This window comes from Tamandua tetradactyla, chromosome 14 (assembly GCF_023851605.1).
Source record: "Tamandua tetradactyla isolate mTamTet1 chromosome 14, mTamTet1.pri, whole genome shotgun sequence".
Classification (NCBI taxonomy): Eukaryota; Metazoa; Chordata; class Mammalia; order Pilosa; family Myrmecophagidae; genus Tamandua; species Tamandua tetradactyla.
Genome location: NC_135340.1, coordinates 36,315,253 through 36,372,811, shown reverse-complemented (window position 1 = coordinate 36,372,811; position 57,559 = coordinate 36,315,253). Strand labels below are relative to the sequence as shown.

At 37.1% G+C, this 57,559-nt stretch overlaps 2 protein-coding genes, 1 long non-coding RNA gene and 2 other non-coding genes across 9 annotated transcripts; 1 reads left to right on the top strand and 4 right to left on the bottom strand.

Annotated features, from left to right (window-relative positions):
- Positions 1-2,326: 2,326 nt before the first annotated feature.
- CCNB1IP1 (cyclin B1 interacting protein 1) lies at positions 2,327-20,592 on the bottom strand. Of its 2 annotated transcripts, none has more exons than XM_077127338.1 (4): positions 20,482-20,592; positions 18,018-18,156; positions 14,793-15,126; positions 2,327-3,508 (listed from the first exon to the last, which is right to left on the bottom strand). In XM_077127338.1, the coding sequence occupies exons 1-4, from the start codon at positions 20,583-20,585 to the stop codon at positions 3,306-3,308; spliced, it is 780 nt and encodes a 259-aa protein (XP_076983453.1). In that variant the 5' UTR covers positions 20,586-20,592; the 3' UTR covers positions 2,327-3,305. The 2 variants fall into 2 exon arrangements, with proteins under 2 accessions (XP_076983453.1, XP_076983452.1); XM_077127337.1 differs by having other exon boundaries at positions 18,018-18,351; positions 20,482-20,585.
- An 8,982-nt stretch (positions 20,593-29,574) lies between these two features.
- Positions 29,575-37,831, bottom strand: LOC143655838 (uncharacterized). Of its 4 annotated transcripts, XR_013162283.1 has the most exons (6): positions 37,506-37,748; positions 36,973-37,106; positions 34,437-34,605; positions 32,046-32,100; positions 31,062-31,171; positions 29,575-29,792 (listed from the first exon to the last, which is right to left on the bottom strand). It is a non-coding gene; the product is annotated as an uncharacterized LOC143655838 (long non-coding RNA). The 4 variants fall into 4 exon arrangements; XR_013162281.1 differs by lacking the exons at positions 36,973-37,106; positions 37,506-37,748 and adding an exon at positions 37,766-37,831; XR_013162284.1 differs by lacking the exon at positions 36,973-37,106 and having other exon boundaries at positions 37,506-37,738.
- LOC143656664 (small nucleolar RNA SNORA79) lies at positions 30,069-30,215 on the bottom strand. The gene has a single exon (XR_013162569.1). It is a non-coding gene; the product is annotated as a small nucleolar RNA SNORA79 (small nucleolar RNA).
- LOC143656665 (small nucleolar RNA SNORD126) lies at positions 31,793-31,869 on the bottom strand. Its single transcript, XR_013162570.1, has one exon. It is a non-coding gene; the product is annotated as a small nucleolar RNA SNORD126 (small nucleolar RNA).
- Positions 37,832-44,456: 6,625 nt separating the features above from the next.
- PARP2 (poly(ADP-ribose) polymerase 2) lies at positions 44,457-54,594 on the top strand. The gene is made up of 16 exons (XM_077127336.1): positions 44,457-45,044; positions 46,044-46,208; positions 46,524-46,594; positions 47,228-47,278; positions 48,599-48,695; positions 49,129-49,204; positions 50,137-50,239; positions 50,995-51,157; positions 51,417-51,555; positions 52,391-52,454; positions 52,536-52,670; positions 52,939-53,066; positions 53,245-53,344; positions 53,724-53,822; positions 54,081-54,205; positions 54,315-54,594. The coding sequence occupies exons 1-16, from the start codon at positions 45,002-45,004 to the stop codon at positions 54,472-54,474; spliced, it is 1,719 nt and encodes a 572-aa protein (XP_076983451.1). The 5' UTR covers positions 44,457-45,001; the 3' UTR covers positions 54,475-54,594.
- Positions 54,595-57,559: the final 2,965 nt, after the last annotated feature.

Sequence of the window (57,559 nt, the reverse complement as noted above, 5' to 3'; positions counted from 1 at the left end):
TACTGCTGAATCATTATATTGATATTTCTTTTGGTCTCCACTGTCTTGGAACAGTTAGAAGAAAATACGAAAAATCATGGAACTATAACCCTTACCATACTTTAAAATCTGTTCTCTAACTACTTGTTAAAACATACTTGGAAACGTATTGTATTTTTGTATATATGTTGTATTTTACAATTTTAAAAATGTTTAAAATTTTTTTTTAATTAAAAAAAAGAAACAATGACTATCTTTGAAGAGGGAAAGGGGAACTGGGAGTTTCTGGTTGGCACAGAGAATTTTCACCATGTATTCCTTTGTTATCTTTAAATTTTTTTACCACGTACATGTATTATCTATCCAGAAAATAAAGAAAAATTTTAAACAAAAGATTATTTGCTTCCACATAGACTATCTCTGGGAAGACACAAGAAACTCTCAAAAGTAATTGTCCATCCCTGGAAACTTGGGATGAACAAATAAATGCCTTCCTGACCAAAAGTGGGTAAAGAAGTGTAGTAAAATAAGGCATCAGTAGCCAAGAGAGACCATATAGTCAAGAGGCAATTCTGGAAGCTATGCTTTTGCAAGTTTAATTAGACAGTGCTAATTGCCAGGGTTTGCTAAATCCCAAACATCATCACTCCTGTAAACTCTTAAGAACACCTAGTAGGGTGTCATGGTTAGGGACATGTGCCAACTTGGCCAAGTTGTGGTACCTGTTTATCTGATTGGGCAAGTGCTGGCCTGTCTGTTGCAATGAGGACATTTCATAGGATTAGATCATGATCACGTCAGCTGCATCCACAGCTGATTCCATTTGTAATCAGCCAAAGGGGAATGTCTTCTACAATGAGTGATGCTTAATCTAATCATGGGAAGCCTTTTAAGGAGGACTCAGAGGAGACAGGTTCCATTCCTGCTTCGGCTGGTGAGCCTCTCGTGTGGAGTTCATCCAGACCATCCATCGGAGTCATCGGCTTCACAGCCTGCCCTGTGGACTTTGGACTCTACATTCCTGTGGTCACGTGAGACACTTTTATAAATTTTATATTTGCAAGTGTTCCCTGTTGATTCTGTTTCTCTAGAGAACCCTAACTAATACATAGGGCTTGAACTGAGATTCCCTAAAAGTTTCATGCACTAAGTTTGCTTTCCTGGAACATATAATTTTCAGAGGTTTCCTCAGCCAGATAAATTCTGAAACCCAAAATGATCAGCCTCTCCCAGACTATCAACTGTGTATGTATTTCACAATTTAAAAACAAACAAACAAACAAAAAGTAATTGCTTCCAGAAAGGGGGAGTGGCTGGGAAGAGGGGTGGAAATTCATCTTTCCCTGTATGTCTTTTTGCATCTTTTGAATCTGTACCATGTGAATGAGTTAAACTCTTCAATAAATAAATAGCTTAACAGTCATATGCAATATTAGGTGACAGACTTACTCTTTACTTTTTATTTGTAATTATAGCTAACTTGTGTCTCAAATTGATTCTGTGACTCTAACAATGGAAGAACAAAGAAGCTGAAGGCAGTAATCATTAATACGCATAAAATAATTTCTTCAAACAATTTTCCAACAAAATTCAAAACAGCATTTCAAAGAAAACTACTGTCATTGTAAAATCTGACTATCTGTGTAATAGGGCGGGATGTTTCAAAAATTTTTGAGTTAAGCCAAGACCTTTCATTCTCTTTCTCAGACACCATTTTAACTTTGGTGTACAACCAAATAAAAAAAAAAATCTGAAAATATTTTATATTCTATACTCTTCATTAAGGAAATACTACTTGTTTGCTATTTATGTAAAGCAAAGGTATACACTGTTCTTTCTAAAATAACTAAAGATTAAAATCATCAATTAATTTCACTGTAACATGATTACATAAAACACAATGGGATTCGTTTCCCTGTGCTTGCCCCTGCAAAAAAAAAAACCACAATGGGATTTGGTATTTGGATAATCTTATGGGAATTCCTTTCAAATAAATAAGAATCAATCATAAAATTAAAGAGTTAGAAAAGGCTGTAAGGGTGATCTAATTCAACCCCTCATTTTACAGAAAAGAAATTAAGGCCCGGAAAGTTTAAACATATACAACCAATATATGGAAAAAACATTTATAGAACCAAGATGTTCAACCTCCCTAACTAGTGTGTTTCTAAGTCTTGCCTCTCATAAGACAAAGTCATTGAAAGTGTCCTTTAAATTTCTTTCTTGCCTCTACATTTTAAATAAATTATCTGTGATAGTAGTCAGAAAAGCTCACTATTTAAGAAAGAAATACAAGGAACAAAACTTTAAAACTTATTTTAATTAATATAATCTTGAGATCAATAACATATTGGTAAATTTTCCACAGTTCAAATGTATTCCTAAATAAGTAAACCCAAGACAACAAGTGACAAAGGGATAAAGAAAGAAGTAATTTTATTTTCATGTAAATGCCAAAAAATCAACTTTATAAAAATAATAACCTTATTGGGGGTACAAGGGTAGTTCAGTGGTAGAATTCTCGCTTGCCATACAGGAGAGCTGGGTTCGATTCCCGGCCCATGCACTTCCCAAACAAACAAACAAGCAAACAAACAAATAAAAAATTCAACAAATGGTGATGCAATAACGGGATATTCACATGGAAAAAGAATGAAATGTGATTCCTGCCATATAGCATACGAAAAATAAATAAATAAGCAAATAAAAATAACCTTATCAATATGAATTTTTAAAAATAGAAAGAACTGAACATGCATCAAATTGTACTCTTAATTCACATAAGACAAAAATATACACACATAAATATATAACTCCAAGTAACAAGCCCCAGACTCAAACCATTTTCCAAACCAAAATATTCACATAAATATACTTGCAAATACAGCAAAGTATAAATGTAAATTAACACATTTACATATATTTCTATACATAAATGTCAGAATCTAAAGTGACATACAGGTATATAATACAGGTGCTTAGACATAGGCATAAACTCAGAACTAATAAGAAACAGCCCAGCAGCAAACAATGATCTAGGAAACATCTAATAAGGTCAATTTATACTGTGACCTTTACAGTGTTGGTCAAAACTCAACAATTCACAATATAATTGAGATTAACAGAACACAATGCTCATGTTTTAAATAACAGAAAAAGATCAAAGAAACCAGATTCTAAAGCAACCCGCTGAATTTCTTATAAACTGAAAACAGGAAGACAGCTTCAAAGACAGCACAGGGAGGTTGGCAACTCCTATCTAGAATGAAGATTATTTGCTAAATGAAATCACTGAGAGTGAACAGAAAAACATTCTGTAAAGTGAGCTAAATTCTTTTTACTTTGAAGGCCCTGCTGGAGACTTGTTGTTGCTCTAATTCACGACTTGGGGAGGGAAAACTAAAAAAGCTGTTACTGGGTTCGGGTGCTGTGGGAGAACCCATAAAAAATGGCCGGAACTGAAAATCTCCATCTCCACCACCACGATTTCGAATGGGTGTACTGTCCAAAGGAAACTTGGAGGTGTTCCCTGAGGGGAAAAAAAAAAAATGAGGAAAGACTTTAAGTATCTATTTCCTTACATATCTTTGGTGGCAAAAAAGACAAAAATCATTCAATAAATATCTGTAACTGGACTCAACTCCTATGAAATGGATAAAATATAGACCTAGTGTCGGATAAAGAAAAGGATCATGATGACCCCCACCCTTAATCCTGACCATAGTATATACTGTATCTTCTTCTGTAAAGTGCTTTTCAGTGACAGCCATGATCTCAACATAAAAATTAATTTGACACAGTAAATAAATTTTTAGTAGAGATGGAATTCACAATATCATGATTTTATTCAAGGCAATGCTTTCTCCCAGAAGACTGGCATTCTGGGGCTGGCTGTCAGTAATCTCTTGTCCTTGGCTTTTCTGTCACTTGGCAATGTACATCTTCATTCTCTTCCAGGTTTTAATGACTTCCAGCTCCTGGATTCTCCCATGGCTTCTATTTCCATCTGACTTTCACTTTGTTTATTAAGGACCCCAGTAACCCAGATTAAAGCCCATCCTGATTCAGTTGGGCTACACCTTAACTGAATTGACATCTTGTAGAGATCTTATTTATAATGGGTCTACATCCAACGAATGAGGAACAGCGCCATGCACGTGTCCAAACTGGGGTACACAATTCAATCTGCCACTGTCCACTCTCTAGACTCCCAAAAGATATGTTCTTCCCACATACAAAATACATTAATTACAAACAACATCCCAAAAGCCTTAAGTCATTTCAGTAACAGTGTTAAGCATAAAATCTCACCACAAGGGACTTCCTGGAAGATGGCGGCTTAGTAAGACGCGCGGATCTTAGTTTCTTCTCCAGGACACCTACTAGGGGAGTAGAAACGATACAGAAAGCGCCCAAAGCCACAACAGAGATAAAAAAGACAGCGTACCCCATCCTGGAACGGCTGGCTGGCTGAGAGAAGCAGCTCGGGTGAGATCGCCGAGGCGCGCGGGCCTTACCGGGCGGGGTGGCAAGCGGCCGGAGTTACTCCCTTCCCCCTTCCCGGGCCGGCTGGGAGAATTGGAGAGGTGGTCCCCTGAAACCAAGGCGACTGGCGCCCACACCACGCGCAGCCCCCGGACCAACTGAGAGAATTGGATCGGAAACCCCCAGGCCGCGGAGAACGGTGACGGGTGGGGGAGGCCCCTTCCAAACCCGTGACTCCCGGGGAACGTGCACTCTCTCGGGCGGGCCGCTGCCGCTGGCGCCCTCCCGCCACGCTTGTTGCCCAGGGCCGACTAGGAAATTCGGACGGGCTCTTTCCCTGGCTGCGGCGACCAGCAACCCTCCCTGCGTTCGGACACCCTCCCTGCGTTCGGACCCCGGGCCGGCTCAAGCCACTTCGGCTAGCGAACCCCCAGGACGGCGAGAGTTTTCCAAAGTTTAAGGTCCCACAGCACCTTTTACTGGTGGGACCCGCAGACAAACGTGTGCCACGAGCGCCACCTACTGGGCAGGATAAGAAAAACAGAACCCAGAGATTTTACAGAAAAATATTACAACCTTGCTGGGTCCAACACCAAGAGAAATCTGAATAAATGCCCAGACGCCAGCAGCAGAAGATAACTGTCCACGCTCAAAAGATTGAGAATATGGCTCAGTCAAAGGAACAAACCAATAGCTCAAATGAGACACAAGAGCTGAGACAACTAATCCTGAATATACGAACAGAAATGGAAAACCTCTTCAAAAATGAAATCGATAAATTGAGGGAGGACATGAAGAGGACATGGGCTGAACATAAAGAAGAAATAGAAAAACTGAAAAAACAAATCGCAGAACTTATGGAAGTGAAGGATAAAGTAGCAAACATAGAAAAAATAATGGATAGTTACAATGATAGATTTAAAGAGACAGAAGATAGAATTAGTGATTTGGAGGATGGAACATCTGAATTCCAAAAAGAAACAGAAACTATAGGGAAAAGAATGGAGAAATTTGAACAGGGTATCAGGGAACTCAAGGACAATATGAACCACACAAATATACGTGTTGTGGGTGTCCCAGAAGGAGAAGAGAAGGGAAAAGGAGGAGAAAAACTAATGGAAGAAATTTTCACTGAAAATTTCCCAACTCTTATGAAAGACCTAAAATTACAGATCCAAGAAGTGCAGCGCACCCCAAAGAGATTAGACCCAAATAGGCGTTCTCCAAGACACTTACTAGTTAGAATGTCAGAGGTCAAAGAGAAAGAGAAGATCTTGAAAGCAGCAAGAGAAAAACAATCCATTACATACAAGGGAAACCCAATAAGACTTTGTGTAGATTTCTCAGCAGAAACCATGGAAGCTAGAAGACAGTGGGATGATATATTTAAAATACTAAAAGAGAAAAACTGCCAACCAATACTCCTATATCCAGCAAAATTATCCTTCAAAAATGAGGGAGAAATTAAAACATTCTCAGACAAAAAGTCACTGAAAGAATTTGTGACCAAGAGACCAGCTCTGCAAGAAATACTAAAGGGAGCACTAGAGTCAGATACAAAAAGACAGAAGAGAGAGATATGGAAAAGAGTGTAGAAAGAAGGAAAATCAGATATGATATATATAATACAAAAGGCAAAATGTTAGAGGAAAATATTATCCAAACAGTAATAACACTAAATGTCAATGGACTGAATTCCCCAATCAAAAGACATAGATTGGCAGAATGGATTAAAAAACAGGATCCTTCGATATGCTGTCTACAGGAAACACATCTTAGACCCAAAGATAAACATAGGTTGAAAGTGGAAGGTTGGGAAAAGATATTTCATGCAAATAACAACCAGAAAAGAGCAGGAGTGGCTATACTAATATCCAACAAATTAGACTTCAAATGTAAAACAGTTAAAAGAGACAAAGAAGGACACTATATACTAATAAAAGGAACAATTAAACAAGAAGACATAACAATCATAAATATTTACGCACCGAATCAGAATGCCCCAAATACGTGAGGAATATACTGCAAACACTGAAAAGGGAAATAGACTCATATACCATAATAGTTGGAGACTTCAACTCACCACTCTCATCAAGGGACAGAACATCTAGACAGAGGATCAACAAAGAAATAGAGAATCTGAATATTACTATAAATGAACTAGACTTAATAGACATTTATAGGACATTACATCCCACAACAGCAGGATACACCTTTTTCTCAAGTGCTCATGGATCATTCTCAAAGATAGACCATATGCTGGGTCACAAAGCAAGTCTCAACAAATTTAAAAAGATTGAAATCTTACACAACACTCTCTCGGACCATAAAGGAATGATGTTGGAAATCAATAATAGGCAGAGTGCCAGAAAATTCACAAATACGTGGAGGCTCAACAACACACTCCTAAACAACGACTGGGTCAAAGAAGAAATTGCAAGAGAAATTAGCAAATACCTCGAGGCGAATGAAAATGAAAACACAACATATCAAAACTTATGGGACGCAGCAAAGGCAGTGCTAAGAGGGAAATTTATTGCTCTAAATGCCTATATCAGAAAAGAAGAAAAGGCAAAAATTCAGGAATTAACTATCCATTTGGAAGAACTGGAGAAAGAACAGCAAGCTAACCCCAAAGCAAGCAAAAGGAAAGAAATAACAAAGATTAGAGCACAGATAAATGAAATTGAAAACATGAAAACAATAGAGAAAATCAATAAGGCCAGAAGTTGGTTCTATGAGAAAATCAATAAGATTGATGGGCCCTTAGCAAGATTGACAAAAAGAAGAAGAGAGAGGATGCAAATAAATAAGATCAGAAATGGAAGAGGAGACATAACTACTGACCTCACAGAAATAAAGGAGGTAATAACAGGATACTATGAACAACTTTACGCTAATAAATACAACAATTTAGAGGAAATGGACGGGTTCCTGGAAAGACATGAACAACCAACTTTGACTCAAGAAGACATAGATGACCTCAACAAACCAATCACAAGTAAAGAAATTGAATTAGTCATTCAAAAGCTTCCTAAAAAGAAAAGTCCAGGACCAGATGGCTTCACATGTGAATTCTACCAAACGTTCCAGAAAGAATTAGTACCAATTCTCTTCAAACTCTTCAAAAAAATCGAAGTGGAGGGAAAACTACCTAATTCATTCTATGAAGCCAACATCACCCTCATACCAAAACCAGGCAAAGATATTACAAAAAAAGAAAACTACAGACCAATCTCTCTAATGAATACAGATGCAAAAATCCTCAATAAAATTCTAGCAAATCGTATCCAACAACACATTAAAAGAATTATACATCATGACCAAGTAGGATTCATCCCAGGTATGCAAGGATGGTTCAACATAAGAAAATCAATTAATGTAATACACCATATCAACAAATCAGAGCAGAAAAATCACATGATCATCTCAATTGATGCAGAGAAGGCATTCGACAAGATTCAACATCCTTTCCTGTTGAAAACACTTCAAAAGATAGGAATACAAGGGAACTTCCTTAAAATGATAGAGGGAATATATGAAAAACCCACAGCTAATATCATCCTCAATGGGGAAAAATTGAAAACTTTCCCCCTAAGATCAGGAACAAGACAAGGATGTCCACTATCACCACTATTATTCAACATTGTGTTGGAGGTTCTAGCCAGAGCAATTAGACAAGAAAAAGAAATACAAGGCATCAAAATTGGAAAGGAAGAAGTAAAACTATCACTGTTTGCAGACGATATGATACTATACGTCGAAAACCCGGAAAAATCCACAACAAAACTACTAGAGCTAATAAATGAGTACAGCAAAGTAGCAGGTTACAAGATCAACATTCAAAAATCTGTAGCATTTCTATACACTAGTAATGAACAAGCTGAGGGGGAAATCAAGAAACGAATCCCATTTACAATTGCAACTAAAAGAATAAAATACCTAGGAATAAATTTAACTAAAGAGACAAAAAACCTATATAAAGAAAAGTACAAAAAACTGCTAAAAGAAATCACAGAAGACCTAAATAGATGGAAGGGCATACCGTGTTCATGGATTGGAAGACTAAATATAGTTAAGATGTCAATCCTACCTAAATTGATTTACAGATTCAATGCAATACCAATCAAAATCCCAACAACTTATTTTTCAGAAATAGAAAAACCAATAAGCAAATTTATCTGGAAGGGCAGGGTGCCCCGAATTGCTAAAAACATCTTGAGGAAAAAAAACGAAGCTGGAGGTCTCGCGCTGCCTGACTTTAAGGCATATTATGAAGCCACAGTGGTCAAAACAGCATGGTATTGGCATAAAGATAGATATATCGACCAATGGAATCGAATAGAGTGCTCAGATATAGACCCTCTCATCTATGGACATTTGATCTTTGATAAGGCAGTCAAGCCAACTCACCTGGGACAGAGCAGTCTCTTCAATAAATGGTGCCTAGAGAACTGGATATCCATATGCAAAAGAATGAAAGAAGACCCATCTCTCACACCCTATACAAAAGTTAACTCAAAATGGATCAAAGATCTAAACATTAGGTCTAAGACCATAAAACAGTTAGAGGAAAATGTTGGGAGATATCTTATGGATCTTACAACTGGAGGCGGTTTTATGGACCTTAAACCTAAAGCAAGAGCACTGAAGAAGGAAATAAATAAATGGGAACTCCTCAAAATTAAACACTTTTGTGCATCAAAGAACTTCATCAAGAAAGTAGAAAGACAGCCCTCACAATGGGAGACAATATTTGGAAATGATATATCAGATAAAGGTCTAGTATCCAGAATTTATAAAGAGATTGTTCATCTCAACAACAAAAAGACAGCCAACCCAATTACAAAATGGGAAAAAGACTTGAACAGACACCTCTCAGAAGAGGAAATACGGATGGCCAAGAGGCACATGAAGAGATGCTCAATGTCCCTGGCCATTAGAGAAATGCAAATCAAAACCACAATGAGATATCATCTCACACCCACCAGAATGGCCATTATCAACAAAACAGAAAATGACAAGTGCTGGAGAGGATGCGGAGAAAGAGGCACACTTATCCACTGTTGGTGGGAATGTCAAAGGGTGCAACCACTGTGGAAGGCAGTTTGGCGGTTCCTCAAAAAGCTGAATATAGAATTGCCATACGACCCAGCAATACCATTGCTAGGTATCTACTCAAAGGACTTAAGGGCAAAGACACAAACGGACATTTGCACACCAATGTTTATAGCAGCATTATTTACAATTGCAAAGAGATGGAAACAGCCAAAATCTCCATCAACAGAAGAGTGGCTAAACAAACTGTGGTATATACATACGATGGAATACTATGCAGCTTTAAGACAAGATAAACTTATGAACCATGTAATAACATGGATGGACCTAGAGAATATTATGCTGAGTGAATCCAGCCAAAAACTAAAGGACAAATACTGTATGGTCCCACTGATGTGAACGGACATTCGAGAATAAACTTGAAATATGTCATTGGTAACAGAGTTCAGCAGGAGTTAGAAACAGGGTAAGACAATGGGTAATTGAAGCTGAAGGGATACAGACTGTGCAACAGGACTAGATACAAAAACTCAAAAATGGACAGCACAATAATACCTAATTGTAAAGTAATCATGTTAAAACACTGAATGAAGCTGCATCTGAGCTATAGGTTTTTGTTTTGTTTTGTTTTGTTTTGTTTTGATTTTACTATTATTACTTTTATTTTTTTCTCTATATTAACATTCTATATCTTTTTCGGTTATGTTGCTAGTTCTTCTAAACCAATGCAAATGTACTAAGAAATGATGATCATGCATCTATGTGATGATGTTAAGAATTAATGATTGCATGTGTAGAATGGTATGATCTCTAAATGTTGGGTTAATTTCTTTTTTTCCGTTAATTAAAAAAAAAAAAAAAAGAGAAGGGATAATTGGAGATGAAGGGATACAGACTGTACAATGGGACTGGATATAAAAACTCAGAAATGGACAGCACAATACTACCCAATTGTAATGCAATTATGTTAAAACACTGAATGAACCTGCATGTGAGGTATAGGTTTTTTGTTTTTGTTTTTTTTTGTTTTTTTTTCTTTCTATTATTGTTTTAATTCTTATTCTGTTGTCTTTTTATTTCTTTTTCTAAATCGATGCAAATGTACTAAGAAATGATGAATATGCAACTATGTGATGTTATTAAGAATTACTGATTGTACATGTAGATTGGAATGATTTCTAATTGTTTTGTTAATTCTTTTTTTAATTAATAAAAAAAAAAAAAAAAAATCTCACCACAATTAGTTATGGTTATGGTCTATCTAGGGCAAAATTCCCCTCTGTCTGTTGACCTGTGAAACCTAGAAAACAGGTTATCTGTTTCCAATATTCATTGTTGGGATAGGCATAAGTCAGACATTCCCATTCCAGAAGGGAGATATTAGAAGGAAAATAGTGATCACAGATCCTAAACAAGTTTGAAACCCAGCAGAGCAAATTCCATTAGAGTTCAAGTTCTGTCATCTATGATTTAACATTTGTCCTCCACGACTGATGAAGCAGCAGCTCCACCCCTTCCAAGCATTTGCACAGAGGCCGTGCTCTATTTGAACACTGGGGTGAAGGCCCCACCCTCTCTGAGCACTGCCGTAGCAGCCAAGCTTTCCACAAACAACAGGGCACAGGCCCCGCCATCTCTGAGAACTGGGGTGGCAGCACCCTCCCTGAAAAATGGGATGCAAGGTCCACCCCCTTCAAGCAATGGGGCAAACTTGCCTTTTCTGCACATCTGGGTAGGCCCACTCTTTTGGCCCAATTTCAGTCCAGAAATGGTTTCCACGGTTCTGCCTATGAAATAAGTCTCCCTTTAGTTTATCCCTTTTGGCTCAGGCTAGCAGTGATTCTGCTCACACAAATTTTATAAAAACCTGTTGGCTTTGCATGCAGTTCAAGCAGATTCAAACCATCAGACAAAATAACTTTCCACAGATCCTTCCTGGATAACTACATTTCCAATCCTGACTTCCACTGAAATGGCTGAAGGATTCATATCCAGCCACATCTCCTTTATCAAAGGGTTGTTCAGTTAAACCCTCACATGGAACCCTGTTCTCTGGAAAATCACTTCCTAGAATCTCAGAGAAATCCCTGAACACAGTCATTTCTGGCCCCAGTCTCAGACCAAGCTACCTGGACAGACAAGAATTTTCCAAATTATTAAGTGCTGGTTTCCCTGTGCTGAACAGGGAATTCTCAGTTGATCTCTTTCCTCTCATTTCACTAAAAGCTGCAAGAAGAAACCAGGATGCACCTTCCACACTTAGCTTGGAAATCTCCTCAGATAAATGACCAAATTCATCATTTTCAAATTCCACTTTCAATCTGGTATTAGAACAGAATTTTGCCAAGTTCTCTGCCACTTAATAACAAATATCACCTTTCTTCCAATTACCAATAACACATTCATCATTTCTTTCTAAGGTCTCATCAAAAGTACCTCTAATGGAAACGCAAAGCAAAACCACAATGAGATATCATCTCACACCCACCAGAATGGCCATTATCAAGTGCTGGAGAGGATGTAGAGAAAGAGGCACACTTATCCACTGTGGTAGGAATGTAAAATGGTACAACAGCAGTGAAGGCAGTTTGGCGGTTCCTCAAAAAGCTAAATAAAGAATTGCCATATGACGCGGCAATACCATTGCTAGGTATCTCCTCAGAGGACATGAGGGCCAGGACACAAACGGGCATTTGCACCTCAATGTTTATAGCAGCATTATTTACAGTTGGAAGAGATGGAAACAGCCAAAATGTCCATCAACAGATGAGTGGCTAAACAAACTGTGGTATATACATACGATGGAATATTATGCAACTGTAAGATATAAAGTTATGAAGTATGTAATAACATGGATGGACCTTAAGGACATTATGCTGAGTGAGATTAGCCAGAAACAAAAGGACAAATACTGTATAGTCTCACTGATATGAACTGACATTAGTGAATAAACTTGGAGAATTTCATTGGTAACAGAGACCATCAGGAGATAGAAATAGGGTAAGATATTGGGTAACTGGAGCTGAAGGGATACAGATTGTGCAACAGGATTGAATATAAAAATTCAGAAATGGACAGCACAATACTACCTAGCTGTAATACAATTATGTTAAAACACTGAATGAAGCTGAATGTGAGAAAGAGAGGGAGGAGGGCTGGGGGCACAAAAGAAATCAGAAAGAAAGATAGAAATAAAGACTGAGATGGTATAATCTAGGAATGCCTAGAGTGTACAATGATAGTGACTAAATGTACAGATTTTAAAAATGTTTTTGCATGAGGAAGAACAAAGGAATGTCATTACTGCAGGGTGCTGAAAATAGATGGTAATAATATTTTAAAAGTTTAACTTCTGTGTGAGACTAAAGCAAAAACTGTTTATTTGGTACAAAATTTATATTTTTATTACTGCATTTCCTAATATAACTTATGTAGACAGCTTAACTGAACACCATAAGTACATAGAACCTTGAGTAGGACATCAGATTTTGTTGGTTTGTTCAGAGTGATGCCCCGATAAATCCCAGAGTGATTTGAACAGTGAATAAAAAATTATTTGCAAAGTCCCCTTCGGGGAACGGTGAGAAAGGGGGAAAATTCAACTTCCCCAAGTTGAATTCTTGATATTCTCACAAGCAGTGCAGAGAACCAAAACTATAGGTTGAGTCCCCAATCTTGGGGTTTGTTCATATGAAACTTAACCCCACAAAGGATAGGTCAAGCCTACTTAAAATTAGGCCTAACAGTCACCCCCAGGAGAACCTCTTTTATTGCTCAGATGTGGCCTCCCTTTCAGCAGCCAACACAACAAGCAAACTCACCACCCTCCCCTTGTCTATGTTGGACATATCTCCCAGGGGTGTGGACCTTCCTGGCAACATGGGACAGAAATCCTAGAATGAGTTGAGACTCAGCATCAAGGGATTGAGAAAACCTCGACCAAAAGGGGGAAGAGTGAAATGAGACAAAATAAAGTGTCAATGGTTGAGAGATTCCAGAGTCGGGAGGTTATCCTGGAGGTTATTCTTATGCATTAAACAGAAATCACCCTGTTAGTCAAGATGTAATGGAAAGGCTGGAGGGAACTGCCTGAAAATGTAGAGCTGTGTTCCAGTAGCCATGTTTCTTGAAGATGACTGTATAATGATAAAGCTTTCACAATGTGACTGTGTGATTGTGAAAACCTTGTGTCTGATGCTCCCTTTAACCACCTTATCAACAGATGAGTAAAACATGAAACAAAAATAAATAGGGGGAACAAATGTTAAAATAAATTTAGATTGAAATGCTAGTGATCAATGAAAGGGAGAGGTAAGGGGTATGGTATGTATGAATTTTTTTCTGTTTTCTTTTTATTTCTTTTTCTGAATAGATGCAAATGTTCCAAGAAATGATCATGATGATGAAGATGCAACCATGTGATGATATTGTGAATTACTGATTATATATGTAGAACAGAATGATCAAAAATTTTTTTAAAAAGTACCTCTAATGTTCATATTTCTACCAACAGTCTCTTCAAAGCAATGCAGGCTTTTTCTAGCAAGCAATTCACAAATCTTCCAGGTTTTACTCACTACTCAATTCCAAAGTGGTTTCACATTTTTAGGTATTTATAATAGTAGGATCCCACTTTCTAGTACCAAAAACTGTTTTAGTTTCTGAGCTGCTATAACAAATGCCCTATAATTCGCTGGCTTAAATAATGGGAATTTATTGGCTCACAGTTTTGAGGCTAAGAAAAATCCAAAATTGAAACATAAGTAGGGTGATGTTTTCTCCCAGAAGACTGTGGCATTCTGGGGCTGGCTGCCAGCCAGAATTACTTGGTCCTTGGCTTTTCTGTCACATGCAATGCACATGGCAACATCTTCTCCTTTCTCTTCACAGTTCCATTGACTTCCCGCTTTCTGGTTATTCCCCATGACTGCTCTCTTCATCTGACTTTCATCTTGCTTATAAAGGATTCCAGTGATCTAGATTAAAGCCCAACCTGATTCAGTTGGCCACACCTTAACTGAAATAACATTTTGAAAACATCTTATTTACGAGTCAACACCCACAAGAATGCCAACCAAGACCAAGAACATGTCCAAAATGGGGTACACAATTCAATCCACCATATACAAGTTGAGACACAAACAGAGAATTCAGAGCCTACCAACACCCTAGGCCTTTGGTGGCTTCACTGACTACTTAAAACTCTGCAGTCTACCATGAAAATCACTGATTAAAAGAATAAACACTGGCCATCATATGTCCTTTCTTACCTAACGGGAAGCCAAAAACACCATTCTGTGTGATCATGGACGGTTCGAGGGTAGCTTCTTGGTTAGCAATAGTGATGTTTCGAAGCCTAAGGCTATCATAGAGGCCCTGGAGCTTTTGATATTGGCGATTGCGCTCCATAAGCTTCTCAGAGATGTCACTGAACTTTTTCTTGTATTCTTCTAGCACTTTCTTCATGGAAGTAACCTCCCCTTTCATAGAGGTCAATTCTACATCCTTGCTTTGTATTTGCTGAGTATACATCTTCTCCATCTGTTTCAGATGACCCTCAGCCTTGCTGAAATTGTATTCTTGATAGAGACGCTCCTGATGTACCTATCACAAAAGAGAAAAGAAAACTTATAAATTACTCAACTTCATTGAAACACAAAAGGAAAAGAAAGATACTTATACCAGGATGTCACTACTTTAACATTTAGAACCAGAACCAGGAAAAAGTAATTATATAGAGTAATAAGATACGTTAGTAAATGTATTGAAAAAATCTGGAGGACTACTCTCAAACCCTACCATTAAACCACCAAAGAAAAAGTGATTATTTGGTTTACCTTAACAAGTGACATAAATTCCAAAGATTTTTAAGAAATACAATACCATTTTTCAAGTAATCCACAATGTGAGCAGAAGACTCACCTATCCCTACCTTTTGGTACTCACAGCCTTGTGCAATCCCTTTCCCTTGAGTATGGGCAAGACCTGTGACTGGAATGAAATCACCGGGATGTCACTTCATGAGTATATTACATAAGACTATGAAGTCCTTCTTACTAGGAGTTTCTTTCCCTTGCTGGCTTTGAAAAAACAAATAGCTATATTGGGAAGGCCCACGTGACAGGTAACTGAAGATGAACTCCAGCCAATAGCCATCAAGAAACCAAAGCCCTGAGTCTGACAGTCCACTGGGAAATGTATACCACCATCATGTGAGCTTGGGAGTGGATTCTTTCCCAGTCACGCCTCAGATGAAACTGCAGACCCAGCCACTACCTCAATTGGGTCTTGTGAGACCCTGAACAGAGAATTTAGCCAGGCCATGACCGAATTTTAACTCCAGAAACTATGAGATATTAAATGTGCATTGTGTTAAGCTAGTAGATTTGTTGCTTTAACCATTAAGTTTGTTGCACAGCAGTAGGTAACTATTACACACAGAAATTAATTTTGGCTTATCTCTGGGTTTACTGTCCTTTAACTACTTTGACAGAAAGTGAAATTTGAGGAATTTCCTTTTTTTTACAATTTTAATTTGTCCATTCCATATAGTTTGATGTAATTCCACCATGTTTGCATTGCTTATCCCTCCAATGTGCTCTCATAGCACTCTGAAGACCCCACATCCTTGAAGCATCAAAAATGTATTTCAGATAACTAGGTTTATTATTTAATAATAATATTATTATTACTATTATTTACTACCCTCTAAACTTTAGCCTGCATGAACTGATAAGAAGGTATATGAGATACAAATGTTTCCCGGTACTAAAATATATATATATGTTGAATAACTAAATGGGGGGAAAAATAAATAAGTGAAATAAAGAAAAATTCATTTTTGGCTACCTATACTGATCCATTCACTGGTTTCCACCATATCTGAACAGATAAAAACAACACATGTTACATGTTCAATCAATACCACCCCAAATAGGAATCTATTTTTTAACACACATTTTCTATTCATTCAGTCAATAAATATTTAATGAGACTTAAGACCAGTAACTATTGAGGTCACCAAGGACCCAGAAATGTATAAAAATAAAAATTTGGCCTTAAAGAATTCTCCTAACTAGAAGAAATGTAAAAATATGCAGGCAATTACATTATTGTATATATACCCTACAATACAGGTAAGTAGGAGAAGATACAGGAAAACATAATAGGGGCACCTGATGGAGAAAAATATAATTAAAATGTTTCCTTAGTGTTTGCCAAATCCAACTTTTAAGAAGCATCATACTAAATGCATATTCAAGATATAACAATATAACATGATTAAAGTTCTCCATAGGAGGTTCATTCTAAGAAGACACCAAAGGCAAAAATCATAAAGGGAAAAGATTGATAAATCTAAATACTCAAAAATTCAAACTTCTGTATATCAAAATATTGATGAAGGGCAGGCCACCCGGGTTCGCTTCCCGGTGTCTGCCATGCAAAAAAAAAAAAAAAAAAAAAAATTCAATGAAAACTTATAAAAGTTAAGTGAAAAGGGCAAAAATTTTTCATAACCTTTGGATTATTTGTATATAAAGAGAATTCTTACAAATCAATAGGAAAAAACTACAGCAATTGAAACAAGCAGACTGAAATGAGCAATTTATAAAAGAAAAAATTTGTTAAAATAAATAAAAGTAAATCTACTCATCTTACTAGTTGTCAAAGAAATGCACAATTAAAGAGGAATGAGTTTCTATTTTATTGACTTCTAATTCATAAGTAGAAGGAGTGGAAAACTAAGCACTTTCATACACTTCTTAAGGTACAACCGTAATGGCAGACAACTTGAAAACATTGCAATTTTTAAAAATCCTTTAAAATGTGTTTAGTTTTAGGAATTTAATTGTAGCAAATAATCAAGAATGGGGTGGGCCACGGTGGCTCAGCAGGCAAGAATGCTTGCCTGCCATGCCAGAGGACCCGGGTTCGCTTCCCAGTGCCTGCCCATGTAAAAAAAAATAATAATAAAATAATCAAGAATGTGAATTTGGTGATAAGAATGCTCATCACACCATTTATTTTTGTAACTTGAAAATAAATAATGACAAAATACAACCATTAAAAAATGATGGTTTTGGGCAGGCCACCATGGCTCAGCAGGCAGGGTTCTTGCCTGCCATGCTGGAGACCCAGATTCGATTCCTGGTGCCTGCCCATGCAAAAAAAAGAGAGAGAGAGATGGTTTTGAAAATGTAATTGTAAAATATTTAATAAAATATTCATAATAAATATACAATATATTGTTACTATTAAATAGTCATAAAGTAGTATTGTGGAATTTATCTCTGAGTGATGGAATTAGGTTTGATTTTTTCCTTTTGGATTTTCAATAATAAACATTGCTGGTATAAAAAAGAAAATTATTTCAAAGAAAGCTCTCCATACATACACAAAAAATTAAAAATATAAACACAGTGAAGGAAAAACATTATAAGTTCTCACGTATGATTCAAATTATACTTTTCAGAGAAACTAGCCTGAGCACTAACCTGATATGTCCAGAAGGCCAGTGCTCGGGAGCTAATGTCCAACACAATCTCTGGTCGCAGTCCTGCCAATACCATGGCTTTATATTCCTCTGATGGACTGAGTTCTGTACGGACAATATCTAGCTTTCCAGAAAGAGTACTGTTGCAAGCAGGGCAGATAGCTGGTGAACGACTAAACTCACCACTGCCATGCTGATCACAGAAAATATGTGAGCAGGCAGTGACCCAAGCATAACCAGAGAGTTTAATGCGACATTTACGATAATTACAAAGCAGCATGTCTTCACACATAGACATAAGGGAAAAATGAGGTCTTCAGACACAGGAAAGAATCCTAATAGTAGCAAATAAAAATGTCAAACAAGTCGATTTGCAATGAAAATGAAACAAATCAGTGAACTTTAAAAGATAAAATATGCTTATTTTTACACACATTTTATTATGATGTATTTTATTCTAATCAATATATTGATTTCAGTAGCTCAACAATATTAATTGGGCTCTTTCTTTGCACAAACCACAGCAAAGGCCATAAACATTTTTTTAAAGAAAAAGCTAAAAACACAGGTGGCCCTCCCCGTCTATGTGGGACATGACTCCCAGGGGTGTCGACCTTCCTGGCAACATGGGACAGAAATCCTAGAATGAGCTGGGACTCAGCATCAAGGGATTGAGAAAAACCCTAGAATGAGCTGGAATTCACCATCAGGGGATTGAGAAAACCTTCTGGACCAAAAGGGGGAAGAGTGAAATGAGACAAAGTGTCAATGGCTGAGAGATTCCAGAGTCCAGAGGTTATCCTGGAGGTTATTCTTATGCATTAAGCAGATAGCACCTTGTTATTCAAGATGTAATGGAGAGGCTGGAGGGAACTGCCTGAAAACGTAGAGCTGTGTTCCAGTAGCCATGTTTCTTGAGGATGAGTGTATAATGATATAGCTTTCACAATGTGACTGTGTGATTGTCAAAACCTTGTGTCTGCTGCTCCTTCTATCTACCTTGTCAACAGATGAGTAGAACATATGTAATAAAAATAAATAACGGGGGAACAAATGTTAAAATAAATTTATATTGAAATGCTAGTGATCAATGAACGGGAGGGGTAAGGGGTATGGCATGTATGATTTTTTTCTGTTTTTGTTTTATTTCTTTTTCTGAACAGATACAAATCATGATCATTCATGATAGTGAATATGCAACTATGTGATGATATTGTGAATTACTGATTATATATGTAGAACGGAATGATCAAAATAGGAATGTTTGCGTTTGGTGTTTTTTGGAATTTAAAAAAATTTTTTTAATTAAAAAAAAAACAACACAGGTGGTTCCTAGTCTTACTAAAGTTAAAAACAATATGTATGTGGGGAAAAGTTTAGGAACATTTATAAAATACAAATAAATCAAAATTAAATCAGTGCTTTCTGCCATTCCTGAAAACCTAAACAAAAATACAAACCCATTCATAGTTTGCTAGGATATCACATCTCACACATGGTAGATGTCAGTAAGTCTAGGCACTGACTTCAATCATTCTTTAACACAATTTAAGCTTCATTTTTAGGTTTTTCCTATTTGCTATAATATCCCAGATTCTTTACTTGTGTTAGCTTGATTAAAAGAGTAGCAGGCTGCTAGTATTCAATTTAAACTAACCTAATCCATCCAGATACCATAATGAAGGCTAAAAATCTGTACAAATCGAATTTTTTAAAATCATCAGTTTAAAAATTCACCCACTGTGATGAAATTGGGAGTCATTGGTTGCACACCATCTATGGAATGCAAGTGACGATTTCTCCAAAAAAAATTTTTAATAAAAATTCACCTATTAATAAAAATACTATTCAGAGCTATGCCTCTATTTAAAACATTTGTAGAAATAAATAAATACTATCTGCTAAGTTACTTTTCAGTATAGTGTCTGCCCTCATTATTAACCAAACAGGGAAGCAATTATTCTGGATATATCAAAAGTCGCATATTTTAAAAACTAATAGTGACATATCAATTAGATACTAAAAAGAAATGTACATCTCTCAACTGACGAATTCTGCCAAGGATATTGCCGTGCACATCGGGGTCAACAGGGAACGCTCTGACACCGTCATCCTAAATGTCCCCACTTGGTGAGTCTCCATGGTGTACGGCACCTGGCAGTCAAGCGTTAAGAGGGCTATTTTACCTCCAGGACAGTAACTGGCATAGGGGAAGCTAAAGAACTAGAACCAGTTTCGAAGGCAGAGACACTTCCCAGTCAGAGCGACAGGTGCCACTAATCCCCAACTTCCCAGGAGGTGAGGGAGAGAGCCAACTGAGCCGCCGTCCAAGTTACCAAGGACGTCATGCGAAAACCCACAGAAACTTCACGCTGGGATTCTAGGCCTGCTCTCCACGCTCGATGAAAAACAATAATGTTCATAATAATAACAACAATAAAAATATTCAAATAAGAATACCTAACCTGAGGCGTTCAGAAAAAGCGCGGGAAAACGCCGGCTTTGCCTCCGCCACTACGCGAACAGGGAAGCTTATCAGCGCTTGCCCGGTTCGCCTCAGAGAGCGCATGCGCGGAGTCACCCCAACGCCTCTCTGACGCTGGGAGCTGGGCTTCGGGCCGCTGAGAATCCTGGGGTCCGCCGCGCGGTGGCGCAGGTGCTAAGGGCTGCGCGGTGTTGGGTGCCTTAGCGGGTCTTAGGGCCCGTGTCCGGAGCTGCGAATCGGACTGAGACGAGGCCCTCGGAGCCTTTAAGTTACTCTCAGTGCTCTTGACTGCTGTCGACGGGCACAAGAGTAACATCGTTGCTATCCTGGGTATAAGATTTAAGTTGAGGAGAAAGCAGCGAAGGCAAGTTGAGAGAAACTGACTGTGGTTTGAGCCCCTGCCGCTGAGTTAGGATAGATGTTTGTCCGGCAAAATTTGTGAGATTTCCCGCCAGGCAGCGCAAGTTTTCAGAAGAAAATTCCAGAAAGCGTGGGAACCTGTAATTGGACAGTTATCACCTCTTGGTTGAGATTCTTTTTCCCCCCCTTTGGGATAGAAACCTTTCCAGGTGTTATGCGTTTTCCATATACTTTAAAACAAAATAGAACTTTCCTTCATAAGAGCTTGCATTATGAACATTCATTCCAGCCCTCTTGAAAGTAAACAGTGTCGGGTGTCAGAGGTGATCTGCCTTTGCACCACCCTAAGACTAGTGTGCTGTTAAATGTTTCATATCTTCCCTAATCATATTACCTATCAATTTTCTTCTTGTCGTGCACTTAAACGTGTAGAAATCGTGTAATTTTCTTCTATATAGGCCTGTTGGCGTTTAGATTTAAAAAACAAAAATGAGTGGAAGAGGGCCAGATGGGGCCTAGGGATATAAGCCTTAATACCATGTTTGTTTAGTTTTTTCTTTTTTTAAGAGAAGTTGTAGATAGAAAAAACCATGCAAAAGAAATATAGCGATCCCCCCTCACAGACACAGATTCCTCTATTAACACTTTTCATTACTGTAGTACATTTATTACAAATTGATGAAATGATATTATTATAATTTTACTAAAACTATAATCCATAGCGGACCTTAAGGTTGACTACTAGGGTGTACAGTCCTATGTTTTTGTTTTGTTTTTTTACTTTTAATTCTAGAAACATGTATACAACATAATGTTTTACCTTTTAACCGCATTCAAATGTATAATTGAGAGTTAATTACATTCATCAATGTTGTGTTACCCTCACCATGAGCCATTAACTAAACTTTTCTATAAATCCCAAAAGAAACTACGTACAGATTAAGCATTCCTTACCTCTACCCTCAACCTGGCCCCTGGTGACCTGTATATTAGTTTCTCTCTCTGTTAATTGATTTGTACCTTCTTTCCATGTGATCAGAGATATATGTATGATTTTAATATTTTGTTCAACTTATTGACAGTTGTTTTGTGATCTAGCATGTGGTCTATCCTGGAGAATGATCCATGTGCACTAGAAAAGACTATATGTTATGCTGCTGTTGAGTGAAGTGTTCTATATATCTCTGTTAGGTATAGTTTTATAATATCATTTAAGTCTTCTAATTCCTTACTGATTATCTGCCTAGATGTTTTACCCATTATTGAAAGTGTTGTATTGAAATCTCCTATTAATATAGAACCATCTACTTCTACCTCCAAATCTGTCAAGATTTGTTTCATATATTTTGGAGTTCTGCTGGAGGTCTCTATATATTTACAGTTGTTAACTCTTCTTGAATTGACCTCTTTTATCAGTATATAGAAACCTTCTTCGTTCCTCACAACAAATCTTTGACTTAAAGTTGATTTTATCTGGAACTAACATAGCTACCCCAACTCTATTTTTTTTCGCATGGGCAGGCACTGAGAATCAAACCCGGGTCTCCAGCATGGCAGGAGAGAACTCTTCCTGCTGAGCCACCGTGGCCCACCCTCAATATGATTTTAAAATGAAAGATTACTACAATTATAATTAAAATTTTATACACGCTTACAGATAAAATAAGCTAGTATTATAAGTACATTCTCAAAATTCCTCTTAAAAATAGACTAACTAGACAGGTTAGTTTACATGAATTGAGCAATTACCTGGTAATGATAACACATAAAATATAATAAAATAAGAATATGCTGATGTATCAAATATATCTTTTTCTAAATCAGTTAAGCTTAGTAAGAAATAATAGATTTTTTTAACCTTGATTATCTGGCTTTCAAAGAGTCTGGCTTTTTATTTACTTTGCCATTTGTATGTAGAAGAATTTGAATTTGTAGTGGCTTTATTAATGTCAGGCAGTATTCTCTTGTTAGTAAATGCTGTCATGAATAGGGAAGACCTAATTCTTAGCTTCAAAGAGCTCATATTCTAGTTAAAATATGCATGTACTAGGACATAGTGTAAGACACCTAAGGCAACATATAAGATTCTACAAAGGTTCCATGCACTGGGGTAACTTTCTAGAAAACTACAACCTCCAGATGGGTACCTGGACCAGATACGTCCTGAAACCTAGAGAGGCCAGCCTTTCCAGAATATGCGCTAGTTCCATCTCCCTACCCCATATTATTGACAGCTCTTCCAACAGGAAGAAGGTAGAATGGGCATAGTCCAAATACCTCTAGAGAATGGAAGAAAGATCAAAGGTGATGGTGGAGTTACAGAGAGAAGGCAGGGTTTAACAAACAAGTATGATTGCTGAATCATTATATTGATATTTCTTTTAGTCTCCAGTATCTTAGAGTAGCTAGGAGTAAAAACCTAAAATTTGGTATTGTAAACCATACCAAACTTGGAAGTCTGTTCTACAATAATTATTCTGCTGTGCTTTTAAATTTATTGCTTTTTTGTATATATGTTATTTTCACAAAAAAAAATATATATATATATTACTTCCAGCCTCCAATGTTCTGAAGCAGCTAGAAGGAAAATTCTGAGATGATGGTATGGTAGCCCATGACAAACTCTGGGATCTGTCTTGTAACTACGTGTTGAAGGGTGCCTTGAAAATGATTGCTTTTTTCTTTCCTTCTTTTGTATAGATGTTATATTATACAGTTTAAAAAGTTTAAAAATATTTTTTTTTCTTTATGCCACTTCAATCCACTGTTTAATGTCCTTTTCTTTCGGTCTGCAGAATTTTTTTTTTTTTTTTTGCATAATTCTTTTTAACATTGCACATAGGGCATATCTTTTTAACATTTTTTTCTTTACTGAGCTTCTCATATTGTTCATTAATTGTTTTCTTGATATCTTTAGGTTTTTCTCTGTGTTCTCCTTTATCTCATTAAGCATATTGATGATCATTTTTTTGAAGTCTACCTGATGTATCCAAAGTCTCGTCTTCTTCCTTGATAATTTCTGGGTTTTTATCTTACTCTTTTGATTTGGCCATCATTTCCAGTTTCTTTGTTTGTCTTGTATTCTTTTGCTGCACACTCTACATTTTAACATTTTAAAGTGTCAGTACTCTGGAATACAAAATTTGTCTGTTCCTCAAGTTTATATCTAGCTAGTGATATGACAGCAATTTCCTTGAGTGTCAAATGCTAGCAAAAACAAATAAACCAATGCTAAAAGCACTTTTCAATGTCTTTACAAATTGACTCTGGGCTGGTTTTGCTCTCTTTCAGAGGTAAGCCCTCCTATCAGGAAGATCAGCCCAAGGCAAATGTGAAGTGCAGGGTCATTTCCATCTTTCCTGAGCCCTTCTTTTCCTGGGCTTGTGATTGTGACTTTACAAAATCCCCCATTTACAGGAATTAAAATGGTCTCTCCACTCCCAGTGAAGGCTTTCTGCCCCTCCTAGGTGCTCTATTGTATTACTTAAGGCTAGTAATCCTTTGCCCCAGTCCACTCTAAATTGTTTTTCACTGCTTTAGCAGTCTGCAAGCTGCTTCTGGCTGCAGAATAGATTCTGGGGTGGAGGGTGTAATTCAGTATTTCAGGCTGCCACTTGAAAGATTGGCACTGACGTACAGGTACCCCAGTGTGCACATAGGGTACGGTCTGCATCCTCAGGATCAGGGCCAAGACCCACAATGGGAGGCTGGCTCCATACCAGGGAAGCCATGGGGGAGGGACCAGCAAAGTCACAAGCTTCTCCTACCTTTTTTAAAGCTGCATTTTCTCAGTTCAGCATTTACTCAGTTATTGTAACCCTTTAACTGTTTCCCAGAATTCTGAGGATGATGGTTGTCAGGTTTATTATTATTAGAGAAGTTGTAGATTTTCAGAAAAATAGTGTGTAAAATACAGAGTTCTCATATTCTGCCCTATTAACATTTTGCATTAGTGTGGTACATGTTACAATTGATGAATGTTTTATAATTATGCAATTTAATTATAGGTCACCATTTACAATAGGGTTCAGCATGTTATATAAATTTTGGGGTTCTTTTGTTGTTGTTTTTAATTTTTAACTCTTGCTAGCTGTGCTGGTTTGAAAGGATGTATGGACCCTAGAAAAGGCATGTTTTAATCAAAATCCCATTTCATAAAGGCAGAATAATCCCTATTCAATACTGTATGTTTGAAACTGTAATTGAAGATCATCTCCCTGGGAATGTGATTTAATCAAAAGTGGTTGTTAAACTGGATTAGGTGATGACATGTCTCCACCCATTTGGGTGGGTCTTGATTAGTTTCTGAAGTCCTATAAAAGAGGAAACATTTTAGAGAATGAGAGATTCAGAGAGAGCAGAGATCAACATAACCACAAGAAGCAGAGTCCACCAGCCAGCGACCTTCGGAGATGAAGAAGGAAAATGCCTCCTGGGGAGCTTCATGAAACAGGAAGTCAGAAGAGGTTAGCAGATGATGCTGTGTTCACCATGTGCCCTTTCAGATGAGAGAAAAAGCCTGACCATGTTCACCATGTCCTTTCTAGTTGAGAGAGAAACTCTGTGTTTGCCATGTGCCCTTCCACTTGAGAGACCCTGAACTTCATCAGCCTTCTTGAAGCAAGGTATCTCTCCCTGGAGGCCTTAGATTGGACATTTCTATAGACTTGTTGTAATTGGGACATTTTCTCAGCCTTAGAACTGTAACCTACCAACTTATTAAATTCCCCTTTTTAATTAGACCTAAGAGTCACCCCCAGGAGAACCTCTTTTGTTGCTCAGATGTGGCTTCTCTCTCCAGCCAACACAAGCAAAGTCACCACTGTCCCCCTGTCTAAGTGGTACATGACTCCCACGGGTGAGGACCTTTCTGGCAGCATGGGACAGAAATCTTAGAATGAGCTGAGACTCAGCATCAAGAGAAAACTCCTAGCGTGAGCTGGGACTTAGCATCAGGGGATTGAGAAAACCTTCTCGACCAAAAGGGGGAAGAGCAAAATGAGACAAAATAAAGTGTCAGTGGCTGAGAGATTCCAAACAAAGCTGAGAGGTTATCCTGAAGGTTATTCTTATGCATTAAATAGCTATCACCTTGTTAGTCAGGATGTAGTGGAGAGGCTGGAGGGAACTGCCTGAAGATGTGGAGCTGTGTTCCAGTGGCCATGTTTCTTGGCGATGATTGTAAAATGATGTGTCTTTCGCAACGTGACTGTGTGATTGTGAAAACCTTGTGTCTGATGCTCCTTTTATCTACCTTATCAACAGACGAGTAAAACATATGGAATAAAAATAAATAATAGGGGAACGAATGTTGAAATAAATTTAGATCAAAATGCTAGTGATCAATGAAAGGGAGGGGTAAGGGGTATGGTATGTATCAATTTTTTTGCTTTTTTTTCTTTTTCTGAATAAATGCAAATGTTCCAAGAAATGATCATGATGAATATGCAACTATGTGATGATATTGCGAATTACTTATTATATATGTAGAACGGAATGATCAAAAGTTAAGAATGTTTGCGTTTGTTTGGTGTTTTTTGGTATTTAAAAAGAAATTAATTCCCCTTTTTAAAAGCCATTCCGTTTCTGGTATGTTGCATTCCAGCAGCTAGCAAACTAGAACACTAGCTCAAATGCATTGGGGGAACACACCCTGGAGCCTACTACACTGACATCAGATGTGTTGCTTTGCAGTTGACTTGCTTATGCTTCTCCCCATTGCCCTCTCCTTCCTTGATGCCAGCTTTTGTAGCCACCTTTCCAGATGTGAGCCTAATGTGAATAAGATAAATTAACCATCCACACAATGGACCTCAAGCCCCACGAAACCTTTTCTAGGCTGTGAATTCATAATACTAAGCTTTCTCCTTTAAACAAACAAAAAACTGCTCTCATTAAACTGAGAGGTTATTTGGGGGGAGGGTACAGGGAGGAGAGGGGTTGTTTCATATAGTTCATTTGCAGTAATTAGTTATATTGGTCTTCACATTTCCTAAAATGCCTTCTGAGAATCTTATGTGATAACCTAATTCCAATAACACAAATTGGACTAGAAAAAAATTGGTGATTCATGTAAACCATGTACTCCCTAACATTTATTTTGGCTATTAGGGGCTTTGTTGCATTTTCTGGGTTAACTATGTCAGATTTTGAAATGTAAGTACCAAAAAGATCTACTATCTCATCTTAAATTTATAAGACATAAAGCATTCAAATTTGACCAGCACCTAACTTTGTGATCAATGTTTGTACAATATGATCCTTTCCTTCTTCAAAATCATCTTATTTAATCCCAAACCCTATACCGTTTTCTCTAATCCAATTTCCAGTTGCCATCCCATCTGGCTAAAGACCTGTGGGAATAACCCTTTTAATCCCTAATATGTTTGCCAGGTAGAAAATAAAAGAGAGCTACAAAGCCTTCATATCCCTATAGTAGCCTGCAACACTGGAATGGAACCAACATGCTTCTCAGTGGCATGTTTGTGCTATTTTCTCATGACATAAACCCTTCACTGACTCTATTCTAGGGGGTTCCTGGGCATGAGACCTCAATCAAGCCTGGGATACAGGTACACCATTCAACATAAAGAGCTTTTTAAAAGATTGATTTTATTGTTAAACATAAAGCATACCAAAAAGCAGAGTATGAATCACCATTACTCAGCTTTAATAAACCCAAGACTTTCCCACATTTGCTTATTTTTTAAACAAGATAACACATTACAAATGCAACTGGAATCTCTCTATGTATGTCCCAATCTCATTTATTCCCTCCCTCTCCAAGGATTAAGAACAAGCCACATTTTAGTGTTTACCATTTCCATGCATGTTCTCACATTTTTATTATATGCTTATGCATCAATTAACAACTTTCCATGTTTTAAAACTACTTATCTTATACAACACATATCACTGGGACACTTTTTGTTGATTATTCTAATGAACGTTAGCTCCAGGTTTTTGCAATTTAACTCAACACTGCAATGAACCTTCTGTACATCTCCTTGAATACATATGCAAGAATTCTTATAAAATATAATACCCAGAGACAGAATTTCTGGGCTACAGTATAAGCATCTTTCACAAATGAGATGTTAACGCTGTAAGGTAATGAAATAAATTTACATGTTATCAGCAAAGTATGAGGCTCAGAACTCCAGGCTCAGCAACATGTGGAAGTATCGGGGTTTTTTTTCTTTCACTTTTGCCTATTTGATTGGCAATGAAATGTATCTCAGTGTTGTTTTAACACACAATTCTAATTACTAGTAATGTTAAGTATCTTTTCATTTGAATGACTATTCAAGAATCCTCATCTGTGAACTGCTTATTAAATCTTTTTCTCATTTTCTTCATTTATGTGGAGTTCTTTGTCAGTTACATGGTATGGACATCCTGGTTTGAAATTTTAATGTACACAAATCCGTCAACCTTTCCTTTTTGTGCTTATGTACTTCAATATGATATTCTATGTTTTCCTAGTTTTAAAGTTTTGCTTTTGATACATATAGATCTTTAATCTATTCTTAACAGGAATCTGGGTAACAAGACTCACAAGGGAAAGAGTGACCATTTCAGAAAGCAATGGTAATCCAGTCCCATTTTCAAATGATAGTTAACATGCTATTTAAGGGTAACCAAAATACTGAAAATTGTGTACCTCATGAGATTTAAGTTACTATTGCCTATTTAAGTAGTACGTGGGGATGTTATTACCTACCTCAATGGCAAAACTACATAGAATACACATGAGAAAGTTTTTCTGAGCACTTATTTACAAAAGCAGCCTAGAGGTATAATGAAGAAAAAGCACTGGGTTTCAAGTGGTAGTTGTACTATACCTGAACACAGAAAAGTAACTTCCCCACAGTTTGACACCTTGTTTTTTAGCAAAAATTGAGAATTTCAACAGAAAAACCAGGCACCTTAAAGACCTGTCATATTTCTTTTCATTTCTGAAAGTTTAATTCAGCTGTTCAATGCTTTTATACCAACTACTGAATACTTATGAAGTGTATATTCTCCATGAAGTGATTTCAAGGGCATTTGATTTCTAAACAATGACAGCACAACTTGTGTTCACATATCACTTTCACCATTTAATTATCAGATTACTTTCACCTTTCAAAAATTTTAAAATATTCTTGTGCAGATACTCTAAGACCCTATGAGTATTTCTGTACCACATTTCTAAGAGTTGCAGACAGTAATTCTCCTGTGTATTCTCTAAATCTTAAACTTTTACCATTACCTACTCTAAAACTCATTTGACATTTCGGTATTTGTTTGCTTGTTTGTTTGTTTTAGGGTGATTGGGTCGGTAAATGAACCTTGTCTCCCACATGGCAGACAAGCATTCTATTTTGTATTTGTTTTAATAGAAGACTTAAGTATCCAGTAAGACTATAAATCCACAATAAAGATCTTCCTACCAGTAAACTTTTTTATATATCTATTCCTCACATAGGTTGTTTTTGGCAATCGTTGTTCATTGCCTCATAGAAGGAACAAGCTTTATAATCATATATTAAAATTTTTAAGTAGACTCATGGGTATCCAAGTAGTTTAATGTACCATGTATATATTTTACATAAGAGCTTAAGTTCCAGTTACTCTATCTAAATGTCTTGCTGAAACACAACTAAAACAGCTGCCATTCTCCAGGAATTAAACAAAATCAATGAAAGAATTCAAATCACTTTACTTCAAGTATTTTTTGAATATTTATTCTGGGCTAGGCATTAGGGATAAAATATCCTGCTTTCATGGAGCTTATAATCTAGGACAAGATCTAAGAATAATAGAAGAAAAAGTACTTTATTCTTTCCTTTGCGGCCTCTTACGTTTTTGCAAGTTGATTCCATGAGACCACTTCTAGCAAGAAATGTCAGCTGCCATCTTTAATGTGAAGAATCGTCTACATTCATGCTACAAAGAAAAAGATATTTTTAAAACTACCCTTATATGTGTACAAACATATGGGGTAAGGGTAGAAACAGAGTAAAATCATTTGAATATGAATGACTTCACAATATAGTGTTTAAGTAACTCCCAAATCAATTTACTATAGGTCAGAGCTACTCAAATACCATCATAATCAAAGGTTCTCTATAATCTATATCCCCATGCTTTAAAACTAGGTTTATCTTTTTTCCTCCACTCACAGGTACATTTTCTTTAATATGGAATTACCAGTTGCTTTGTAATTGTTTGCTTCCGCAAAATCAGAAGGCACTAACGGACAGCCAGCCCATCCCCATGGTGCCCTGAGTGAAGAGAAGCCACCTTTGATATATGATGGACTAAAATCCCACAGCCTATAGCTCCAAGCAGTGAGAGGAACAGCCATCAAAATGTAACCTCACCCTCACTATTTTAAGAAACATTTAGTAAAAATAAACAAAACAAGAGACTTATTAAAATAGGAATCATTACATTTAAATTTTTTAAGTGTCAAAAACTAGAAGAGACCATTAAAGATCAACTGGTCCAGCTACACAAAATGAGGAATTAAATGACAAGTTAATGCCAAAACCACAATCAATTAAAGAAAAGTTTACTGAAATAAGCATATAAGGATATATACTATATTTCTTATTACCACACTTTGCTTGATTCTAGAACTAAATTATGTCTTATGCTCAGAAGGTAAATAATTAACTGGCAGAAAGATACATAAGCAATAAAAACAAAGAATTTCTGACAACCTATATGCAGATGTCAGAAATTGCCAGGTAGTACAAAGTCTAAACTAAATATACACATGGGCCCTGATGAAAAACACCTAACATCTATTACCTTTACCTACTCTAAAACTCATTTGACATTTCGGTATTTGTTTGCCAAAACATGTAGCATATGCTAAGTAACGTTCTTAGCACTACATTAACTAATTTAATCTACAAAGTAACCAGCTTTTGAGTCAAGTACTATTATCATCTTCTAAGATATAAAGAAATGAAGGCACCAAAATATTAAACTTGCCAAGCTTACAAAGCTGATTAAGTGATAGAGCATGGGTTTGAACGCAGTGTGATTCCAGAACCCAGGTATAACAATACATTTTGTTACTTCTTTAGTTAACTTTTTAAAAAAATAAAATTATGAAATACTTAGAAAACTAACCAAGAAATTAGAAAGCTGAATTTCCAAAGACTTATATGTATGTCAAGCCTTCAATTTCCACATAAACCTTACCATAAAAGAAGAAGGCAGTCATCATCAATTGCATATCCAAGATTTATAGTATCCAGAGAAGTGCTGCGAAAGAAGACTCAGATCTAGTCTGGACTCTTGAAATTTCATTTCTGCAAGACATAGTCAAAAGTTAAAAAGTTAACATACAAGTTCGCAAATGTAACAATCACCCACAGAATCCAATTCCAAAGACAGTAAATTCTAGCATCTGAATACTTCAGATGGTTTCTCAAACAAGCATATACATACAAAAATGTTCAAGCAGAAAGAGGACTATATGTATTTCTCTATAACCTGTTCTAACTTAGGGTATCATGAAAACTCTTCTGATGAAAGAAACATAAGCATTCATAACACTTAAATGTCTGTATAGTGTTTATTACATATTTTTAACGAAGTTAATTTAATGAACTTTGGGATTCCCTTAATCGAGGCTGCATTTGTTAAAAACTGCATAGCAACAAGCTAAGTAGCTGGTATATTTACACCAGTCACCAGCGCTTTTTCTGTAGTGTTTGAATTTTTAGAATTAGATTAAGGATTTCTGATTCTAGTTGTTTACCTCAGAGATACCTCAAATGACAAAAACCAAAAAAAAAAAAAAAAAAAAAAAAGGTATTTGCTGTAGCATCAAATTCGTAATTAGAAAGATTTGAGAATTACCTGGGATCGCTGGCTAGACCCCAGTAGGAATTCCAAGAATTCAATTCCAGATCTTTGCCCCTAGTTTTAGTCTGCTCAGAGCATGTGTTTAATCAGGGTAATCAGCTGAAACACGGACTTAACATGCATTTCATCATGGCAAACTGTAATGACTGGTGAAGGGCAAACTACCACTGCTCCTCACCCTCAACCTCAAACCTAGAAAATCCTATTAAAGTGAAACTAAAGCATTTTCATCTACCAAATTTCAGCCACTAATAACACTGGTAGGTGATTAGAAATCCAAAACAGACAAAAACGAAGGTTTTCTCTTATGCTTACCTCTAGTATCAAATGACCAGCTTCTATCTAGGAATCATTTTAAGCAACATCATCTCTGGAAAATTAAAAAAATTTAAAAAGTAAAAAAAAACACCACATAAAGTTTATGATAACATAATCTGAATGCCTAGTAACATGTTACACCCCAAGTTATACCCCTAAAGCCTCAAGGAAAATTAGAGTAATATGTTATTCTTTATTTGAATCCTTATACAGTAATATAAATTAGTGACTCATCTGTTTGGAGAATGTCTTCAAATGCACAAGCTCAAAATAAAATTAGGGTATCTAAATTTTGTATAAACTTAGAAAATTTTTATAAACCCACATAATAAATAATAAACAAGTCTAACAAACTTCTGAAACGTTAGAAAAGTCAACAACCTCACCATAGGAGAACAGGCATAGAAAAGAAGGAGCCAAGAACTTGTAAGGGATTCAGATAAGTGGAGAAAATCCAAAATAGCCCATTCTTCAAAGCATATTTCAATGTGATTGAGCTAATGCTAATGTAAATTTACCCTTTACTTGGAAAAATCCTTTTTTTTATAGTAAACTGAAGAAAACCTTTCTTGACACAGGAAAATTGAATTACATAATCTGGAACCTAAATTGGCCACAAGATGGCAATAAAAGAAGCTTTAATTCTCCTAGAGTTTAAGTATAATCTGAGCTTTCAGATAAAACAGACTGGAAATGGCAGCTCATCACTGTAGACTATTTCCTGAAAGAAATTCTTTACCCAAAATTATTAGCTAGAAATTTTTTGATTACATGATTTTTTTAGGGAGGGGGTTACATAAGTCCAGGTATCGAACCCGGGTTTCCCCTCATGAAAAGCGGGCATTCTAATCACTAAACCACCTGTGCACCCCTACATTTAATGATCATTTAAAACTTATCATTTAAAAATAGAATTTACAAAATAAACATTATACTTTCATCACAATCCTTTTCATGTAGCAATGTGGAGATTTAAAACTTCCTTACCTCAGATGCAATCTAGCTGGAATATTACTGTCCGTGGTAAGGACAAATAAGTAGAACAGAGCCAATAAGGTTAAGAATCATTGGTCAAGGAAGGCTTCATAAAGAAAGGTGGGTTTTGAGCTGGGCCTTACTTAATCTTGCACTATCCAGATAGGTAACCACTCACCACATGCAGCTAATACCTACCGCATTGGACAGCACAGATATAAAACATTTCCATTATCATAGAAAGTTCTGTTGGACTCCCTGCCTTAAAGAATGGGTATGACTAAAACAGACAGGTAGCAGTGGCTATCATTCTTAAAAATTCCTACTATCTGCCAAACACTACAGAAATTGTTTCACTCACCTCAAGCTCATATTTATACTATTATGTCCATTTAAAAACTAAAGAAAATTGAGGTTCAGATAAGTTAAACAAATTTCCTATGGTCACCTAGCTACTAAGTGTGGGAACTAAGATTTAAAATTAGTTCAGTCAAAACTCCACCCTTGTTTCACCATAACACTTCCTACATAAAATAACTGGGTTATAAAAGATGGTTTGCATTATCACATAATGAGGATGATATACTGGCTCAGGTATTTTAGAAACTTGGCGTATTTTAAGCAGAGTGTCATTTTACAATTTCCTTGTTCATACTTGCATAGTGCTTTACTTATGAAAAATGATTTAAGACCAGGAGCATGCAAGATTGACTAAGGAAGGAGACAAGCAGCAAGACATCAAGTCAGAAATTTCTATAGTTTTAACAATATCTATCTCCAAACTCTTAGGATCCAAGTACTTCTTACAAGAAACTAATTATAGGTTGAAAGTCACAATTTTTCTGTTTGCCTTATCTCACACACAAAACCCATATAGCACGATGTAGCACATAAATCCTGGTGGTAAATACATGCCTTTCCCAATGCTCCCTACGTGATTCTAGTCATACCACACAAAGGCCATTCCATATTTACTGAGTATTCAGGGAGCTGAAATAAATATTTTGTAAAGATTCCATAAACAAGTAATGACCCACTGTTTTTATTGACTATTGGTAATTAAGTGCTTCAAAATACTGTTCATGGCCCAAAGATACATCTTATACATTTGAATGGATGCTCCAGGAAGGCCTGATACAAGATAGAGATTGATAATATTAAATAGGTTTTGTTTTTTTTTTTTCATGGGCAGGCTCTGGGAATGAAACCCAGGTCTCTGGCATGGCAGGCGAGAATTCTGCCTGCTGAGCCACCATTGCACTGCCCCAAATCGGTATATTTTTACCTCTCAGCTTTATTCAGTTCTATCCCTAATGCCTTTTGTGTCTACCATTATGGGAAACAACAGACACATACATGGAATGCAGAGAACAATTTAAGGGATCATATCTTGGTCAAAGTTCAAATACTTGCCTTTATAGTCCTATCCGCTTTTAAATGAGAAATATCTAACTCCAATACCACTTGATTTTTAGGGGTGTCTACAGCAGATGTCATGGACGTTTTCATGGTGCCACTTCTGGTCTGGCACATAGGCTGCTAAAAACTTAGGCTTTCCTCCTCAGTGGATTCCGTCTTCAACCTAAAGCAAAATGAAAATAAAAAACATTTCGTAGAAAGTAAATGCAAAACTGTTCACTTGGCTTGGACACCTTTAGATGATTCTTAAGGCATTGCCATCAGAACATACTGCAAGTTTTCTCACTCACTGACAGCTGTCTAGCTAAGAATCCTGATTGTTTTAAACCTCCCAAGAGCAGGAGGAATCCACATAGATCATACATGAAACAAAATGAACAGGTCAGAAACAGACTAACCATGCAATCATCCCAACAGACTGCCACTTCACCCAATCCCAATCCCCTTGCCAGTGGAAGAAATGACAAAAAATGTAAATGCAGTCCATGAGAGCTTTGGGTCAAGACCACAGGAATAATTTAAAATCGGGATGTGAAAGGCAGTAAAATCTTCCCTATTCTGTCAACTTGTTATTTTATCTATTTATAACAAATAAAATACTCCAGTTCTTCCCTATCATAGAATTTACAAAGCACTTTACATACCTACTCATTTTTCAAGTACAGTGTCATTCCAATTTTATAGGCATGCAAACTTGGTTTAGAGACTAAACAGCAGGCAACTTAGCTGGGTGGTTAAGATAAAGGATTTTGAAGTCAGACAGAACTGGATTTGAAATCGGGATCCCCCACTTATCTGCTAAGTGACTTTCAGGCAAGTAATCAAATTCAATTAATTTCAACTTTTCTTTCTGTAAAATGAGGACAAACACCACCCAGTGACTAGAATTATTGTGAGGATTAAATGAGCTAATAAATGTAAACTACTTTGCACAAATAGCTACCCCTAGTTAAATGCTTAATACGGTGTTTTATTAAGTGTTCAAGATCAATGAGCTAGTGAGTTAATTCTGCCTACAAATTTCACACACTTTTCCATATTAACCCCGAAGCCAGAAAAGTTACTCATACTTATAAAACACCCAACTCCAAAATACTGTGTCTTGAGAAAAGAAAAGCTTGCTTCCCTCTCTGCCTCATCCCTACTTAACAATGAAGATTTAAAATGTATTCTATATAAAGCTAGAGCTTAAACAAACAAAAAACTGCCTTTGGAAATAATCCAATTTTTCTCCCAACCCACAAAACCTCTAATTAGGAAACCACATGTTTCACAAAACATGAACTTAGCCTTCTTCTTAAAATATTTTTACTGAGATATCTTTACACACCATACAGTCCATCCAAAGTATATCACTGGCTCATGATATGAACTTAGCCTTTTAAGACTTTTAAAATAAACAGCTTTGGAGGAATTCCCAAAGACTTCCTACACATCCTAAGTAACACTTCACTTTTTCCTAAGTTAATGTTAAAATGAACTTATTCACTGAACACCATAATTTCAGGGAGATATTCTGCACATTTTGATAAGTGAACAAGGCAGGATGACCCTTCTGCTCTTGTGACTACTAAGACCACATGGTTCCCTGGATCACCCGTTTCATTCCTTCCCAACATTAAATATGTGCTTCTAATAAGATAAATTAACACCTACTTAAACTCAAATGGCTAAGGATATATTCACATAAAGGCCATCAGCCTGATTTTGCATTTGGTAGAAAATCCTTTGTTGCCCTATCAAGAGGGCAATTATTTACGGTGTTGTTTAGTTTCTAATCATCACTATGGGCATAAAATATTTAAAAAAAACAGGAAGAACTGCATATTACCTAGAGGCCTTATAAATGGAGAACTAATATACCAAAAGCCAAATGAAATGTCACACGTGACATCTGACTTATGCACAAGGTTATTAATTGCAGCACTTGGGGGGAATTCTAAGATAGTAAACTACCTAAATGTCTACCAATGAAAGTTAAATAAATTATGGTATATTCATATACCATAATACAGTGTAACCACAATAAGGAATGCAGAGCTCTTTATTTACTAATTTGGAAATTTTAAGTGGGAAAAGTAAGGTACATGGATGGTATAATGTACAGAAGAGGGCTAAGTACACACATTTGCTTGTATCTGCATAAAATATCTCTGGAAGGATCAGTTAGAAACTTAAAATTTATACTGGGGAGGGGATTTGGGTGGCTTAGGAACAGGAATCAGAGACTTTTCATTGTAAACACTTTGATCCCTTTCAAGTTTTGAACCATGTTAAAATATTATTATTCAAAAAATAAATTAATAAAACGAGATAAGGATTAATGGGAGCTCTACAAATGGACATTACTACATTCAATCAAATGGCCCATTATTTTTCTCACACTTTCTGCCTGCAAAAATAAGCAACACATATTATAATTGAATTTATATCAAAGAAAAATAGGAACGGGGTGAAATTACACTCAAGGTCACATGGCAAATATTTTCAAGAGAGTAAAACAGACAGCTATAACGAATGTATCACTTACTTCCAGAAGGCGCCCAACACTTATCACACACCCACTAGTGCCTGGAACATAAATAATTCATTTGATCTTCTCAAGTTGTGCCTCAGAGTAGGAAACTGTACTGCCCAAGGTCACTGGAGTAGTAAACTGTGGCACTGAAATTTGAATTTAGGCTTAGTAGGCCCCTGATCTTTCTCAGTTTATTTTAATGCTTTTTAAAAAACCCTCACCACGGCACTGACAATAAAATTAGAAGCTCCTCTTAGCAGCCAGTAAAATCACTCCAGTGTTTGCTGCTTAATGGCACCAAGAAAGCCAGAACGCTCTGAGCAGAGATCAAGGTAAAGACAATTTTCTCCTGCAGTTCCCACAAACCCAGTAAGGACCTGGGTCCTGCATACATTCATTAGAGAATGAAAATGTTCAGGGCTGAAATCCTCTCCCCAGGACCTACCCTCTCATCTAAGAAGACATACATCAAAACAGCATTGGAATGATAACAATATATTTCCCTCTAAGCAAAATTAATCCCGGGGGAACACAGTAATCTGTACCTGAATCAGAGTCTATTTTTCCTAGGTCACCAGGTCTTGAGGAAGGAAAGTAGACTCAGTGCTGCAGAGGCCCACGTGGAAATAAGCAGGCAGAGCATTTCACTTGCTTCCCCCAACCTCCACACGGCTGAATTTAATCGCCCTACAACTCATACACATTCCAATGCTGGTTTGGAGTAAAGGCCTTGCCACCAGTGTATGTGGGTGAAATAGAAGAGAAATTCAAAACAGGTAAAGAGCAAAGTAAAGTGCACACTCACCAGACCACCAAAACGGAGAGAGAAAGTGGAGAGACAGGAAGTGGCCTCGGTGAGCAGTCTCAGAACCTGATTGGCTAATGAGTAAAAGGCGGATTCCCTCCTCCTTTACCTTAAAAGGTGCTAAATATTGCAAACCTCCTACACCTACATGTCTCTAGATGGAACAGTGATGCTTCTTGCATTGTTTTTACATGGAACTTCTTAAACCTGATTTCTCCTGGGGTCACTGTACTTAGGAAGCAAATACTGGCTAATTCAAATTACTTATATACATTCTTGTTTAGATGGCCTTAAGGCTTTCTATTCCAATTTCTATCCATTTAGAAAGACTTCATGGTTAATTTATCCACGGTAAGAGGTTCCATTATAAACATCTAGATCAAGTTAGAACTTACCTTCAGGTTAGTATTTGAGTTAAGTGGCTTAGTTTCCTCAACTACCAAAAGAGAAAAAATGATGAGAGTAACCTCTTATGATTGCTATGATTAAGTCAAATAATTTATACAATGTGCTCAGTACAATGCCTGCTGCATAATAGTACTCAATGTTCTCAGTAAACTATAAACAACTAGAAGGGTGTGTTTTAACACATCTCTGAATAAAAAACAATAATCTTCAATGCTGAGAACATGATTTTGACTATTTTGACTCTTTACTCCCCTCCTTTAAAGCTGTATGTATTTCAGAGAAATCAGGCTTTAAGGGATGATTTTGATTTCTGAATCATTATATAAATAATGCCTTTTGGCTTTCTTGGAGTAGACAAGGAAATACCTGAAATCTCTGAATTGTAATCAGGCTGCTTTGATCTCTGATAATTTTGGACTCTCTCCAAAATGTTTCCTCTTTTAAAGGATTCCAGTAAGCAGCCCCACCTTCAGTGGGTGGAGACACACCTCCATGGAAATCATCTAATCAAAAGCTACCACCCTTTCTGGTGTCTTGGAGCAGCTATAAGAAAAAAATGAAAAATTGTGGAACTGTAACCCATACCAAACTTTAAAATCTGTTCTATAACTACCTGTTAAAATGTACTTGGAAATTTATTGCTTTTTTGGTATATATGTTATATCTCACAATAAAAAAAAAGTTATTTGAGCATAGCCCAAATACCCCTAAAGAGTGGGAGGAAGATCAAAGTTGATGGTGGAGTTATACAGAGAAGGTTGGGTTTAACAAATGAGTTTGAGTGCTGAATCATTATATTGATAACTCTTTTAGCCTCCAGTATCTTAGAGCAGCTAGAAGTAAAAACCTGAAATTGTGGAATAATAACCCATACCAAACTCTGAAATCTGTTCTGCAACTAACTGTTGCTTTGAAGTTTATTGCTTTTTTGTATATATGTTATTTTTCACAAAAAAGAAAAAAGTCGATTATGATGATAAAAAAGACTTATTTCTTCTAGCTGTCAGTGTTTTGGAGCAGCTAGAAGGAAAAATCTGAGAGGATGGTATGGTGGCCCACGACAAACTCTGGGATCTGTCCTGGAACTACTTGTTGAAGAGTGCTTTGAAAACTATTGCTTTTTTCTTTCTTTGTTTTGTATATGTGTTATATTATATAATAAAAGTTAAAAAAAAAAGCTATCACCCACAATTGGGTGGGTCACATCTTCATGGAAACAATCAACATGCTCCCACCCAGCAATATTGAATGAGGATTAAAGGGCATGACTTTTCTGGGGTCCACCACAGATTCAGACCAGCACATGGTACAATCTAGGAATGCCTAGAGCAAAAAATGATAGTGACTAAATGTACAAATTAAAAAATGTTTTTGCACGAGGAAGAACAAAGGAATATCAATATTGCAGGGTATTGAAAATAGATGGCAATTCATATTTTAAAACTTTAACTTATGTGTGAGACTAAAGCAAAAAATGTTTATTTGATACAAAAATTTATATTTTGACCAATGCATTTCCTAATATAACTTATATGGACAGTTTAATTGAACACCATAAATACATGGAACCTTGCATAGGGCATGAGATTTTGTAGATTTGCCCAGAGTGATGCCCCAGAAAATCCCAGAGTGATTTGAACAGTGAATAAAAAAGTATTTGCAACTTTGGGGGAATGGTGAGAAAGGGGGAAAATTCAACTTTCTCATTTGGAGAATTCCTGATATTCTCGCAAGTAGTGGGGACAACCAAATCAATAGGCCAAGCTCTCAATCTTGGGGTTTGTTCATATGAAACTTATCCCTACCTAGGATAGACTAAGCTTACTTAAAATTAGGCCTAGGAGTCACCTACAGAGAACCTCTTTTGTTACTTAGATGTGGCCTCTCTCTCCTCTCTCAGCCAACATGGCAAGCAAACTCACCGCCATCCCCCTCTCTACGTGGGACATAACTCCCAGGAGTGTAAACCTTTCTGGCAACATGAGACAGAAATCCTAGAATGAGCTGGGACTCAGCATCAAGGGATTGAGAAAACCATCTCAACCGAAAGGGGTAAGAGAAAAAATGAGACAAAATAAAGTGTCAAATGGCTGAGAGATTTCATAGTTGAGAGGTTATCCTGAAGATTATTCTTACGCATTATTTAGATATTCCCTTTTTAGTTTAAGGAGTATTAGGCTAGAGGAAAGTGCCTGAAACTAGAGCTGTGTTCCAGTAGCCATGTTTCTTGAAGATGATTGCATAATGATACAGCTTACATAATGTGACTGTGCGGTTGTGAAAACCTTGTGTCTGATGCTCCTTTTATCTATGGTGTGGGCAGATGAGTAAAACATACAGATTAAAAATAAATAAATAATAAGGGGAACAAATGTTAAAATTAAAAATATATATATTGGGTAGATGGAAATACTAGTGGTCAATGAGAGGCAGGGTAAGGGGTATGGTATGTATGACTGTTTTCTCTTTTCTTTTTATTTCTTTTTCTGGAGTGATGCAAATGTTCTAAAAAATGATCATGGTGATGAATATACAACTATGTAATGATATTTGTGAGCCATTGATTGTACACCATATATGAAATGTTTGTATGCTAAAAATGCATGTGCCTGTACATTGTCTTATCAATAAAAATTTTTTAAATCCCATCAAATGTCTAAAACCCCTTCATGGCATTCTGCATTCCAAATTTTAATACTCATAACAACCTGTTACAATAGTCTCGTTAGCTGCTAATATTAAAATTTTGTGCACAGTAAAAATCATTTTGAGAGTTATTTAAAAGTAGATTCCTGAGATACACTTCCTGAGATTCTAATTTAGTGGGCTGGTTTCAGCCCTATTATTTTAATAGGTACCTTCAGATGCTTCTGATGGGTTTAACTGAGGTCCACCTTTGGAAAACAAAGACTAGTTCAGGATGTTATCACTGCTAAAATGAGTAGACTCCTGGAAAAGGTAGCACTTTTCAAACTTTTCATTTATAATACATTCAGAATGAAGAATATGAGAAGAGCATTTGTTAGTAAATAAAAGTTAAGCATACTATTTGCACTAGAAAGTCCACATCTGTACTTATGCCCAAAGAGGCAATGATGACCCTTGGTTGTAATAGCAAAAATAATAATAATAATAAAATAAAAATTACTATGCTTATCCAAAGGTGAATCAGCAAATCATAATATAACTTTTTCATCAAATACTACCCAGCAGTTACGGAGAATGAGGCAGATTTGCACAATCTACCATGGAATGATCTCCAAAGCACTTAAGTGAAAAAAGTTAAGTTGCAGAATAACACATGCAATGTGCTCACATTTTTTATAGCACCCTTCACAGAAAGGCAAAATAATGTATTTTTAAATGTGCAGACATATGTCTATGGATGAAAAAAAAAATGGTTTGGAAAGAAACACACTAAGCTATTAATAGTTGTTACACCTAGGAAAAAGATAGTGGTTGGGGTGGGTCTTCTTCTTTTTAAGAATCTGAACAAAGAGAATGCATTGATTTTTAAACAATTAGATAGTACCCCACCACAACCAAAATAAAGATAGTGTACAGGAGTACTTTTTGATAAAGGAGTGGGAAGAGAAAAAGAAGAAACCCCTAACCCCCTAAGGCAGAAGAAGACAGCCTCCAAAGTCTAAAAGAATATGGCACTGGATGACTAACCCCTAAATTAGCCTAGGGCTCTAGAGATTGGACCGTCCATGTGTTCACCAACCTTACCCCCAGTTACTACTTTTCCTCTTTGCTTAAGCCTTAGGCCTCGCCATTTTTTAGTATCTCTTGAGGATCCTCTTCCCTACAAGGTTGTTGCAAAGGGATCCTCCACATCTCCTTTCCTAGTTATTCCATATTTCTGAAGACATGAACTCAAATTCCTTTAAAGGTGTTTCTGATTCATGATTTTACTAATCACTTCTGGGAAATAAACAATACAATTTATATCAAAATAAGATAATATCAGAAAGCTGTGGGCTTTGCTGCACTTAATGCAAGAATGAAGACGATTCTGCATAATCACATTTTTAAAAATTCCTGGTGTAATCACTCAGAACCTTGATTTGTAGATCAAGGCAGATCTCAAACCCATGTCATGGTCATATGTGGCAGTGCACAGCGACAGATGTATTCCATGTTGAATGAACGCTAGCAGACACTGGGTTCCCATTGGGTCGCATTCTCAGATAGTCACTGCCCCTTGGCAACAGCTATTCACCTGGGTAGCCAATGAAAATCTTCCTCTTAAGGTGCTGCACAACGATAATCTTAGACATGTTCTGTGTAAATTGTTATCCTTTTCATAATACTTTCCAACTGCATGGAATAAATGCCTTAAACTCTCTGAGCCTGAATTTTCTTTCTCCTCTGTATCATGGGGATAGTTAACATCTTCCTTCCTAACAAATATACAAAAGAGTCTATTCAAATGACTAGTTCATAGAATGTGCTCAATTCATGGTCAACTTCCTTATTCATTCTCCACTCACATTCATAGAGGAAGTAAAAAAAGTAATTACCTGATGTAATTATACTCATCGCATAATAAGCATTCAGTAACTGTTATCAGTACTAAAATTAAACGAGGTATTGTATTTACTTATATAAAGAAAGCTCAATTAAATATTAGCTACTTTTAATAATAATTTCCATTTTGATACATTTTCCTACTCCCAAACTAATGCCTTTTAGACCTACTCTAAACTTTTATTTGTGCCATAATTAAGTCAAATACAAAAGGCTCTAATTTAGGACTGAAACAGATCAACCAGTACAATACACTGTGACATTTGCTAAGTGCTATTTTATTACATTCATTCCCAAATATTTTATACAGTTTAATACTATAAACGGTTTACTTTCTAAAAATTTTATTTTCTTGCTGTCTAAGTCTCTTTTATAAAGAGACCAATTATTCTACGTATTATTAGGTACATTATATATGTATACAACCTTCCATTCCTACTAATTTAAAAATTAATTCTGTAGTTTCTTCTGGAATTTTTATATTCATAACGAAATGACATGAAAATAATGAGATTTTTGTTTTCTTTTTTCAAAAGTTTATTGTATCTTTTGAACAAAATTTCTCAATTTTAATAAAATCGAATTTATCTTATGGCAATAACTTTTGTGTTTTAAGTAAACCTTTCCCGACTCCAGGGTATTAAAGAGTTAATTCTATTTTCTGCGCAGGGTTTCCGAGTTTTATTTTAGGTCGTTCGTCCTTGATCCATCGTAGTTCACAGGCGCAGAGAGCCATAGCAGGGCAAAGCAAAACCCGTTGGACTGCGGAAGCTCAAGTCTTGGCTGCCTCTCCAGCGTCCCCCTACACCACTCCCACTCCCCGTTGCTCTGTGTTCTGGCCACCCTGCCTTCCTGCTTCACGGGCTGATTCTTCTGATGCACTCAATTTACCTTAGTGCAGAGCTCCCAATCTCCCTGACTCGTGTTCCCCCAATACAACACTCCCTAGCACTGCCTGCTTCTCCTTAGTAGCGCTTTACTGCCACATTTTTACATTTGCTTGTGTGATTACTTGATTAACGTGTTCCCAACTAGACTATAAGCTCCAAGACTTATGTCTATTTGGGCTAAACTACTGTAACAAATAAGTAACTGTTGAATTAATGAATATCCTAATTTTGAACTATCCTTCCATACTTGGGATAAAATCTACTTGTCTGTGTGGCTTTTTTATTACGCTGCTGGAATTTATTTGCTAATATTTAATTTAAAAGTCATTTATTAATGTATTTAAATTGAACCCTCATTTTCCCTTACCGGGGACTATTATAGCCTAACAATATACAAGTGTTGTCTGAGAATCACCAGTATCAGTTAGTTGGTTTGCTGGTCAAAAATGCGGAGCTCTGGGAACGTCTCCCCTACCTCAGAGGGTCTGGGGCGGGGCGCGGTAATGGGCTTTATAGTATGCAGCCCTGGGACTCTGACGCATTCAAATACTAGAAACCCCCTGACCTGAAGGACCTCTCTTATGGTCTCTGGATTTAATACAGCCTTACATACTGGCACCCCGATGACCACGTTTCTCTCCCCGTGGGGCGTTCTCTCGTTCATGCATGCCAGATTAATGCGAACTTGCCGCCCTGGGCCCCTCCTTGTTCCAAGAGGTGCTATGCAGTTTCGGGCCTCAGCACTCCGTCTCCCCTAGACAAAGCTTCCATCACCTTCGTAATCACTCAGTATTTATCTGGCAGCTGTTATAGACAGAGATATTTTTTTCTAGAAAGCAAAAAGAAATAAAAAAGGACGGGGGAGAGTAGTCTGAATTGGGTTATGAGGCCCCACTACGGGGTACCTCACCTCAGCCATTGAACTCTCTGGAGTGCTGGCCGTGAGTCTGTTCCAAGCTCCGCCTGAGGAGGCATCCGCCGGGCCCTACCGGGGGGGGCGGGTCCACGGCATCTCCTGCCCAGTCTGCCCTCGCGCGGAGCCCCATTCTCTGGGAACTCACCTCCCCGTATACAGGGAGAGCCCTGTTAGGGCCGCTGCTGGCCCTTGTCTCAGACCTTCCCAAGGGACGTTGCGTAGAGTGACGTGACGCACTCCGCTCGTAGCCCCACCGATGAGCTTCCCTCCGCCCTGTAGAGAGAAGAGGGTGTTTGCCGGATTTATAAGATTCCCACTGCTAAAGACATTTCACAGTTATGGTGACTTCCCACAACACTTGGCGATATGCAAATATCACGGAGTTGGCCCTGAGGCGCGGCGAGACGCACGCGCGCTGAGAGTTCCCGCCTGCTCACCCTGGGTCCAAGGTTCCTGAAGGCGGGTTGAAGACTGCAGTGTTTGGGTGCCATGGCGGCTCGGCGCAGGAGGACCGTCCGCGGACGCGCGCCAGGTTCGGAGCTCAGTGTGAGGGTATTGAATACGGGGAAATCGGAATAGGAAAAGGAACTGTGCCCCTTGCTCTCGGCCCTTCGCTTTCCAACACTCCCTGCCCCGAACTTCGTAGTCTACCAAACTAGTTTTGTTACTAAACTATAGTTTGGCTTTTACAGAGCCTTTTAGATTGTGGAATTGTGGATAAGAGCTTGTCGGCCTGTGTCACGTAACGCTTGCTGTGTGTGCCACGCACTAAGTACCTGTCATCGAATTTATAAAACATCCATTGTGAGATACACCATTCTTTTATATATCGTTAAGAAAATAACTTCCGATTAGCCGTGATTCACTGCTAATATATCACCTATTGTAAGATGCATGTCAGTTTCAGAGATGTTAAAATTGTATGAGCCTTGAAATTGATGAGGTACAGTACTCTGTATCATGTTCTGTAATGCATAAGCTCACCCTATAAATTATATATGATTATCATCCTTCGAGGTGGAAAATCAAATACCTTGTCCAGGTTTCCACAGCTAGAGGAGGAAGAGTTGGGCCAGGCAGAGGCTCCAAAACTACTCTCACTGCCTCAGGTAGATTGAGGATAGGTATTTAGAGAACCCAAGGGCGTAAGTAAGCAGAAGAATAAATCCTGAGTGATCATGTGGTGAAAAATAAATCATGAGCGATACAGACAGTGTAACATTGGGATTGCGTCAAGGAGATGGGTCCAGAGCCACAGAGGAAAAAAATTGTTTCTGTAATTAAAGCCATGGAATGGTGAACTCGCCAGAGTCTTCGGGCTTCCTTTTATTTCATTTCATTTTGTTTTATTTAGTTTCTTATGGAGTTTTTACTCAGATTGTAATTAGTGTGGCGATTGTTGTGTCTTTGGTAACTTTTACAAAACTATCTTAAACCATTCTTTAAAAGATGATATTTTTTCCAAGTGGAATCTGAATCAGTGTGTCCTCATTCTTTTGCTTCTTTCTGTGCCCATTCTTCATATCCTAAGCCTCTGTAGGGTTAACTGAAACCGAGAAAATCAGTAATGGGAACATAGCTGCAGAAGATTCTCCTCCTGCTAAGAAAACTCGCAGTTGCCAGAGGCAGGGGTTGAAAAAGGAGCCTGTGGCTGGAGGAAAAACTGTTGATGGTGACAAGATAGAAGGCAAGCAAGGTCAGCTTCACATGTGGGCCAGGGAGGGCACAGGCCAGCAAAGGGTCTGGGGGAGGTGGGAATATATGTTGTTCTTTCAACTCTTATTTCTTCTTTCCTTAAAAATATTATTAATTTCTCCATCCTCTGTGTATAACCCAGGACTAATCTACTTTGTCAGAACTTCGTTTTTATGTGTTTGAGATGGATTGAAACCTAGGCAGAAGTTCAGGATTGCTTGGGAAGGGCCGAATTAATTATGACAGTGTTTCATCTAACCATGACAGCTACTTTTGATTCCCGTACAAGTAGATATGATATTATTTTTTTCCTCAGAATCTATGAAGACCTTGCTTTTAAAAGGCAAAGCTCCCGTGGACCCAGAGTGCACAGTCAAGGTGGGGAAGGTAAGAGACACTGCAGCCCATCCTTAATCCATTGATACCTCAGAGAGCAGTGTTCTTCTGTTATTGAGATTCTTGCCTGGGTCATCGCTAGTATTGTTTTTAGAAATCTTCTTCAAAATATGGCTAGTGACTGATTTTCTCCAAATCTGGGGGCTGAGAGTGGTGAAGTTTTGGGTTAATGATTGAGATATTTATAACATGGTTAATTTCTGGGGTAAACCATCAGCCTTTGGTCCCTCATTCACTTTCTCAGTCAGAAAACTGTATCATTATTAAGGAAGAATCTTCCTCTTTGTTCAAATGGGAGAATGTGCTTTAGAATGTCTTGAGTTACTGATGGTTGGGAAGCGGATTTGAAGAATACAGAAGAAAAGCTGCCTCTTCAGCTGACTTTCTTGAACTGAAAATCCTTTGTTTCTGTAATGAGAAAAAAAGCAGCATGTTATATAATAGTGATGGGCGGTGTATAGGAGAATACATGTTTGCATTTCTTTCCCCAGAAGATAGAATAGGTAGATGGTAACGGTGCTGAAGAAGGCCACTGTGATGGTTGAAGCATAAGAAAATTCAGAGCCTGACTTATGATCTGATCAGGGCCGAGACGATACTAATGTCAGTTTTTCCCCTCTCTAGGCCCATGTATACTGTGAAGGGAATGATGTTTATGATGTCATGCTTAATCAGGTAAGGGGAGAAACCATTCTATTTTTGGAAGTTATCTTATTATTATTGATAGAGTTCCGAATGCCCAGATCTTTAATTTTGAAGTTCTTTATATTAGTCATACTTTCCTAGTACACTCTGCCTGATAGTGAATTCCTCTATGAAAAGCAAATCTTTTTGCAAATTTCGTGTCTTTTCTAGAACCTGTGAACTCTGGTCATATCCTTTTGCACATTTTACAGTGAGTTGTTGGTCCTTTTCTTGCTGGTTTCAAGGAACTTTATAAAATATGGAGAGTAGCCCTTTTAGATATAAATTGCTAATATGTTTTCCACATTTTCCATTTGCCTTTTGATTTTCCTTATGTTGTACTTTTTGCCCATGTTGAAGTTTTAAATTTTTATGAGGTTAAATTTATTTTTTTCTATTGTAATGAACATTATTTATTTATGCTATTTGACGTAGATAATACATTTGCCAGGTTAATATATTTCCTGAATATCTTTTCCTATTCAATCCAGCATACATAATTTTAACAGTTCCCTAGTATTCCTTTTTTTACTACTTCTTCCACTTAAAAACTTATGAGCAGTTAGAAGAGATCTTTAGACCCTTTTTTGTTCTAAAATCCTATGACTTTGTAATTTGAACAATACAGGAGGTAGAGATAGAAAAGGGCAAAACATTTAATAAAGAAGGATGCCGGCCGGCTGGGCCTTATAGTACAAACTGCTGTTCTTTATCATGGCCTGCTTGCTCTCTTCACTGAGAGCTCTGGTTATTTACAGGTTACCTCTTGTTAGATACTGGTCACATTCTCTCTAAATGTTTCCAAGAAAGGTGTGATGTGACAGTGGTCCTTGGCTCTCTTTTGTCCCCTTCTAACATTGTCCCGCTCTCGTCTCAGCTCATGGTGAAATTTTTGCAGCTCACAAACCAAGCTGTAATTAGAACCACCGAAGAGTAAGTCTTCAGAATAAAAGTGTTTTAACAGTTATAGGCCTTTATTGGGCATCAGAATTGTTTCGACTTGGGAAATGATTATTGGGAATACACTGGTTGCTGGGGAAAGAAAACAAGTGGTCTAGAAAATGTCTGGGGAGGAAGCTGAGGCAGGAAAAAACCTAGAGAAGCCAATTTAGGATATTTGAGGTGGGTAAAGGATTTTTGAAAGCTTTCTGGCTCCTGCTTCAATTACTACAGGTATCTAATTCTTGTCCCGTGCTATCCTTTTCCTATGGAAATAATTGGTACCTGGGACCAAGGAAGAGTCTTTGAGTTATGTAGCTTCTATTTGTAAACTGTCTCCTTTTTTGTGCTTATTTCTCTCACTTGTCATAGACCAATCTCCAGTTCAACAACAACAAGTATTATCTGATTCAGCTGTTAGAAGATGATGCCCAGAGGAATTTCAGCGTTTGGATGAGATGGGGTCGAGGTAATGACTTTCATTATGGGTTTTTTGAGTTGTTCAGAAAGAGTAGCCAGAGAATTATCTGAGTTTACATTTGTTAAATGGAGGCTCTGCAATTTGAGAGGGGCTTAGGAATCAAGCTGGGCTTCTTGAAATCAGGAATGGCAGGCATCCTCATTAGGAAGTTCCAACTGAGAAAAAGAAGAGCAGTACTTTGAAGCTGAGAACTCTCCTGCTACTGGTTTGCTAGCATTTCTTATAGAGTACTAGGACAGTTAGCAGGTAACTTTTGTCACCATGATCAGATCCTTAAGTCCTTTTAGTTTCCCTTCTTTTCCTCCCTATTTGTCACATTTGCTAAGCAGGGAAAACTTAGAGAGGTGACTCATTATTATTATGGAACTTTTCTTGGGCTGAGGGACAGGAAACCATCTTATGTGTAGAATTTACTTTGCAGTTGGAAAAATCGGACAGCACAGCTTGGTGGCTTGTTCAGGGAACCTCAACAAGGCAAAGGAAATCTTTCAGAAGAAGTAAGTGCTAACTGTAATGAGTATAAAAAAAATACCTTTTTGGAATTTATCTTCTTTAAGACTTTCATAAGTGTGATTTGGCCTACATGTCAATACTTTCCCTATGATATTCTGTGACTAGAACATGAGACTGTATCCTTAGTGATTAAATCATACTAAAACCTTGAAATGAACTAGAATCAGAAGAATTTAATATATTCAATACATGATAATAAATTTAGGAAGTTTGGGATAAGTGGAGTCCGTTATGGGGAGGAGAAGATCCAGCTAGAGTTTAAAAAACTCTTCTGTGATATGAATGAAGAACTTTCTGGAGTCTCAAAGAGCCTGTTTCTTTCAGAGAAGGGATGAGATAATGGGATAGGGGTCTTTTGTCTTAAATCTCAATGGTGATTGGGTTGTTTTTGTGCCTTTAGAAAGCCTAAGGGTCCTCCTTTACCATTTTTTGTTCCCCTTGTCTCTAGGGCTTTTTTTTTTTTTTTTTTTTTTTGCCTATTTAAGCTTCTAATTTAGAATCCAGGAAATTATGGAAAGTTGATGGGTAAAGGAGTTCTTTGTGGAAAATAAAAGTTTTTGGTGAGGTCCTGTCTAAGAAAACAGATATAAACCTATCCCTATGGGTAGGCTTTTTTTTTCTGAAATATCACATAGTTGTTTATTCATCACCATAATCATTTTTAGAACATTTGCATCACTCCAGAAAAAAAAAAAGAAAAAACTCAAACATCCCATACACCTTCCCCTTCCCTCTCATTGGCCACTAGTATTTCAATCTACCCAGCTTTTTTTTTGTTTTACCCCTTATCTACCCACTATTATTTATTTATTTATTTATTTATTTATTTATTTATTTATTTATTTATTGTTCTTATATTTTTACCAGTAGACTCTTGTTTGTAAAATTTTCTTTCTCACTACCTTGGACTCTGCAGATTCCTTGATAAAACAAAAAACAATTGGGAGGATCGTGAGAAGTTTGAGAAGGTACCTGGAAAATATGATATGCTACAGATGGATTATGCCACCAATACTCAGGTAAACTCTTACTATTCCTTTGGAGGAAAAGCTGTTTCCTTTTATCCATTATGAAGTCTAGCACGGATGGCTAAATCAGGTATTAGACCTAAAAGGGCCAGGATATCTTGAGTCATTGCTATTTCTCCCCTAAGTAAAACGTGGCAGTTCTCTCAGGGATAACTCTTACTAATCTTTGTAATTCGAAGGGTCTATAAGAATAAGGATAGGATGTAACTTTCTAATATCTTATTTACTGGGGTTCTTATAAAACTTAGGCCCTATTTCCAGAAGTTTTAAGTTATATATAAAGAGAGGGGTAATAAATAATCAAACTGATAAAACTACATTTAAAGTCATCTCTATATCTGGGTTATGTACTACACTAAAAAGAAAAAAAACTAATCTTGACAAACTGAAGTGTGACCAGGATGGTGAAAACTGTCACAATTCTGAAAAATGGAAAAATCTTAGTCTTTTTAAGGTAAGATTTGAGGCATAATAGTTGTCTTTAAATATTACAAGAGCTGTATATTAAGAGGGCCTTTTGGACTTAGTCTGAGCATTTTTGGGAGACAGAAGTAGGGCTAGAAGGTAGATGTCACTGTGAATGATACTAATTAAGTTAATGAAATGGGCCCGTTTTTAAGTAGAGGTTGATTGATGTTTGTCTGCCAGGAATATTGTACAGCTAGTCCTTGCAGGAAGCTTAAAATAGATCATATAGATTATATATATATATATATATATATATATATATTTTTTTTTTGCTATAGGATAAAGAGGAAATAAAAGAAGAGAAATCTCTTAAACCTCTCTTGAAGCCAGAGTCACAGCTAGATCGTCGGGTGCAGGAGCTAATAAAGCTGATTTGTAATATCCAGGCCATGGAAGAGATGATGGTCGAAATGAAGTATGATACCAAGAAAGCCCCACTTGGTAGGAATTCAAATTCTGTCATTCATCTTCTCTTCATATTTCCTAGTTCCTTTAATGGGTTGCTTTGTCACCCTCATGATTTAAAACTTGTCTGATACTGTTGAATGAGTAAAAAGGGAGTTGGGGGGTGAGATGTTGAGGGTGGGGTGGGATAAACCATTTTGAAAATTGACAGTTTCTAAGAATCTTTGGGGGACAAGGACATAAATGCAGTTTATAGGATTGGACCCTATAGTCTGCTCTCTGGCTGAATATTCAGGGAAGTTGACAGTGGCGCAAATCAAGGCAGGTTACCAGTCTCTTAAGAAGATCGAGGATTGTATTCAGACTGGCAGGCATGGACGAGCACTTGTGGAAGCATGCAATGAATTCTACACCAGGATTCCGCATGACTTTGGGTGAGACCTATACTGTTACATCACTTTGTTCTTCCACCCAACTATACCCCCTAAATTGACCATCAACAGCAATAATCTTTTTAATCTTTCATTCCTAAGGAAATGATCATCTTGAACAGAGTCCAAATGAGTTACAGATACTATATAACCAGCTTATGAATATAGGATGTATTCTCTTGATGTGATTATATCCATATTCTCTAACCAAGTGGAAGTTAACTGACCTGAGAGAAAGTGTGTCTAGCCATTCAGTCACCAAATAAAACACCTTTGGGCAAATCATCCCCTTTTTCCTTTTTTTTTTTAAATGGCTATAACTACACTGACACTGTTTCTATGAACTCAAATGATATTAAGTTCATAAAATATATTTTATTTTTGTTGATTCTTTATCTTGGTTTTTGTTCTGTTTTTATTCCTTCTCTTGCTTTATAAAGTTCATTTGTTTTTATTCCTTCTATTGCTTTATAAAACCCTTTGACTAGAAATAGGGTCACCTCTGCTTCTAGACAGGACTACATATGAACTATTCCTTATTAATGCGGATATACCTTATTTAAAAAGAATCCTATAAAAAAAAGTTTGTACCCTAGTGTCTGTTGTCAAAATCTGTATAGCTTCTTTGTTTTATCCCACTGAAAGTACATACATAAAACCCTGTAATAGCCTTGGAAGTTGAAGTCATGTACAGACCTTTTTTTTCTCTCTCAAAATTTAAACCCCAGTTTCTCATACTTATTTTTCTAAAGGGCCTATCATTAGTATGTTATCTTTAGTCATGTACATCTTGGCCATGCGTCTGAGAGTTCATTATGTATTATATGTCTGCCCTTAGGCTCCATGTCCCTCCATTAATCCGAACAGAGAAAGAACTGAGCGAAAAAGTGCAACTCCTAGAGGTGAGTTATGTGTGGGTTGGGAGGTATCAAATCTCTTGACCTAGGTTCCTCCCACATGGATTCTGTATCTTATCTTGTTAGGCATTGGGAGATATTGAAATTGCCATTAAGCTGGTGAAGACAGAACTGCAAAGCTCAGAACACCCATTGGACCAACACTATAAAAACCTGCATTGCTCCTTGAGCCCTCTAGACCATGGAAGTCATGAGTTCAAAGTAAGAAAATCAATGATTTTACTCATACCCATATAATCTACCCTCCCAACTCTGCTATTTCTGATTATTTTGGATTAAGAGCAAACTAGAGTAGGACGGAATATCTGTTTACTAGGAATGTGGATAGATAGAGCTCTTTCTTACTGCCTTGTAAGATCATTTGGGAGCAGAAAGGCCTGCCAGGTTATACCAGAAGTCATGAGTTTCTTCAGCTCAGTCTGGTCTCTTTTAGGATCTGCATCTTCAATTTCTTTCATTTTTCTCACAGGTGATTTCACAGTACCTACAGTCGACCCATGCACCCACACACAATGACTATACCATGACTTTGCTGGATGTTTTTGAAATAGAGAAGGAGGGTGAGAAAGAAGCCTTCAGAGAGGACCTTCATAACAGGTCTGAGTCAGGCTTGAATTTAGAAGATATTCCCTGTCTTCCTTACTTTAAGCCTTTACTGAAGTGCATTTGTAGAATTTATAGAAAAGGGTGACAGAGGCGGCTTTTTTCTGCTTATGCTCTGTGTTTGCAAGAGAGCAACAAGTAGTACAAATTGACAATAATGGCTTTTCCTTAGGATGTTGCTATGGCACGGTTCCAGACTGAGTAATTGGGTGGGAATCCTGAGCCACGGGCTTCGAATTGCCCCAACTGAAGCCCCCATAACAGGTTACATGGTGAGTAGAAATGGAACCCTAGAAGGAGGCAAGAGTTAAAAAGAATATGATAATGTTTTCAGTCCTAACACCCCCACCCACCCACCGCTTTTCTTTCTCTAGAATAGGATCTGTTAGGATTTGGTGGTACCCCTTCCCAAGAACTGAAAGTTCGCTTGTAACCTTGGCACTTTTTACTACTGTTCTCTTTCCTTAATTCCTAAAAATATCCCTTCTTTCCCCAGATGCTTCTATCTTCTCTGGAAGAGAATTGTGGGGAGAAATGGAGAAGGGTCTATATTGTGTTTAAGAAAATGAAAATAGAGGGTCAATGGTATGAGCCTTCCTTCTAACACAGTGAGTTAAGCAGCTGATCTTGATGTTTATTTGAATATTTCAGTTTGGAAAAGGAATCTACTTTGCCGATATGTCTTCCAAGAGTGCTAATTACTGCTTTGCCTCTCACCTAAAGGATATAGGACTGCTGCTTTTATCAGAGGTGAGGCATGAACACATTAGTGATCTCTAATTTATTATTAGTTCCTTTTAAAAGGCAAACAAACAAACAAAAAAAACCCACTTTGACCCCAGAACTAAAAAGTTCACCTGGGAGACTTAAACAAGAGCCAAGTACAATTCCCAATGCATTGCATGCCTCTGCTGGAATAGGGAAGGAAAATGCTGATGGAATCTTCTGTTTGACTTTAGAGCCATCCAATTCTCAGTAGGATGTGGGAAAACCTCTTTTGCCTTGCAGGTGGCTCTAGGTCATTGTAATGAACTTCTGGAGGCCAATCCAGAGGCAGAAGGATTGCTTCAGGGCAAACACAGCACCAAGGGGCTGGGCAAGATGGCTCCCAGCCCTGCCTGTTTCATCAACCTGTGAGTACTCAGAGCCAGGAAGCTCAAACATCTCCATTAAGATAAAGCTCTCTACTTTCCAACTGCTGAACCAGTGGCTGCTGTTGACACACTTTTTTCCATTTTGTAGGAATGGGAGTACGGTGCCCTTAGGACCAGCAAGTGACACAGGAATTCGGAATCCAGAGGGTTATACCCTCAACTACAATGAATTTATTGTTTACAACTCCAACCAGGTCCGCATGAGGTATCTTCTAAAGGTTCAGTTTAATTTCCTGCAATTGTGGTGAATATTTATATTGAATACACCAAAGAAGATAACGACAACCTTCAAGCAAGAAAATAGGCATTGTTGTACTTTTGAATTTTCTGATATTTTATGTAATTAACAAAACAAAGCTACCACTTTGCCTTCCTTTGCCTTTACTTGTGCAAGTACATATTTCTTCTGATATGAGTATATTTTCATTTCTTGGACAGAAAGTACACATTGCTCTTTATATTCCACAGCTACTCAGGATCCTGTTCCTTCACAGAACAGCCTCTCACATTGAGGGATACTAATGGGGACGAAGGCTTTTCCCCATTTTATTCAAGTTTTCTGCAAACTTGAGTTTTGGGGTATTATTGCAGGGCCTATAGAGATAACCTAGACTGACTTGTTTCCTTTTTCCCCATCCAAATCTTATTTGTTTAATTCTGTTTACTGACTGTGGACCAAATTTCACAGCACTTAAAATCATAGGCTTTAGGACATGCCCCCAAATTTTGGCACCCCTTAGAAGACTGTCACCAAACCTAAATACATCTCAAGGAGGAAAGGAGAGAAGCAGAGTGAGTTTTTACTCAGTTATACTCCACCTAATAATACTGTAGTTCAGGTCAGATCCAGAGCCTTCCTGATGACTTTTAAATACACAGAACACAGATACATGCACATACAACACACTTCTCTAATTAATAATGAAGGAGGTTTAAATAAACAATAGTCTGTGACTTTTTAAAGACCACATTACCAATATCAATTATAATTTTAGATGTACATACCCTCTGACCTAGAAATTACAGATGTACATTTGCATAGATAATGTCACTGCAGCATTGTTACACCATACATAAAAAGTCCATTAGTAAGGAACTACTTAAATATAATGACCCAGTTATTGAAATACTATACTGGTATTAAAACAAGTAAACTTCACATACTCTTCCAAAATATAAAAAAGAAGAGAACATTTCCCAATTCATTCTATAAAGCTTGTATTATCATGACACCAAACCAGACAAAAGCATCACAAGAAAAGAAGACTAGACCATTATTCTTTATGAATATAGATGCAAAAATCCCCAAGCTTAATCCAGTGACCCATAGAGAGGATTATACACCATGATCAAGTGGGATTTATCACAGGAATGCTAAATTGGTTCAACATATAAAAATCAATCAGTGTAATATACCAAATTAATAGAAGAAGGGCAGAACAACATGATTCTCTCCATAGAAACAGAAAAGGCATCTGACAAGATCTGATACCCTTTCATCATAAAAACACTCAAAAAATTAGAAATAGGAAGGAAGTTCTTCAACCTGATAAAAGACATTTATGAAAATCCCACAGCTAACATCATAATGGTGAAAAACTTAAAGCTTTCCCTCTGAGATCAGGAACAAGATAATGATGTCTGCTCTTGCCACCCCCATCCAACGTTGTACTGGAGTTCTCGCCAGGGCAGTTAGGCTAGAAAAGTGGCAAAGGGAGTAGGGTAGAAAGGGCATTCAGACTGAAATGAAAGAAATAAAACTATTTCTGTTTGCAGATGACATGATCTACATAGAAAACCTTAAAGAATCCACAGAAAAACCATGACAGCTAATAAGAGGAGTTTAGCAAATTTGCAGAATATAAGAGCAATATATAAAAATGGTATTTCTATATACTAGCAATGCACAGTCTGACAATGAAATTAAAAACAATGTCACTTAAAACTGCACCAACGTAAAATAAATTTAATGTTGATGTGTAAGACTTAGACACTAAAACTACAAAACGTTGAAAGAAACTTAAAGAGGGTCTGACTAAGCGGAAAAAGATCCTATGTTTATGGATTGGAAGACTTAATATTAAGGTGGCAATACATAAATTGATGTACGGATTCAAAGAAATCTTTGTCAAGATTACAATGGCCTTTTATTGCAAAAATTGAAAAGGCAGTACTCAAATTTATATGGGATTATGAGGGGTCAAAACAATCTTGAAAAAGAACAAAGTTAGCACTTCCCAGTTTCAAAATGTACTACAAAACTATAGTAATGAAGACAGTGTGGTACTGGCATGAAGATAGACTTGTAGAACAAAGAAATAGAATTTAATCTAGACATAAACCCATATGTCTATGGTCACTTGATTTTTTACTTTTAATAGACTATAGCAAGAGAGCTGCTTTGCTACGTATGAAACCCTGACCCTGCAGCAGGTTGTCTTATGAATGGTTTAGCACCAGGTTCTCTAAGAACATGTAATGCAAGAGGCGAAAAGGAAACCCCCTATTTCTTTTTTCCTGTGATAAGAGGCTCTCTTATCAGGACCCCTGAGTCCTGTCCGTCAGTGAGATCTACGATGCTGAACGTGGTCTATCAGTTTTTGACAAGGGTGCTAGCACCATTTAATAGGGTAAGAATAGTTCCAAATAAATAGTTGTGGGACAACTGCATACACACACACAAAAAAATTAAGTTGGGACTCTTATCTCACACCATATAGAAAAATTAGCTAAAAACCAATTAACAATCCAAATATCAGAAAAAAATAATTCATAGAAGAGAACATGAGGAAATCTTTATAACCCTAGACTTAGTAACTGTTTCTTAATGTGAACCGACACCACAAACAGCCTAAGAAAAACTATTGGTGAATTAGTATTTCATTAAAGTAAAAACAGAATAGGAAACTGTATTGGTGTGTTTTTAATGCTGCCAGAATGCAATATACCAGGGATAGAATGGCTTTTAAAAAGAGAAGTTACTAAATCATCAGTTTACTGTTTGAAGGATGTAAAAATATCAAAACCAAGGCATCCAGAGAAAGATACCTTAACTCAAGAAAGGCCATTGGGTTCAGAACACCTGTGTCATCTGGGAAGACAATGTGGCTGGCATCTGCTGGGATTTTTGGCTTCTGGTTTCAAACAGCTTCCCTAGGGGCATTTATTTTCTTCATCTCCAAACCTCTGGATCTCGTGTTGACTCTGTTGCTTCTGAGGTTTTTCCAAAATGCTTCCACTTTTAAAGGACTCCAGTAAATGAATCAAGACCCGCCTTGAATGGGCAGAATCATATCTCCATCTAATCAAGGCCACACCCACAATTGGATTTGT

Excerpts from the sequence above, each read along its gene's own strand:
- CCNB1IP1 (XM_077127337.1), bottom strand. The coding sequence starts at position 18,314 with ATGTCTATGTGTGAAGACATGCTGCTTTGTAATTATCGTAAATGTCGC. Across the intron at positions 15,127-18,017 it reads TGGCCTTCTGGACATATCAG|GTACATCAGGAGCGTCTCTA; the intron begins GTTAGTGCTCAG and ends CTTTTGTGATAG. Across the intron at positions 3,509-14,792 it reads TGTTTTTGGCTTCCCGTTAG|GGAACACCTCCAAGTTTCCT; the intron begins GTAAGAAAGGAC and ends TTTTCCCCTCAG.
- PARP2 (XM_077127336.1), top strand. The coding sequence starts at position 45,002 with ATGGCGGCTCGGCGCAGGAGGACCGTCCGCGGACGCGCGCCAG. Across the intron at positions 53,067-53,244 it reads AGAGAGGACCTTCATAACAG|GATGTTGCTATGGCACGGTT; the intron begins GTCTGAGTCAGG and ends GCTTTTCCTTAG. Across the intron at positions 53,345-53,723 it reads CCCCCATAACAGGTTACATG|TTTGGAAAAGGAATCTACTT; the intron begins GTGAGTAGAAAT and ends TGAATATTTCAG.